The sequence below is a fragment of the Saccostrea echinata genome, unplaced genomic scaffold, assembly GCF_033153115.1.
Source record: "Saccostrea echinata isolate AGI-Se365-2 ecotype Australia unplaced genomic scaffold, CSIRO_AGI_Sech_v1 ptg000009l, whole genome shotgun sequence".
Lineage (NCBI taxonomy): Eukaryota > Metazoa > Mollusca > Bivalvia > Ostreida > Ostreidae > Saccostrea > Saccostrea echinata.
The window spans coordinates 1224304-1296392 of NW_026889758.1; the positions used below are offsets into that span (position 1 = coordinate 1224304).

At 33.9% G+C, this 72089-nt stretch overlaps 4 protein-coding genes and 1 long non-coding RNA gene across 5 annotated transcripts in view; 3 read left to right on the top strand and 2 right to left on the bottom strand.

The window, feature by feature from the left end:
- Positions 1-2151: 2151 nt before the first annotated feature.
- Positions 2152-3286, bottom strand: LOC133183143 (uncharacterized). The gene is made up of 4 exons (XR_009720592.1): positions 3221-3286; positions 2859-2925; positions 2512-2674; positions 2152-2220 (listed from the first exon to the last, which is right to left on the bottom strand). It is a non-coding gene; the product is annotated as an uncharacterized LOC133183143 (long non-coding RNA).
- Positions 3287-38347: 35061 nt separating this feature from the next.
- On the bottom strand, positions 38348-40924 carry LOC133183824 (uncharacterized). The gene is made up of 5 exons (XM_061318727.1): positions 40550-40924; positions 39075-39162; positions 38828-38913; positions 38479-38649; positions 38348-38378 (listed from the first exon to the last, which is right to left on the bottom strand). Exons 1-5 carry the CDS (start codon positions 40648-40650, stop codon positions 38348-38350), a joined length of 477 nt encoding a protein of 158 aa, XP_061174711.1. The 5' UTR covers positions 40651-40924.
- LOC133183837 (toll-like receptor 4) lies at positions 40754-47934 on the top strand. Its single transcript, XM_061318738.1, has 2 exons — positions 40754-41005; positions 45318-47934. Exons 1-2 carry the CDS (start codon positions 40754-40756, stop codon positions 47856-47858), a joined length of 2793 nt encoding a protein of 930 aa, XP_061174722.1. The 3' UTR covers positions 47859-47934.
- Positions 47935-54952: 7018 nt separating this feature from the next.
- Positions 54953-57207, top strand: LOC133183851 (toll-like receptor 4). The gene is made up of 2 exons (XM_061318749.1): positions 54953-55129; positions 55254-57207. The coding sequence occupies exons 1-2, from the start codon at positions 54953-54955 to the stop codon at positions 57189-57191; spliced, it is 2115 nt and encodes a 704-aa protein (XP_061174733.1). The 3' UTR covers positions 57192-57207.
- Positions 57208-70039: 12832 nt separating this feature from the next.
- Positions 70040-72089, top strand: part of LOC133183144 (uncharacterized) — an 8912-nt gene continuing 6862 nt past the window's right edge. Inside the window, exons 1-2 of the mRNA XM_061318096.1 lie at positions 70040-71248; positions 71350-71460. Coding sequence (XP_061174080.1) covers positions 70055-71248; positions 71350-71460 — 1305 coding nt within the window. The 5' untranslated portion in view covers positions 70040-70054. The remainder of the gene's footprint in view (positions 71249-71349; positions 71461-72089) is intronic.

Below are 72089 nucleotides of genomic sequence, written 5' to 3' on the forward strand. Positions count from 1 at the left end.
TTAACAATGGCTATTTCCATTCTTATGTCGATACGATATATCCTGGTGAGCTTGAGATAAAAGATACCACAGAGTCTGACACATCTGTTTCATATTTGGATATTTTACTTGAAAAAGACGTTAATGGTAATCTAACAACCAAGCTTTATGATAAACGTGACGACTTTAACTTTTCAATCGTCAACTTCCCTTACTTATGCAGCAGTATATCTTCATCACCTGCATACGGGGTTTATATCTCTCAGCTGATTCGATACGCAAGAGCATGCTCTACGTATGTACAATTCCTAAAACGGGGTAAGTTATTGACAAACAACTTGATGAAACAAGAATATCAACAGTCTCGTTTAAAGTCATCACTTCGCAAGTTCTATGGTCGATACAATGACCTTGTCAGATAATACAATGCATCATTAAGTCAAATGCTGACTGACGTTTTTCATACTAATTGTTAGGCCATTATTTGAACACTGAATTACCGACAGGTTTTTCCTTTATTTCTCGATCATGACAAGGAGCACACGGCGGGTGTGACAGATCGGCAGGGGATGCTCACTCCTCCATGGCACCTGATCCCACCTCTGAAGTTTTGGTGGTCCGTGTTTGCTCTGCTCCTATTTTGTATTGTTTAATGGACTTTTGAGCTTGAATACTGTTCGTTATGTCCATAATTTCATCATACAAAACTAACAGTTCTTAATAATGCTACAAAGTTAAACGAATTCCAATTTGAACTATAGATGAGTATTAAACAACACCAGAACTTACTATAACATGTTGCTTTGTCGTTAAATCCCACATAGCAGGGTGTAAACAAGTCACTGATCGCGATGCCTTTGTCAATGCGACGTCATTCTGTAAAACTTGACGCATTTTGTACGAAGTGATAGGCCGATCGATCATGTAATATTTTCACAAAGATAAACGTATTTTATTATAATAATTAAATGAAATATATTTTGGATAAACTTTAACTTGAATGCAATGTCTGTTCTATGACTTTTTTTTATATGTTTCCTATATATTACCTGTCAACTGATTCTGCCGTATTTTTGTAAGCAGGTACATTGGAGGGTAATGTAAGGGTTCTAATTTATTTATCTAGTGCAAGGGCATACCCTAAATTGATCACAGTAAGCTTTTACATATACACTCTAGAAATATTGTGTTTATTTGAAAAGTGCTGCGATCCTGGTGAAATCTAGAAAATGAATTAATAAGTTTTATATTTAATGCAGTTGATCAGCGAAAAAAAAAGAAATTGCAGTCTTGAAAATATGAGTTTAACAATGAAATACTAGAATCTATAGAGGTTGGCAACACTTTTCACAAATTAAAACAGCTGTTGAAAACATTTATAAGCTGAACTTAGAGTTTTTAACTTGTTTATGCCCTTCCACTATTTAAATTTATAGTTGACTTCAATATAGTACGAGTATATTTGCAAAACTACGTGACTGCCACATCAACTGACAAGTCTTAATAGAAAATCTAATCTGCCTCACTATGTAGTTAATAACGATATTATTATATTTGTCCGATATTAGCAAAGTACTAATATGAATCGCCATCCTGATTAAGAATGTATATTTTATCACAAAATATCGCTGATATTTTGATTGCGAGCCCTAACTGTACTGCGTGTGTGGATCAACTTCTGTTTACTTATGGAGGTGTCAGGTTGATTCGCTTTCTGTTTAATTTGGACCATACAAAAGAGTCTCACAACAAAAATCTAAATATTATGTCCACAGCGTTTTTTTATATTTCATATTTAGTCTAAATTTTTGAAATGATAACACTGTGAAATTCTGCAACAAATGATAATTTCCAAAATCATGATACATTTTGTAAAAGTTATTGATCCCAATTATCAGTGCTATCACTGCTTTGAATTGACATATAACTGAACTTAAACATCATTCACCTTCCATCAGTACTTTCAGTACTCTGAGTTTTTGAATGCCGATCCTACAGCTGTTTTCACATAATGTTTATATCGAAATAAGTTTATTATCAACAAAAATTAAATAACAAAGGAAAGGTATTCCTTTTCCTCAAAATATCGCAATTCCCTCTTTTATTCAATAGTTTATTTAATTGTATTTGGAGTCGTTAGTATTCATTACAGTCAATATAATAACTAATAACTGATGCTTTAATGGTTTAATAGTAAGTCATTGCGACAAATGTCACGTAGTCTGTTCCTGTTTTTTTTTTCTGAAATAAAAGATAAAATCTTTTTTCTTTTTTAAAAAAAAAAAACAACAAAAAAAAAAACACATGATAGTATCGTAAATATAAACATATAATTCAAAAAACTTTTATTAGAAGCGAGATTATCAGAAATAATGTACATGTAATTTGAAAATCTCTTAAATTCAATTGACATATCTGAATTACATACCAAGTAATATAAGCTTATTTTCATTTCATTTTTTTTTTCAATTACATGACAAGGCATCATAAAAACAATATCCATTCTTTTTAGATTACTAGTATGTGATTTACCTTTCCAGTTACTTTTTGCAACCAACACACTTGCAAACACACCAACCCGAGCCGCAGTATCCACCTCTACAACTGAGTTCGCTCTGGCAATAATTACTGCACGTTTGGTCATTGTGATACACACAATAACAACCATGTCCTGCCATGACAACTTGTGCAGAGGCTGGAAAATATTCACTTTCAAGAATTAGACGTATATTGTGTATATAACATTATATTTGTCATGTTATTTTCCAAATGATTTTTTTTTCGATTGTAAAATATTTTTCTCTATCCCAGTCTGTAGGAAACATAAGTTCTTTCAATTTTGAAATGTGATATATGATGTGAAAATATAAAGTACATACCAATCAAACACACACACAACACAATCAGAAAGAGGGATTTCATCTTCAAGTTTTAGATTTATAAAATCTGTAGTTCAAATAATGAATAAATTCATTGTTAAAATTAATTAAAAAGCAAAGGCCTAACAATTGGTATAAAACACATCATTCAAAACAAGTCCCATTTGCATTCACTGCCATAGAAATTTTTGAAATACTGACTTAAATCGATTTTATGTAAAACCATATTACATCAACTTATTTGTGAGAAGCTACAATTTTCCTTGGTGCAACTATGCTTGTCAAGCAGTAATTTCGATTGAAAAGCTTTAAGAGATGCTTACCTAACAACTTTCTCAGAGTACAAATATAAACATACCTACCAGTTAATTTTTCAACAGTCTCAAACAGCGGTGTAACCTCTGTAGATGCTTGAAAAATACAATTAGAACAGGATACTCATATCTATTTTATATCTTCTCCTCCGGTGGCAGATGTTAGCTGTTTTGCAAGATGCTTAGTTGTTGATTAATCCTTGATTCTCAAATTTAATATATACTTGAAATCAAACACTGAGATCTAATGCTACTGACGTCAAGAGTGCCCTTGATCTATCCACATATCCTGGACAGGTAACCTGTGACAAGGGTGTTATTGTTTTCGATGTTTTAAAGAATTATTAAAGATTGAAATAACATTATCATAGAAATTCTGTTTTTTGATTCACACAGAATAAAACACTGATACACGGACTTTATGGAAGTATTATATTTTGAGGTAAAGTAAGGATTTCAACCACAAATAGAGAGGTTTAAAATTTAAACAAAAATGCTGAAATTTATCTCAAAATTTCCTTTATAGAAACTTGCATAGCCTACGCTGTGGATTCATGAACTAAATCTTCTGAATGATATGGGAAGATCGTTAATTAAATAAATTTTGGATTGTTAATTTTGTCTTATTAGTTTTAATTTTTTATGATCTCTATTATAACTAAACTATAATGTAAAATATTACATATCACTGTTATACCTGTGATTTTCGAGAATGAAATCAACTATTTTGTTTTTTCAAAATAAATTACAGGAAGATAATCCTCAAAGACCTTACGAAAGAATGCTACAATTTTTTTTTCATTTTTTAAATTTTATTTTATTTATTTATTCATTATCAGTTTTATTTTTAGCTTTCCATTATGGGTTAGATATGCCCAGTAATGAAGTAGAAATGTATCAGTATTGATTTATTGGTATTTTCTTAATCAGTTCCAGAAAATCAGGTATCTAGAAACTAGGTTGTGAAAAACCTTTGTGCAATTTTAAAGGGATGTAGGGGAAACCAGACCGTCTTGAGAAATTCAGTTATTTATTTTAATACGTTAAAGTAAAGAAACTAAAAATAACTTTGGACCCTCCTAATTCGTAACAAGAATCATAAACTTGAAGGAAAGCGGCATGCCACCCTTTTCCTTGCAAAATAGGATTTCGGGTTTTTTACCTTTTTTGTTAGGACCATCTTGTAAAAAAATGTTTGATTGCCATCTCCGGACCGACTGGCTAAAAAGATTCTAAGAAAAAAAATTCCCCACCTACCTAGCGACCCAAATTTTTCATCTTGGGTCGGGAGAGGGCAAGCAAACATAACTTTAAAGTTTGCCTAGTCGAATTTTTTTTTTTAATTTTAATTTTTATTTTATTTATTTATTTATTTATTTTTATTTTTTTTTTTTTTTTTTTGAGAAAGAGATTGGTGGACACTGAAATTTGATCTGATACTCTTTGGCACATATTTATATAAAAATCATATTAATGTCATATACATTCAAGTTTGATCATTTTGCGTTTTATTCAACTTTTTCATTGTAGAAAGACAGAATATAAAAGACAGACAGAATTAAAACAGTTTTCTTGTAAAGTGACCAAAAAGAGTTATCTTAACAATCGTATTAATATCATCATATCCTGAAGTCGACTTTGCCATGGCTGGAGAGAAGCACTCTGTAAAAAAGAAAAAAATTAGCATTAAGCCAAGGGTTCGTTCATGAATAGGGTACAAGAGAAGGCAGTGTATATTAACAAAATACTATAGAATAGGTATAATAGATATAAGTCCTACAATGTTTGTAAACAATAAAATAGAATATACCTGTATTCAAACAGGAAGAATTTCATTACGAAATTATTTTAAGAGAGATGAGTAAGTGTCGAAAGACATAAAATTTTTGGAGGACAACTGAACCTTTCCTATCTCAAAATTGTACCTATGGGTTAAATTTACCATATGCTAAATATATTTAGTGCTTTTCAAAACTGGTGTGGCTAATAAATTTGACGTGGAAAGTTAAATACATGTAACACCAGAGAATATTGCGAGGGGGAAAATGACAAATTAATTTGAAGCGCACAAGTGTTATATTTTTACGACAATTTAATAGGGTAATTGTTTTTAATTAAACTGAGTAAAAAAAAAAGCATTTTGGTTTTCCTAGTGTATTGAAAGCGTATACAATTCCTATTGTGTATTCTACCGCGCCATGACAAGGCTTTGTGTGTTATAAGGATAAGATGTTATTTATTCTAATGGATTTCGTAAAGAAGATTACACTGAAATTAATTATAATACCATATCACGGACAGGATGTCAAAAGATTAAGTTATTATTTTGATTTTGATGTCACAAACGTTGAACGCAAGGCAAGTGTAACGTCACAAGCGAAAATAAAAATTCACGCTTACATTGAACAGTAACAGATGCTCATTCAATTCAGCTGTACAAGTTCGGCGTGTATCACTTAAGCAGGTATAGTAAACTAAAACAAATTCATGCATTAAAAAAAATATTTTATCTACCATAAAATCTTAAAATATAAATAACCATTGAATTGTAAAATTTGGGCGATCAACACAACAAAATACTAACGGCTGTGCGCGGTTATTAGTTTGTCAGCACAGCCGTCCTTCTTTTGAAACGTTGAACGTCCAATGCTTAATTGGTCAAAACTTGGAAAGGATTAAAAGTTTATTGAGCATGATCAAAAGCAACCATTATTCAAAAGGTTCAATTTCTATCAGAAAAAGCAGTACACTTAGTTCCGTAGATCCCTCAGGTGAAAGATTGAAACTGTAAATGGTTCGAACAATAATGAAATGCATACAAAATTAATCTCCAAACTATTTCCTTTGCATTGTGTTTTTTTTTTTCAATGAAGATAGAATTAGCTTATTTTACTTATTTTTTTATGAATTTTATCTACCAATAGTTTTTTTTAAATGGCTGCAACAATACTAAGCCAGGTAGCTATTTGAATCGAGTCTATATTTTTATGCCCCCGGATCGAAAGATCCCAGGGGTATATTGTTTTTGTCCTGTCTGTCTGTTTGTCTGTTTATCTGTTTGTCTGTTTGTCCGTTTGTCAGTTTGTCTGTCCGTTTGTCTGTTTGTCTGTTTGTCTGTCTGTCTGTTGTCAACTTTAACCTTGCCCATAACTTTTGATTGGTTGGAGCTATGACTTTCATATTTCACATGTGTATTCCTTGTGACAAGATCTTTCTTTGGGTACCATCATATTTGACCTTTTGACCTTGACCTTGGAGTTTGACCCACTTTTGCAAAATTTTATGAGACTTTAACCTTGGCCATAACTTCTGAACAGTTGGTGCTTGGGGTTTCAAACTTCACGTGTATTCTTTGTGACAAGGCCTTCCTTTTGATTCCAACAACTTTGACCCTTTGACCTTGACCTTGGAGTTTGACCTACTTTTGAAAAACTTTAACCTTGGCCATAACTTTTGAATGGGTGGAGCTAGGGCTTTCATACTTCACATATGTAATCCTTGTGACAAGACCTTCCTTTGGATACCAACCACCACTTTGACCTTTTGACCTCGACCTAGGAGTTTGACCTACTTTTGAAAAACTTTAACCTTGGCCATAACTTTTGAATGGTTGGTGCTAGGGCTTTCATTCTTCACATATGTAATCCTTGTGACAAGATCTTCCTTTGGATACCAATCACTTTGACCTTGACCTTGACATTTGACTTTTATTTAAAAAACTTTAACCTTCGCCATAACTTTTGAACAGTTGTATCTAGGTCTTTCGAATTTCACAGGTGTATTCCTCGAGACAAGACCTTTCTTTGGGTATCAACATTTTTTATCTTTTGGCCTGGATTTTGACTTGCATTTGAAGAAACTTTAACCTTCGCCATAAGCTGCCATACGGGAGCATCAGTGTTTCACAAACACATCTTGTTAAATTCACATCCACTGATGTTTTCGTTTTTAATATTGGATAAATCATGAAGTGAGAAAATTCATATTGAAATTTTAAACTGCGTTTCTATATATTCAATTATTATGGCAATCTGTGTCTGCGTTGTTTGTAATTAGAGAGTCACCAAACAATAGGTAATATTCCAAATAATAATTGTATGTAACTTAAGTCGACAGTTGAACAGATTTGTCGCGTCCCCACTGTTCTGGTTCTAGCTAGGTCACCAGAAATGTTTTATATTATATGTGCACAGAAATGTCTTGCTGAATAAACGGCCATCCTTGCATTTAGAGTCTGAAAAACAAGCACATTATTATTTTTTTTTAAAATTTTGAAGTATCCCTATTTTACCGTTGGTAAAATAGGGATACTTCATTTAAATTATCTTCATATCTGCATTTCTTTCTTGTTTTAGATGAATAATTTCCATAAAAAGGGATTCTTTTTTTATCTAAGGTTGTGCAATTTACTATTAATCTGGTCCTGATTTCTAAAAAGGAGACTAGAAATAAGTTTTAACGGCAAATAATTATTATTTTGTCCAGCATAGTTTTAAACTTATTTCGAGTATGCTGAAAAAATATCTTAAAAGTGGTGAATTAGGTCCAAAATGTCGATGCAAAACGGCGAACGCGTGAATTTCTCAAAATACTCATGCTGCTTCATTTCGATTTGTTTTTGCAGAAAATAAAAGAAAACAAACTAATGTTTACTTTTTAAATTAATACAATATAATAATGGTCAAATATTCAATTTAACTTTTTAAGACATTGTTGTTAATGACTTGTAGTTTTTTAATGATACGGATCTTTGTTTGATGACTTCTATTATTAGGACAAACTTCTGACATCTACCAGGAACTTGTACTTATTACCTGTGTCACCTTGCTCCTTAGTATAAAAAGATATTAATATTGTTTTGAAGTCGATACGGTGATTAAGCTACTTGAAGAGTACAGTATACCCAGAGCCCAAAGGGCGAAGTGAATATTGTACTTCGACGATCATCGTATTGACTAAAAAACAAGCAATTATTGTTTTTTAATATATGATTAAATGATAAAACTCGTTAAGCAGACTTGTCGTCTTTATTGTTTACATTTGTCGAAGTCTTAGTCGAACGCAGTGAGAGTCTGAGAGAAGCGGGGTCTGTGGCAGGCAAACATAACTTTGTAAGATTTTTACAGTGATGGATCTCAGCCAATCAGAGAGATAGGAATTATCAAATCATTTAATACATTTGAATGTAATATCTATAAACATAATTAAGGATTATCAAAACCGGTATAATATGCGTAAAACATGAATATTCATGAGTGTCCATAAAAATCACTGCCCAGCTCTGATTCTGCGTTAAAATTGCATTTATTTATTCATAGCCAACAAAAGTGTCAATCATTCACAATTTTAAATGTCGTGAACAGATAGAAATGGATTGTTGGATTTCTAATTCGAGCAACTGCAAAATCCCTTGTTTAGCAATGAATATTTTCAAATTTCAAAAATGAAACTGATAAGTCAAATGTACTGTTTTGGTAGTCATACTCGGATCGAACTTGGTTTGTATTGTTTTGCAATTAATCTCTATGGTCACAAAAGAGAAAGTTACTGGTTTTATTAGAGGCTCTTTTTCTTTGTGCATAGAGGTTTGGGAAAAATTGTCTAACACTTGAACATGAATGTGTTGTTCCTGAAGCTGTTACAAAGTCCCAAATTCTTGAGGCTGACTGAATCATACATTTTTTTTTTGGGGGGGGGGGGGGGGCTAATGCTGAGCTCCTACAATTATCCATTTCTTTATCCAATATTTTTTTTACTTTGGTTTGAACAAAAACGTTTACAACAAACCGTCCTAAATAACAGACATTAGATACAATCTATTGTGATAAAAAAAAGTCCTGATTATTCAAGAGTAACACTTTTAAACAGTAAGTGAGTATAATGGGTAGAAGCCCGTGCTCGAGAAAGTTTGACCAAGTGTATCCGTACAATTCTTGGCATAGAAAATCCTTGTCTTTAGTCCTGAAAGAAAATCTAAAATTTAGTTAAATTTCTGCGTTTTTTGAAATGCCCCGATTGTCTAAAGATAAGCGGGAACGTTCCATAGGGATTCTTCAAGCAGGATCGTCCCAAAACGTTGTTGCAGCTAAATTCGGAACAACTCAGAAGACTATTAGCCTTCTCTGGAGACATTTCCAAACCACTGGTTTTCCTGATGACCGGCCCCGAAGTGGAAGACCTAGAGTTACCACCCCTAGGGAGGACCGTCAAATCCGTTTGCTCCATCTGCGATACAGATTTTTAACTGTAGTAGATACTGCTCACAATGCATTAAGGAGGAGGATTAGCCCTCAGAAAGTGCGAAACCGACTGAAGCATTGCGTTTTGAAAGCCCATAGACCGTATTAGGGAACAGAACTAAAGGGCATTTCACACCGAGCTGCGTCCACACGGAGTTATTACGGCGTTGTTAAATTTTTAAAATCGCAGTGGAATCGCGGGGAAATTGCACAATTTTCTGTAAAATTTTCACAATGTGAAGATGCCACGGCGTTCCTACGGCGACCCACGCGTTTCTACGGCGTTCTCGCGGCGTGCTACTGCGTTCCCACGGAGATCTCTTCGCGATTGACTGCGCTTCCGTGGAGCTTTCACCTCGCGTTCACGGCGTTCTCACTGCGCTGGCTGCGTTCACAACACGTTCACAATGCGTTTTTCACCATGGATATATATTCATCAGGAGTGTAACGCATTTTTTTAAGATTCAATTTACATGATGAAAAGACTTCTACTTATGCCAAGAAATATTCTTTAATTAAAAAATCTATTTGAATAATTTAGTACTAAATTATTGATAGTTTTATTATTAAATCCCTTATTTTTTCAGTTAAATCAATTCAGATATGTGTTTTTATCTTTTCTTTGATTTTATTATGAATGTAAAAAAAAACTAAACACACTGAAAAGTTTTTATAAAATTTAAGTAATTCCACCGCGACTCCAATGAAACAACAAACCAAGTTCTGGTGTACTTTTTACTACCCAATTCTACTTCCATGGTCAGGAGTGCAACAAATACGTTAGAATTATTGCTGATCAAATGAGGCCATTGTTCTTGTTTTGTGAGCTGGCTGACAACGCTCTACAACGCCGTAAAAGCGTATTGTGGTCGCCAACGGACGCGGTAGAAACACCTAGGGAGCGCAATGATCGCAGTGACAACTCCTTGTTGTCGCTGTGTAATCACAGTCAAAAGACTCACAATCTCATCAGAAGCGCCGTAAAAGCGCAATAAAAACGCAGTGACATCTCCAAGGACTCCGTGAGGTCTCCGTGGAAGCGCAGTCTACTATCACTGAGTTCATGCTGCGATCATGTGCGTCTTCACGGCGTGCGTGCGGAGCTCCCGCTGCGTTTTACGAGATCTCACCGCGCTGCTACGGCGATCATACGACGTTTCTACTGCATTCTTATCAGACCGCGATCACACTGCGCGTACTTTGTGCATGCCCAAAGTGCGCGCTGTCCCCTGGCGTTCTGGGAGACCCTACGCGACCCTATCGCGTTTAGTGGAGATCTCGCCGCGTTGTCACGGCGCTGTAGGAGACTCTACTGCGCTCACCTCGGCGTTTTGCATTTTTTATAGACGCCGTGCGATCGCCGTGAGGACGCAGCCCCGGTGTGACAGGGGTTTAACAGATCGGTAAAAGACTTCCCGACAGAACCGGGGACGGCATCACTTGTTCTTTCGATTGCAAGACTGGACCAGAGTGCTCTTTAGTGATGATTCGTTTTAGTTTAAAATTTGCCGATGGAAGAACCCGTGTCTGGAGAAAACGGTTTGCTAGTTGCTGTGTGAGGGAAGTAGAAAGATATTCGGGGGTGGTAGTATAATGGTTTGGAGAGGAATTTGTGGAGGAAACCGCACAAGACTTGTTGTAGTGAACGGCACCCTCTCAAAGATACAGAGATGAAATTCTCTCTCAGTAGTACTGCCATATCTACGCACCAATGGTCCTGGTTTAACAATCCACCAGGACAACGCAACAGCACAAGAGATTTCCTGAATCAAAACAACGTGGATATTCTAGACTTGCCCTCAAAATCTCCGGATCTCTCGCCAATTGAACATGTTTGGGATGAGTTAGGTAGAAGAGTAAGGCTGCGCAGACCCAGCCACAGAGTCTCTTGCAACTGGCTACAGCACTAGAAGAGGAATGGAATAATATCCCGGAACCAATATTTCAACGATATGTATTCTCTATGCGCCGCAGATGTGTTGCAGTACTGATTGCGGGCGGTGGACATACACGGTACTTACTTGTGAAATCCAATTCAAGCCCCAGGGTATATCAAAGAACTGTTCTAAGCCCATGTATTTATTAAACTGACCTTTTTAAATAGAATATTGTCAAATAGTGGTACCTTGTTATTATAACCAAATACTGTTTTGATTCTATCACTTGTAATAAATTGACAACAAATAATTCCTACTATACCTTTCTTTTTTTGTTCAATATATATTTTCTGCGTGGACCTCGGGGTCCACGCACTAATAAAAAAAATAAAACCCTTACCCCATCCCTTACCCTGAAAAAAAAAACTTCACACAAAATCAAATCAGGGTCGATGATAAATCCTCAAAAAATGTAAAACTGATGAACCGTTAATTCCCGTATTGATAAAAAAGAAAGCATTTTATTGTTTAAATGATCTCTTATTCCATCGTTTTATTATACTCTGCGTACAATGATATAGAAAGAAAAGTATGCTTAGTAAATCACTAGTCTTTGTGACATACATACCATGCATTTCTTTTATTCATTAAAAGGATAACTAACAAACCGACAACTTTTCATGCTTTAATAGTTATTCATTGCGACAAACATTGTGTTGTCGAAAATCCTTTTTTTCTGAAATAAAAGCAAGCATTTAAAAATTGAGATAACTCTCTCTCTCTCTCTCTCTCTCTCTCTCTCTCTCTCTCTCTCTCTTCCAAGAATATCAGAATAACAGAATTAAAAGGATGGTGAAAAATAACTTGAAATCATCTCTAAACTAAGTTAAAATGAATCATTCCGTAGTAGTTTAAAAAAAATATAATATATATATTTTTAATAACAGGATAAGAAAGAAAAAACAAGAAAACATCTTTTCTCTCCAAATTATTAGTCTTTTACCTTTTCAGTTAGTTTTAGCACTTGAAGCACTTGCAAACTAACCACGCCTTAATCCTCGAATCGCAGTATCCTCCTTGACAGCTAAGTTCGTTCTTGCAATACCTACTGCAAGTACGGTCGTTGTGAATCGGTCCAAAACAACCGTGGCCTGCCATGACAACTTGTGCTGAGGCTAGAAAATTTGTAAAATCATTCATTAATTTTTGTTATTTAATGCTTTTAAAATTATGACATAGAAATAATTTATTTTTTTATAAGGTTTGAATTTATTTTAATTACAGAAGAAAGGAAAATTTTGAAACATGTTTAATGGAGTAAAATGCGTGTACTGTTCCATATAAACATAAACATACAATACATACCAATAAAAAAAAACACACAGGACGATTAAAAGGCAGGGCTTCATCTGGAAGTTTTTGAATTTAGATCTGTGGTCAAAAACATTACTATGAGAAATTCTAATTGATTTTGTTTGCTCAAACTCAAATATTGATGGAAAGTTCCTCAAATATTATTACTTATGGTATTATTTAACTTCAACCATGATGAATCAAAAGATAGAAATAACATAAACCAACGAACTCCCAGTTCCATTCCACAAAACCTATACATGTAAAATCTTTTTTGTTGAATTGTGATCAATTTTCATCTTTTATATATATAATATATATATATATATATATATATATATATATATATATATATATATATATATATATATATATATATATATATATATATATATATATATATATATATATATTCATCCTAAGGAAGGGACAGGGCATCCCAAAAATTAGACAAATTTTATTGTTCATGTCGTTTGTCATTTTAGTGATATATATATATATATATATATATATATATATATATATATATATATATATATATATATATATATATATATATATATATATATATATATATATATATATATATATATATATATATATATATTCATCAGCATTTATAATGCTTGTCATGCTGTTATTGGATTATAGAATAGGATAACTTTCAGAAGAAATTTTAAAACAATCTTCAAAGAACTTCAGATGCTGATGTTTCAGTGTTTAAAAAATATATAAAAATCTAAAGTTATCGTACATACCAGTAAATCTACAGGCAGTCTCAAATAGTGGTATATATTCTGTTTTTGGCTAAAAAAGACAAATAGAACAGGGTAAATATATATATTTTATATTCTCTTTCGGTGGTAGATGTACGTACGCTTATTTGCGTTTTGCCAAAAAAGGTTAAGTCTTCGATCATATGATCGAAGACTGTGATACATGTAACACTTGACAGTGAGAGTGCTCTAAATTTATTTTTTGCCTACATCCGGTAGCAGATGTGAATTATTTTGCAATAGAAGACGCGTAGTAGTCAAAGTTGATTGATTGTATGTTGTGCTTCGCCTCGTTTGAGAATATTTTACTCACTCAGTAAAATAGTCAATAATAAATGACTAATTAGCAATCAGTTTTTGAGACGCAGTTTTAATTTATTTTTCGCAGTTCAAAAGTAAATTGAATTCTAAAACAGTTCGCAATTTATTTTTTTTATACAAATAACAGTTAATTTTACAATATCGATGACCCAACCTCTGGGACTGAAATTTTCAGTGTTGGGTACTAGTGGTCATCTTCCATCTCTAATTTTGAAGATCCACGTCTCAAGTGTTTATTGAATTTTGTTCTTACAAAATCATTGAACATCGGGGTCGGGAACATCGGAGACCCCTACACCGGGAACTGAAAAAATTCAGAGTGGGGTGCTGGTTATAAACTGTCACTACTGTGATTAAAATGATTATCGTACCCTCTAGTTTTTGGAGATCTGCGCCTCAACTTTTTATGCGATAGGTATCATATTCACTCACGTCCGTCCCAGAAACATGAAAAAAAAACTGGGAACTAACGTAGAAATTAAACTACATTCCATCAATAAATTTTAAATTTTACTTTAAAATGTGTGAATACATACCGTTTAGTGGTTAGTTGTAGTGCTAGATGTTTTTTTTTTTGTTTTGTCCCGAGGAGGGGCTAGTTATTGAGATATTCCAAACCAATGGAATGCTGTGCAAACGTACTTTCGTCCATTGTAAAATTGATCTTTGGATTCAGATCACGATGTTTAAGATAACTGTTAGATTTTCGTGTTCTTTCCTTTGCTTTGCTCACAATGTCATAAAAAGAGAAAGTATTATTTTTCAGAAGTGTATTACTAGCCTCTAGTCTTTGTTAAAACGGCTCTTCGATTTTTTTTTTTGATTTTTTTTTTTTTTTTTTTTTTGTGTGGATATATATCAATCTAGAAACTAACGGGAGTGGTAATATTGGTTTACAAAGTAACATCCGTTGTGAGTTGCTTGGCAACATAGGTAAATATCTCCGAAAATCGTGGAAAAATCAGGAACATAACGTTTCCCTTTCTAAGGAAGAAATTCTTCAAAATCATATGTCAGTTTTGAATATTTTTAATATTCCAAACAACCAAAATGAATTCGAATTACCATATTTATATTGGATTCCGAAACTTCATAAAAATCCTTACAAACAAAGATACATAGCGGGTTCCAGTAAATGTTCAACCAAGCCTCTATCTTTACTCCTCACTAAGGTATTAAAAGTGGTGAAGGAGAAACTTCAAGAGTACTGTGCAACAATATATTCGAGAAGTGGTGTAAATCAGATGTGGATACTTAAAAATTCCAAGGTACTTTTGGAAAATTTGAAATCACAAGATTTTACCAAAATCAACAGCTTAAAAACTACTTTATACACAACCATTCCCCATGATAAATTAAAGTCCAGGCTTTTTGATATCATTGACAGCTGCTTTTTCAATAAACTTACCTTGTCATTGGTCATTTGCAAAATTATTTTGTTAAAAAACATTCTGATTGTACACACAAGTACTCTGAAGTTGACATTAAAAAGATGCTTGAGTTTCTGATTGACAATATCTATGTGGTTTTTGGAGACCAGGTCTTCCAACAATCTATTGGAATTGCTATGGGTACCAATTGCGCCCCGTTATTAGCAGACCTTTTTTTGTATTCATATGAAGCAGAATTCTATTGGAATTTCTATGGGTACCAATTGCGCCCCTTTATTAGCAGACCTTTTTTGTATTCATATGAAGCAGAATTTGTCCAAAATCTTGTACGTGAAAAGAAGAAAACACTTGCTGTGGCGTTCAACTCGACATTTAGATATATCGACGACGTATTGTCAATTAACAATGGCTATTTTCATTCTTATATACGATATATCCTGGTGAACTTGAGATAAAAGATACCACAGAGTCTGACACATCTGTTTCATATTTGGATATTTTACTTGAAAAAGACGTTAATGGTAATCTAACAACCAAGCTTTATGATAAACGTGATGACTTTAACTTTTCAATCGTCAACTTCCCTTACTTATGCAGCAATATACCTTCATCACCTGCAAACGGGGTATATATCTCTCAGTTGATTCGATACGCAAGGGCATGCTCTACGTATGTACAATTTCTAAAACGAGGTAAATTATTGACAAATAAGTTGATGAAACAAGAATATCAACTGTCTCGTTTAAAGTCATCATTTCGTAAGTTCTATGGTCGATACAATGACCTTGTCAGCAAATACAATTTATCATTGAGTCAAATGCTGACTGACGTTTTTCATACTAATTGTTACGCCATTATTTACACACTGAATTGTCGACGGATTTTTCCGTTATTTCTCGATCATGACAAGGAGCACACGGCGGGTGTGACCGGTCGGCAGGGGATGCTTACTCCTCCATGGCACCTGATCCCACCTCTGATGTTTGGAGGTCCGTGTTTGCTCTGCTCCTATTTTGTATTGTTTAATGGACTTTTGAGCTTGAATACTGTTCGTTATCTCCATATATTTCATTCTGAGCATATATAATTGAGCAATATATACATAAGACGACTAAGTCCTTATGTTGAAGCTTTTGGTCCACGATAGGTCTATATTGTTTAGAAAATATACATTTACATACTTAAAGCAATATGAGCTGCATTTTTGAGAATTTTATTTTGCTGTTATGATGTGTTATTATGATAAATGTGTATGCAATTTAAACATTTTGATCAATTAGCAGAAATAAAGTATCAAATTGTTTCAGAATATAGGATTCTGTACAATTAAATATATAGTATTATACAAGAAATCAATATTGTGAGGGACGACAATAATGTAATCTTGCTTCAATCAAAGCTTATAAATACTACATCCATCGCAAATATGAACAACAGAAGTTTATATACGTTCTTTTTTCTGTCATTGAAATAGTTAATTACAATTTTGCAACAAAAATTTCTGTACTCAAAGTTGCACCTCATATTGCTTTAACTTTTATCAAAAAGCTATATAGATATTTCAAATATGTACAAGCAACAATTTTATATAGATATTTTGAATTGTTGGAAGGAATTTAGACAATATATGATGTTTGTATTGAAATAAAGTATTAAAGGTTTTATGGTTTAATGATAAAATCAAGATGAATAAATCATCTGCCTTTTGAAAAAAATGGTACATATGTGAAATACGTTTTGTGAGTGACAAAGACTTTCTTAGTCATAAAGAATTAGTTGAACTATATTAAATAAAGGTTTCTTTACTGGATAACATGTCAATACGCATGGCAATACATATAAATTGAGAAAATTACCAGGAGAATAGCAAAAAAAAAATTAATAGAAAAACTCTTTTTATAGATTCTTCTGTCATTGTAAAATGGTTTAAATGTCATATCTTAATTCTGTGATGCACAAAAACTTCTTTGAGATGGTGTGACTAATTTAGGCATTTGTTTTTTTTTTTAGAATAAAACTTGTGATTATTTTCCCTTGGTTATATCTAATAAGAAAATGTACTACGCGAGGAATTTTCAGCCGGGCTTCTTAGCGTATAAGCGTCTTATGCCAACATTAGACATTCAATGTCCTCTGGTATTTGAGTAACTTTTAAAGCCCATGGACCATCTGTAATTTCGAAATTCACTATAGAAAATGAACATGAAACAAACTAAGTGGCTGCGCAAAAATCTCTTTTGAATCAGTGTATACAAATGAAACAGAAATGATTTGTAACATTGGTTTTTTTTCTTTTATTTCAGTTTTGCTTTTGACATTTTACAGAGTCTTACCGTACAGTAAACAATTTGATGTGATGAAAAAATGTAAATAAAACCTAAATATGTACTGCTTGTTTCTAAGATTATTTCCACAATTCAAAAAAGCTTATTTAGTTATGATTCGAGCAGACAAGGCCTGTAACAATATCGTCTTCGTTTGTAAGGCTCATTATCACAACTTAATTTTAGAAAAACTTTATTTTAATTCTACCTCTGGAAATCCAGCTTATATTCACAGTTCACTTTCTAAGGATAAAATTCTCAAAATTACATTTCGATGTTTAACATTCCAGTCAACCAAGGTGAGTTCGATTTACCTTACCTACCTTTACCGGATTCCTAAACTTCATAAAAATCTTTACAAACAGAGATACCTTTCCGGGTCCAGCAAATGCTCTACCAAGCCGCAATATTTATTCCCTACAAAAATATTTACTGACGTAATGGAGAAACTACAGACGTACTTTGCTACAGTATATTCTAGAAGTGTTGTATATCCGATGTGGATTATCAAAAATTCCAAAGAACTTTTAGAAAACTTAAAATTACTAATTTTTTTAAAAGTCAATAACATAAAAAAATACGAATTTTCAACAGGTTATACAACCAATCCTCATGATAAATTTAAAACTTGGCTTTTTTGGTCTCATAAACAACTGCTTCTGCAACAAAAATGGAACTCGGCATTTTCGTATCTTGTGATTGGTCATCAACAAAATAACTTATCCTGATCTACACATTTCTTTGAAGTTGGTATGAAAAGGATGCTGGAGTTCCTCATTGACCTTAATGTAGTCTTCGAAGACCAGGGTCCCGTTTTACAAAAGAACTTACGACTAAGACCAAAATTTAATTCTCCTAGTAACTTTCTAATTTACATTAAATAGAAAATGGTTTTAGTCTTTTTAAAAGATATGTAGAAAGATACTTTTAAGCTAGCAATTTTAAACAGAATCGTTAATTTTGCAAAATTTACCATCAACTGAAGTTTTTGGTCTTAGTCGTAAGTTCTTTTGTAAAACGGGCCACAGGTCTTGCAACAAACTGTTGGAATTCCGTGGGAACTTATTGTGTTCCTTTATTAGCCGAACTGTTTTTATATTCCTATGAAGAAGAATTTGTTAAAAAAAAAAAACATCTCCACGAGAAGAAGAAGGTTGTGTCCTTTAACTCAACTTTCAAATACATAGATACTTTTTATCAATTAACAATGGTTACTTCAATTAACTCCTTTGTTTCATTTTGGATGTTTTATAACTGTATAACAAACAAGATTGCTCAGCTTCTCCATCAACTTTTTATGTACATGTAGTAATATTTCGCTATCACCTGCATAAGGTGTTCATGTCTCATACCTTATTCGATACTCAAGAGCCTGCTCTGAGTATGATCAATTTTCAAACCGAAGCAGGCTACTGACAGATAAACTGATCTTACAGGGATTTCAACAACCTCATTGAAGTTCAGTATTTCGTAAGTCACTAAAGACCTTGTTAGAAAAATAAACCTGTTTCATAAGTTATAACGTGCTTGTATTTTGGCTGACTTATTTCATACTAAATGTTGGGCTTTTTTTATACTGAATATGAATACGGAGTGTTCCATCTACCAGATCAATACATAGGACTCACGAGGAGTGTGCCCGGTCAACAGGGGATGCTTACTCCTCTTAGGCACCTGATCCCACCTCTTGAATTACCGGGGTCCGAGTTTTGTGCCTTGTTCACAGACTTGTATTGTTTGTGGGTTTTCTTATATCAATAACTGTTCGTTATCTTCACCTTTTTCGTTAGAAAATTCTCTTATTTCTTCCAGATGCAAGGATCACGATTGATTGATTTATTTCGTTTTACGTCCCATTTGAGAATTTTCACTCTGACATAGACGTGACCATATTCCGGTGAAGGGCTTCAAATTTAGACCTATACTCGACATTCATGGCCGTTGATCAGTGAGGGTTCTTTATCGTGCCATCGTCTAATGTGACATTGGGCCTCGGTGTTTAAGGTCTCATTCGGAAGACCTATGACTTTTACTTATAATGCAAAGGAACAGTCACAACCTATTTTTACGTCTTAGGTTTGACAAGGCGCCGCGAAGGAAATCGAACCCGGGCCTCCTGATTATGAAGCGAACGCCCTACCACAAGGCTTTCTCGACTGGTTGGATCACAATCGAGAATGACTACCTGTACTAACTAGCCAATTGCAAATGAAATTTCAAGTAGAATTAGTGCTTTTAGATTTTTCTTTAGCTACTGTGAGAATTTTTTTTTCATGGTGGCATATTTCTGGTTTTACATTCAATGGGTCTTATAGATTTATAGGAATTCAGAATATAATGTTAAACAATCAGCTTATAATGTAAGCTCAGCTAGGTTTGCTAAAAGTCAGTCAATTAGTCCGTCGGTAGTTGTATGACCTGGAAAAAAAATCATGAAAGGAGTACAAGTTATTTCCAGCCTTATGGCAAGGTTCCATATGCACTTTATTTCAATGCATATTAGCCATTGGTAATAAGATTTCCGGAAACAAAATACCTATAGTTTCACTTTTCATTAAAGTAAAGATAATAACTACATGTAAAACCTTTAATTTTTAATAGCAATCTATTGCTACAGATGTTAACTATGTCGTTTGACTAAATTTTCTCTGAAAAAGAAAAAAGTCAAACAAATACTCTAGCATCTATATTTAAAGAAATATATACAATCATCGTTATTTAAAGGTCATTTCTCGTATTGTCATTGAAAAGCTATCAGGATTGAACTACAGTGTGCAATGATGTGTGAATTTAAATTGAAACTAAATATCAAAAACATTCTGAAGCATTTTAACTTGAATTAAGTTTAAATTTATTCAAATACCTGCAGAAATTATATTTCAAAAAAAACATAATTACTGCTTAATCAGTATTTTACCTTCACAACTACTTTTTGCAGCCAACGCATGCACAAACAAACCAAAGTGTTGACGCTTTACAGTATCCCCCTCTACAGCGAAGTTCACTCTTGCAATAACCACTGCACTGTACATCATTGGCACTTCCTGGCCCATGGCACCCATGTCCAGCCATGACAACTTGGACGGAAGCTTACGAAAGCATAGACAAATATAAATGCTCCGATATCGATTCATTTATTTTCAATGTATAGTTCTATATATATACTCGTATATTACTCCATTATAAAATTAAATTGAATTAATGCAAATTGTGTATAATTAAGGAATAATATATATAAAACAACTTAATAATATATATAAAATTTCGCTTTTTGAAAAAGAAAAAAGGTACATACCGATCAAAGACACACACAGCATGATTATCAGGAAAGCTTTCATCTTGGAGGTTTGTATCTGTCATTGAAAATACGATCAAGTCTACAAGTTTATGTTGAATTGGTTTGTTTGTTTGCTAAAAATCAAAACTCTTTCAAGGGTTTCTTTAAAGAATCAAATATGCGAGAGAAAAAATAACCTAATTTATATAACGTATTAAGCAGGCAATAATCAATTTAACCGTGTATATATTAATTCCGCCACTTTAAGGTTCACAACAGGATTGTTTTCCCCGCTTAATAAACAGGTTGTGAATACTATAAGTTTGAAAAATAAGATGGGATAATACTGATACATACGTTTATATTTTTAACATTTTAACATTTCTGATAACTTTTGATTGAGAGAAGATATGACATTTACATTTGACATGATTGTGCATGACCTATTTCAAAACCTTTCCGATTGTATATTCTACTTTTCATAAGTTTTCAAACAAGACCTTTTGAATTGTATTATGATATTTGACCTCATGACCGTGATCTTGAAGTTTGACATAGTTTTGAGAATCTATAATCTTTGCCATAACTGTTATTAATTCAATAATTTATGGGGTTTTTGTATAATGCACAGAGAAAACAGGACACACAAACAAGACAGTTACAATATGCCATAAATAATGACGAAAGCGGGGGACCACAATTCTTTGAATCTGCTTGTTTGGAATGAACTTTATATGAAGTTCTTCCATATTTCCCAACGTCTACTTCTTTAAAACTCTTCTTCATTTTAATAAACAATTGTGATTATTTGATATGATACTTTTAAGTGATATATCTGATCGTCATATAACACAATACTTCAGTCTCAGTTTAGGATGCAAACGTTTCGGAGTAGCAAACATTACAAAATACATACCAGTAAAGGTTCAAGCAATCAGAAAAGGAGGTGTTGCTTCTGGCGATGCTTGATTAAGACAAGATATATATATTTACATAATTATATATACATTATATCATACTCTCCTTCTGTGACAGATGTAGCTACTTTGCTAAAAATGTTTAGTGGTCGATTGCATGATGACTTTCAAATTACGTAATAATTTTACTGTAAATCGGCAACCGAAAACTGAGATAAAACTTCCGACAGAAAGAGTACTCTAACTGTCTTCCATGAACATTCTGATGGGAAACATGTGGGACTAGTGCTCCTTATTTTTTTTTTAAATGAAATTGCATTTTTTTTTAAATTATGAAGAAAGAATTTATCTGAATACAAAATTCAGAAAGTCTATTCATCAGCAAATTTTATGTAGAATAAGTAATATAAATATACCTACAAGTACACAGAACACGGAATCGTTATTTTTTGAAGAAGTGTAGGGTTTCCAAAATCAAATGCGTACATAAAGTATTACAATCAAAGTGAGAAATAATGAAATATTAAGATAACGAATAGTATTCAATCTTAAAAATTCCAATGAAAAGATACAAATTTGGAGCAGAGCAAACACCGACCTCAAAAATTAGAGGTGGGATCAGGTTCCATGGAGGAGTAAGCATCCCCTGCCGACCGGTCACACCCGCCGTGTGCTCCTTGTCATGATCGGGAAACAAAAGCCGGAAAAATCCGTAGACAGTTCAGTGTATAAATAATGGCCTAACAATTAGTATGAAAAACGTCAGTCATCAATTGACTCAATGATAGGCTGTATGTGCTTAGAAGGTCATTGTATCGACCGAAAAACTTGCTAAAAAATGACTTCAGACGAGACTGTTATCCTTGTTTCGTCAACTTGTTTGTCAATAGCTTTCCTCGTTTTAGAAATTGTTCATACGTAGAGCATGCTCTTGCGTATCGAATTAACTGACAGACATGAACCCCATATGCTGGTGATAAGGGTATATTGCTACATAAGTAAGGGAAGTTGACGATTGAAAAGTTGAAGTCATCATGTTTATCATAAAGCTTGGTTGTTAGGTTACCATTAACGTCTTTTTCTAGAAAAATATCTAAATATGAAAAAGATGTGTCAGAATCTGTGGTATCTTTTATTTCATGCTCACTGGGATATATCGAGTCGACATATGAATGAAAGTAACTATTGTTAATTGATAATACTAGTACGTCGTCGATATATCGAAATGTCGAGTTGAAGGCCACAGCAGTTGTTTTCTTCTTCTCATGTAGAAGTTTTTTTAATAGATTCTGCTTCATATGAATACAAAAATAGGTCTGCTAATAACGGGGCGCAATTGGTACCCATGGGAATTCCTACAGATTGTTGGAAGACCTGATCTCCAAAAACTACATAGATATTGTCAGTCAGAAACTCAAGCATCTTTTTAATATCAACTTCAGAGTACTTGTGTGTACAATCAGAGTGCTTTTTAACAAAATAATTTTGTAAATGACCAATGACAAGGTAAGTTATTTACGAGTTTTATTTTTATTGAAAAAGCAGCTGTCTATGATGTCAAAAAGTCTGGACTTCAATTTATCTTTGTGAATGGTTGTATAAAGTGTTGAAAAATCTTACGTTTTGATGCTATTGATATTAGTAAAAATTTGTGATTTCAAATTTTTTGAAAGTTCTTTGGAATTTTTAAGTATCCACATCTGATTTACACCACTTCTCGAATATACTGTTGAACAGTACTCCTGAAGTTTCTCCTTCATTACAGTAAATATTTTAGTGAGGAGTAAAGAGGCTTGGTAGAACATTTACTGGAACCCGCTATGTATCTTTGTTTGTGAGAATTTTTATGAAGTTAAGGAATCCAGTAAAGGTATGGTAATTCAAATTCATTTTGATTGTTGGCATTATTAAAATTATCCAAAACGGACATCTGATTTTAAAGAATATCCTCTTTAGAAAGGGAGGTATGGGTGTAAGTTGGATTTCCACCCATAGAATTAAATCCTAGTTCCTCTAAAATACAATTCAAATAATGAGCCTTATAAACAAAGACTATGTTGTTACCAGCTTTGTCAGCTTGGACCAGTACATACTGATCATGTAATCTATCTAATTCCTTTTTCACTTTGGAATTATCAAATTAGTTTTCATACAGCCCCTTAATCGCTTAATGCAAGATTTCAACATCAATCTGATGCCCTTAATCGTATCTGACAAAGTGTCAAGTCTTCTTTTTCGTGTTTGACCCATCGCCTGGCGTAATCTTCCACAGAATTCATAATATTTATAAAATTATGACGCCAGTTGAAAGAAAGGGGTTCCCTAAATTTTGACCCTTTTCAAATAAGGGATTTAAGGTCCTCATTATTTACATCACCAGTAACGACATGTCCAGCAGGACTATAGTTGCAGGGTGAAGAAAAACATGAACACGTAGGAGGATAATGTATCAGATGTTCGATATCTAGGCATCTACGCAAATAAACTTCTTTATTTTCCAAAATTTTCTTTCAAAAGAAAATGAGGGTTTTGGATGCACGGAAGCTACAAAGGGGCCGTCATTATTCTTATAGATACCGTGATGCCATGAACTTTAAGTTCACACGTTATAACCCCCACAAATATCACAACAATATTTAAATGCCACTATTTGCCATACGTTGTGTGGTTTAGTGGTTAGCGTTTCAGTATCTAAAAAAAACTGATACCTAGGATTTTTTTTTTCGATTGGGTTCAAATCCAAAAAAAAATCCTTAACCTTCATAACGAGAAAATAATTTTTGTTTGCCATAATTTTAGGCCTTTTAATAATTATAACTTTGCTCTATATACTTAGTTCACAAATTAATTTTGATTTTGATACATTTGAAGCTATAAGTAATATGTACACGTTCGCCCATGTTTTTTTTTAAATATTAAATAATTCTCAATACATATTCTAAATACATATTTTAAATAACGGCCAAGCCTTGATCGTGACATACTAATATATGCCACCATTTAAAGATTCTTTTAGTATATATGATGGAATTTTAGTAACAAAACATGAAATATGTTTTATTTTTGTATGTTAGAAGCGGAAACGCGTACTGGCATTTAAATTTATTTTCGGACCAGCAACTTTACTAAATTGATGAATGGAATATGTGGAGATACGGACATCTAAGACATCAGAGGTGGAATCAGGTACCATGGAGGAGTGAGCATGATAGGCCATGTATATTATTGTTATTTCTAATCTGGATATCAAGTATTTCCAATATGAAAATAAAAAGAAGCGAAATTATTGCGTTTCGTTTTGAAAATGGTAGAATTCCATTTTCTATACTTTTGGGTAAGCATGAAAAGTATATATTTTTTTTGTAGCATGTCAAAACATTTTATAAAACTCTACTGGAAATCCATCATACCCCGTATATTTGTTATTTTTCATATGATTGATAACTTCCCTGCACTCTACCAAGGTCGGTAACTTGTAGCTATTCTTTCTCTCATTTTTGCTTATTTAATACATTCAATGTTTTGAAGATAATTTTCAATATCATTATCACTTATCCTTTTACTCTTATATAAAGTACATGTATTATAGAAATCAAATAAAGCTTTCATAATATCATCCTTTTCTTCATATATAACATTATTATCATCAATAACTTTAGCGATCGTGTTGCCACTTTGTTGGGTTTTTTTCCAGATTTAAAAAATATGCAGTACTTTTCTCGGCCTTTTCCATCCAGATGGCTCTCGATCTTACGTAAGCCCCTTTATTTGCATTTTTGGGCATAGAATTCGTCAATTTCAATTTCAAGTTGTCGTTTATATCTCATATTTATTTGAGAATAGGGTTTATTTTCTGATGATTTAATTTGATTCTCAATAAATTTAACCCGCTTTCTTTTGAAATTCGCATTTTCTTTACAGTACGACATCGTTAAGTTTTTAATTAATATATTTCAGATATTTCTTTTTTAATAAAATTTCTTAATTCCTTGCAAACTTTTTCCTTGCTTAAAAGTGACGTATTCATTTTCCAATAACCACTCCCTCTAATATTTTCTGTTTTATAAAAATTAAAGTATAAACCTAAATGCTCAATGAATCTTGTCCCGTCATAATTTGGCGCTTTTTTAATAAAACATGATTGAATCTAAAGCAAAAACTTTCTGCCATAAATACATAATCAATTCTAGATTTTGGATTGTTGTCCCTATCACACTATGTGTACCCTTATTCATTAGTTTTATCACTGAATGACCAGCAGTCAATCAAATTAAACAGCATCTGGTTATTAAATACTTACTTGCCTTTTAGAATCGTTAGTTAATATTTGTTGCGAGTAATATGTTTTCTCTTTTCTTAGATATTATTTCTTGTAAATATTCCGGTACATCACCATTAATGATTTTAAGCATGGTTATCATTTTTAATACATATCGACGATTCTTCTTTCTTTCTTTTTTATGTTTTAGATAGAGTACCCAATTCATATATGGACATCTGTCTTTACGTTTGTTTCATTTAAAGGGTGCATGTCTTGAAAGCCATGCCAAAGACTGTTAATTACCTCTTTTTGACGGTTTGCAAGTAAACTGCTTTAATTTTATGTTTGTTTACTGAAAACTGTTATTAACATGACTTTAATAATAGATATGTGCAGAAAACTGTCTTTGAGATGTTTACTTCCCAAAAAGTATAATTTTTTTAAGTTTAGTTAATATTTGGCGAACTGTTACAGATAAATATAACCAAGGAAATTAATACTGATGATAAAGAAAAGAAAACCCTGATAACTGAGACGACAAATTTAACAAAATCCATTTCATTAACTTGTTTAAGTAAGGCGTAATCTCAAAAAATCTTAAATGTCTTGTTTGTTTTTTTTATTTCTCTAGATTTCATCAGATTTTCTAAGTTAAAAATCATTTCAATTTTATATAATAGTCTAAAATGTCATTAAAGAAGAATAAAAGTAGTACCAATGCCACATGTCACTTGTTCAGAATGTGTGCATGGAAAATATGAAGGGCTCTCTCTCTCTCTCTGTCAGAAGTGTTATCAAGTCTTTGGTTGCAGTAAAATTATGTAATTCAAGAGTCATCAAGTCATCAAACGATTGACGACTAAGTATTTTTTGCAAAAAAGCTAACATCTGCCACCAAAGGGTATAATTATAAAATAGATATCTTTACCCCGAAGTAGTTTGTCTTTTTCAAGCCTAGTAGAAACTACATCTGTTTTGTGACCGCTTGAACGTTTTTTGGTATGTATCTTTAAATTTTACTTTAGAGCAATAGAATCTTAGAAAAAATTACACATGGAAATTTACGCATGATTATTTTTTTAATAATCATAATTACTATTTGACATCCAATAATTCACACAAATATTACCCTCGACATTGAATAGCCATATCTCATTATTATGAACCCACTTCTTTTAATCAATGATATCGGGAAAGCATTATTTTACATTTTTTCTTTTGTTAAATGTATATGTTATTTTAAATTCTTGTTAATAAAAATCAATTGAAAACGAATTTTCAATTGAATTGAAGATTCTATTCTTATTACTCTACAGACCAATAAACTCGTTATGCCATCCGACAACAAATTCACAACAAGCGAGTTACTTGGTCTGTAGAGACGACTATAAAGGGTTAGGAGATGGATAAAATATACAGGTTGGTTATAGAATATATCTAGAATTAAGGGGTGAAAGGTCGTTGATTGACTAATGGTAGATAGTGGCGGAATACATCCCCAAAGTGCGCAGAAAATCTTGAGCCTTAAATTACACTTTATCTGTAGCGTTATGGTTAAAGACTAAAATATAAAAGTTATGCAGCTATATATTGACATTCTGTTAAATACATGGGGGAGTTTGATAGAGAATAAGTACATAGTTAAGATAATTTTGTAATCCTATCATCAAAATACACCGTTCACGTTAGCTCAGTCGGTAGAGCGCTCGCTCCGTGATCGGGAGGTCGTGAGTTCGAATCTCGGCCGCGACAGACCTAAGTCGATATAAAATAGGTAGCAACTGTTCCTTCGCCATGCGCTCGGCACTTTGGAGTGAAAGTTGCGGGTCTTTCGGATGAGACCTTAAAAACCGAGGCCCCGTGTCACGGCAGGCGTTGGCACGATAAAGATCCCTCACTGCTCAATGGCCCTGAGTGCCGAGTAAAGGTCAAAATTTGAAGCCCTTCACCGGTATATGGTGACGAATCTATATGAGTGAAAAATTCTTGAATGGGACGTAAAACAATATACAATCAATCAATCAAAATACACTTTTTTTATATGAAGAAGTTCGTTGATTTCCATCGAGAAAATAATCATTACTGGTATTTTTCTTTTTATTATATATATAGTTAAGTTTTCCATAGACCTTTTTGAGTTTGAGCAAACAAATTTAGATAAAGCTTCTTCTCATTACAATGTTTTCATCCACAGATACAAATCCAATCCTTTAAGATGAAATCCTGCCTTTTAATCGTATTGTGTGTGTTTCTGATTGGTATGTACTTCATACTTTCATATCATGAAATATATGGAGATAACGAACAGTATTCAAGCTCAAAAGTCCATTAAACAATACAAAATAGGAGCAGAGCAAACACGGACCTCCAAACATCAGAGGTGGGATCAGGTGCCATGGAGGAGTGAGCATCCCCTGCCGACCATAGAACTTACGAAATGATGACTTTAAACGAGACAGTTGATATTCTTGTTTCATCAACTTGTTTGTCAATAAATTACCTCGTTTTAGAAATTGTACATACGTAGAGCATGCTCTTGCGTATCGAATCAACTGAGAGATATATACCCCGTATGCAGGTGATGAAGGTATATTGCTGCATAAGTAAGGGAAGTTGACGATTGAAAAGTTAAAGTCGTCAGGTTTATCATAATCCTTGGTTGTTAGATTACCATTAACGTCTTTTTCAAGTAAAATATCCAAATATGAAACAGATGTGTCAGACATATAACACAATATTGCAGTCAACAGAACATATATTCTTTTGTTTTTAAATAAAAAAAAAACAATTTAAATTTTACACTTGAAGAAATAAGATTGTAATTACCGGTATTTTGATTTTTATATAACTTGTACAAATTTTAAAGAAATACACAAATCAAAGTTTGATTGTAAATATTTTTAGCGTCTGCCCAGGTTGCCATGGCAGGGCATGGTTGTCATGGTCCAGGGAATGGAGACGACAAGGCGTGCAGTGATTATTGCCAGAGCGAGCTGAGTTGTAGAGGAGGATACTGCCCAGCTTCTAGACTTTGGTTTGTTTGCAAGTGTGTTGGTTGCTAAAGGTAAAATATAAAAATACCTCCAAATGTACAATACTTATATTTTTTGCAAGTAGGAGTTTTTTTTTTTCTCTATGAAGTCTTATAATGTCATGTCAATTAAAAGGAAGATTGAAATGGAGAAAATATAACATCAAATGACAAATGTGATTTAGGGATTCTTTCAAGTCAGTTTATTTCTTATATTTGGCAATGACATCAACTGTTTATGTACTAGTACATGACAACTATCAAATTCCGAGATTGTTTCTTATTTTTTCAGAAAGAATGGAATCAGACAGCTAATATTTGCAATTCTATTAAAGCATGAAAAGCATCGGTCAGTAGTTATTGTCATAATTTCTATGAATAATATAGATGTACACCTGTAATCCCGAATCACTGATTACGAACTAGTTATACTTATCTTTTATACCACTGCATGTGGAGTATATAATCACCAAATAAACCATGGAATAAAAGAGAGAACAACAAATACTATTAAGATAGAAATAACACATTAAATAAATAAATAACTTAGCATTATTCATTAGTGATTTTGAATTTAAAAAACTGATATCCAACCTCCAACTTATCGCTAAGCAAATTGGACAAAGAGAGAAGGTCATAAACTCATCGACTCATGATGCTCTAATGATGAACAAAATGGCCAACATGTATGTATGACAGGGTTGAAGAACAATTTATTTTATTAATGCTCAGAAGGCCCTAGAGTCAATCTGGATTTGTTTTGATCAAGACCAAAAAGAAAAAAAAATAATAATTTAAACTAAAGACTCCTAATACATGTATATAAATGATTTTTCCCAAGGAAGTATTTCAGTGGTATTAAAGTACAATTTATACTCAGCCTTATCAAATCTAATCAAATTCAAGACTTATTTTACTTCAACAGAATTTGTCATAATTACACTGTACATGTAGCAAAATCATGCCGATTTTTAGATTAAGATTTTTTATTGAACCAAGAAACTTGCATCTCCTAGGTAAAACACAGACACCATCACCGAAGTCTGTTGGGCGTATGAATACAAGAACTAATGGGTTTAAAAAAAAAACCGTGCGTACGAAAAAAATTGAATCAATTTGTTAATATATCAAAGTTAATACTATCAAATGAAAAAAAAAATTAAAAAATGATAATCAGTATCTTTCACCTTTGTGTATTCTTTTCTTTTGCGTTAGTAGCTGTTCCAATGGTTCTTCCGTTAAATGTAACTTACTTTAAGGAAAGCAAAATAATTTTGAAAGATATAAATCAAAATAGCAAACAATGCAGGGGGTTCATCAAATGTAAATATGAGCATTTAATTATTATTTCAACGGTGTGTGCAAACAAATTTTCATAACCCGTTTACGCGCGTTACTTCATTTGTTGCAAAAATCGTTGCAGTTAATTGAACTACATCTTTAAAAAAAAATAATGATTCATTAGATTCAATGATTAAATAAAACAAAGCACAACTTGACGACATAACAACAACATGTTGTTGTAATAAACTGCTAATATTTTAACAAGTTATCTTTCTTAAACGAAAATTCAATTTTATAAAGTTAATATAAAGTTACTTGATAAGAAAGCGACAAATTTTAAGCTAAACGCACTTAACCTAATTATAAAGGAACTTTTTGTCACAGACTGGGGCTGCAAATTACACTATCATACGTAAGCTGAGTCAAAAGTTAGATGGATTCACATCACATTAAAAAAAATTCACATGTACACGAAAAAAATGGATCTCCATGGTTTACTGAGATTTTAACATTATATCTCGTAATTGACATAAATATTACGATGTTGCGTCAGTTCTAAATATACTTATGTCAAATTTGCACAACGAAACACAAACAGTTTAGAATCATCTGCGTGACGTTGATCATCATCAAGGCGAATCAGGTACTCAACAAAAGGTTATACGAGTTGATAGCTTACAACTAAAGATTAATGTAAATATATTTATTTTTCGTGCGTGAAATGTCACCAGACAACAACATATTTTCCCAGGTCACCCACCTTTACAACCCATATTGCATTAAACTCAGAAAAGTCTCCAAACTGTTGACGTATGATTTCATTTGCTTGTGCCAAGAATATTGCATTATTGTCGTTTTCTAGACTCCTTATATAATTATGACATAATGTAGACAGAAAAATTTTCGTCTCCGTTTTATCTTCGTCCATTTCGACCTCTCCGCAAGAGGGTGAATTTAGAGAGGGGCGAATACTAGTACGAGGCTGCATAATTTCTTCAACAAAATTGTTTGTCGAATTCAAAACGGGCAAAATTGCTTGCAAATGTAAAAGGGCGAATACAATTCTGTATACAGTATGAATATTCAGTATAAAGAGTTGCTATTACAGCGATGAAATATTACATACCATACATATTCCTTGTAGTAAGAGTGATGCGTTCTCTGTGGATATTTCTGTCCAAAATGGACAATTTATTTTTCTACTATGATCTCAGCGTCAATATCATTTATTCTATTACTCTTTATTATGTCCCAACCGTTTCCAAGTCCTATTACACCATTAGATCCAATCTTAAGAGTTAAATTCCATTCTTTTAATTCAACGTCAAATATCTTGAAAGCTTTAAATATATAACGCCAATGATAACGGTCTAACTTACTAATACATAACTAAAGCCTTCCTCTGTTTTGTTTCCCACAGATATTTTCCTCGGATATTCAAGTCTTCAAAATTCCTGATAGTTATCATTTCCTTTGAAACTGTCATTTCCTTTACCAAATTCCAGAAAAGTGTGTCCATCTTCATTCGCTGGAAAAGATATATTTTAAAAATATGTACTTAATTTCCATCTTCTAGTATTCTGTATCGATTGATCGCCAGTTACTCTTTTCATACTAATTGTTAGGCTATTATTAACACACCGAATTGTCGACGGATTTTTCCGTTATTTTCCGATCATGATAAGGAGCACACGGCGGATGTGACCGGTCGGCTGGGGATGCTCACTCCTCCATGGCACCTGATCCCACATCTGATGTGTTAGAGGTCCATGTTTGCTCTGCTCCAAAATTTGTAATGTTTAATGGACTTTTGAGCTTGAATACTCTTCGTTATCTCCATACATTTCATTTACTCGTCTCATATATCAATGTTTTAAAAGTTTTTTTTTCTATAAAATGATAAGAAAATAAATCTACGTCCATTTTTTAAAACGCTTTTGAAATATTTAAGAAAGCTGTCTACAACATGAATTTTGCAAAATAAAAGCGATGCCTAAAGAGGAAATAATAAGTACATGTATTTAGGAATATCTTCACTTTGTACACTTTACATGTCTCTGTTTATCAAGAAAATTGTTTTAAATACATGTACTTTTTGAAATATATGATTCTTTCTTATTTTTGACAATTTTTTCTCCATTCATTTTATTAGTAATTTTCTGAAATAATATGTGTTTCATTTTAACAATATCATCAAATGCATGTTTTACGAATACATGGTGATGTGTTCATTATCAATCCTCACTTTAATCTATTGTTATTATATCTCGAAATAAAGTTTGCTTTCTACAATTCCATTCCTTGGACCGCTAGCAATTCCCCATGAATGACAGCAGCAATTGTTACGTTGTATTCGGTTTTAGGATTTTGTGTTCTAATCCAGTAAATTTCTGGGAATCTACCGTAAGTCAGTTGTTGATGTCCATCAATAGTGACTCTATAGTGATTCAGAAAGGTATTTTCTCCAGAAAGAAGAAAAGACTGTTTGTAATTAGGTTGCTATTAATTTGATTTACCTCCCAAGGAGGATATATTTCTGTAAGGTCATGAAAAAAGTAAACTTTCAACATCTGTAAGCATTAATCATGTATGCCATATACTCTATTTGAAAAAAAAAAACAGATCTGGTTAAATCTACTTTATCTTTACTGAAATTTAAAGATATTGAGTAAAAATGAGGAGTGGGGTTGCTTTAAGAATTCTTTTTATACATACAAGTGTGTGTTGATTTCATATAACCTTAACTGTCCTCATTTAGATGGGACACGAACGCTTTGCAAGGATGCTCTACCTAGTATAGCGCTATGGCTTTCCTATGGAATCCGGATAGGGCCATGCAGTTCACTATCGCATCATCGCACCATCGAAGTTTGAGTCGATAGTGCGATGACGCGATAATGCCATGACGATGAAGCGATGGTGCGATAACGATGAAGCGATAGAGCGATAGCGCGATGGCGATGATGCGATGGCACGACGATGCGATGACGATGATGCGATGGTACGATGAAGCGATAGCGCGATGACGCGATGGCACGATAGCGATGATGCGATGGTGCGATGGCGCGATGGTGATGACGCGATGCTATATCGTGTCATCGTTATTGCTTTATCGCACTATCGTCATCGTGTCATCGCACCATCGCTCTATCGACTAGTACTTTCTATAACCGGATAACATTCCCAGCAGTCATTGCACAACATGGCGTTTGTTGACGAAAAGATTCAAGAATATTTCTTCAACGGATACGATAATAAAGAAATCATATTCATTCTTTGGAGTAATTATGGTGTGAAAATAAGGTAGGTATTATTAATTGTCATAAGTTATGATAATATAAGTACCTGTATAGGCTAATATTTTCTCTAAGAGTAATAAAGTTACTATACATTAAATTTATAGTCTCATTCAAAGATTGTTTATATGCGTGTTCTACTTGTATGTATATATCTGTTATTTAAGAAATAGTGATTGAAGTTAAAATCTCCCATTTTAAGATATATTTTATGCATTATTTTTTTAAATAATTAAGCTGTAGACATTTGATAAGGCGCATGACCAGACTTAATTTGAGAAGACGGAGATCATACAATGTGGATATGGCAATAAGGGCTATTCAGGTAATATTGCTTGTGTTTTATTTCATCTTTCTTTTTTGATAGATTGATCAAATCTAGAAAAATCGTCAGTATCATCTACATTTTGATGATAGCTCATTATTTTTAGTTAACTCATACAAATGTTAAAAATTTCATATGATTTACATATATTCTACTCAAAGGAAGAAATGATGGTAAGTGGACAGACTCTTGGGTGTCGTTCGATGAAACGAAGGCTTCTTCAGAAACATGGCATCTTTATAGGAAGGTATATTATCTTATTATGATTAATAAACAGAATTCAGGTTTCTTGTTCAAAGTATTAATTTTATTTCTTTAATTCACCAGAATGCCAATTATACAGAATATTTGCTGACATTACTTTTCTGAGCTTAAAGACATACACAACATAGTGTTGGAATTTTATTTTCTTATTCCCTTGTTGATTTAATTAAGAGTTCAATAATTGAAAAACCTTTGTACAATTTAATGATGCCTGTAAATGCCGTTACCTCCTCTGAAGCAAATGTTGAGGAAATACCAGCTAACACTATATTTTTGTTATTTTTTTCTTTGAGAAAATACAATGATTTTCATCATTTGACATCTAGACTCTATAATTTTAAATTAGGAATATCCTGGAAAATAGTTGGTAAGGTACACGTAAATGCAAGTTGCATATGACCTTAAGAGGCAATAATGCTTTGCAACTTCTATACTACTTGACATGTATTTCTAACTCATCTCTTTATTTTCCTTTTCTTTCAGAAGGTACATCTACAATTAATCTAAACATGCTCTTGGCGTTTTGGACTGGAGCTGACACAATCCCTCCGCTAGGATTTCACAAAAAGCTTGAAATTAAATTTGTGGAAGACCCTGCCTGTTTGCCAAGTGCACATACCTGCGATCTTTTGTTGGAAATATCTAGGGGAGAACCACCTGAGGAATTTCACAGAAAAATGTAGTTGGCAATCACTTGGGGGGGGGGGGGATTCCATCTTGCTTAAGAAAATAACTTTATGTATTCAATGCTATATCTATGTTTTGAAAGTTTTCATTCAATTAATTTTTAAACTCAATAATGGCAATGATAGTCATATTAAGGAATAAGAGTATTTCTTAAGGGAAAGATAATACTAAAGGACATTGATAATCATATGAGGAGTATTTCTTCAGGGAAAGATAATACAAAAAGACATTTTTATATGGGATATTGATATTTGGTGTATTTGTGGTAGTAAGCATGCTTTTAATTTTAAATTCTAGATTGTTGCATCTGTATGCCAAAAAAGTTTTTCTCAGAGCAGTTTGCTTTCCTTATATCCTCATTTTGCAATTTTCATTAATAGTTGTTCTAATGAATGTGGCATGTATGGTGACCCAATAAACATAGTAATAATTTCTGTTTGTGACTTTTAATTCATACACTTTGATGATTAGTGTACAACATTTTTCATGAAAATTGAAAAAAAGTCAAGTGAAACATCAGGTGATGATTTATTCTCTAATCTTAATTTGGATTTTACAACTTTTCAACCAAGTACTTCAAAGCCTCCATGGCCTTCTCAGTGGTGTTTGGAACAATTCTCCCACCCCCCAAAAGCAAATGATCAAAGTATGCTGCATAGTCCTCCCAACATCCTGTCGAGCTTGGACTAGGAAATAGTCTTTGAAACTCTAGCACGTAATATCCACTGGAAATTTATAATCTACTGCACCTGTACATAAAAAAAATTGAAGTCATAATGTGTTGATACTGTTTTAAATTTGAGTACTGAAAAACAACCAAGGTATCGAAGGAGAAAGGTAAACACAGAAAAATATTCAAATTAAAGTTAGTGATTAAACAAATCTTTGCTAGGAAAAATACCAAAAATTTCAGGGTGGAAAAACATCATTTCTGGTTTTCCTGGGAGATTTCCATCATCATCATAGCGTCTTTGTGCTCTGATGTAATGGTTATTCCATTCTGTTTTTATTTGATCAAGTTCTTGTTGGATGATTTTCATAAAACAGAAGCGAAGGCATTCTCTAAATTGGTAAATTTTAAATGTCAATTTTGAAAACAAGAAAAAAAATCAGGGTGAAATTTTTCCTGTAAAAAAATGTTTATATTTCTTAATATTTCTTTAATTAGAAAAACACTTATAAATGGTTGGTTTAGTCTTAGTCATTAGGATTTAGGTAACATGCAGAAATATCATAATAGGTTATAAATGCGTAAATTCTTAATTTTTTAAAGTATAAATAAAGAATTATTTACATGTGCTCGTTATTTGCTGATGAGAACATCCCTTGGTCTTTCATGTCTTTGAACAAGTCTATCCAAAAGGAGATGCCCATCTCTCTCAGTGTTCTCCACCAGCGTTCAATTCTCTTAAATCAAAATGTGTTTTTGAAAAACTGAAGGCTGATTTTTCAAAAGTAGGTCAAACTTCAAGGTTATTGAGTACAAATGTTGGTACATTCACAAGGAACACACAACTTCCCTAGGATCAACCGTTCAAAGTTATGGCCAAGGTCAAAGTTTTACAAAAGTAGGTTAAACTCCAAGACAGATTTTTTTTTACAAGAAATACACTTGAGAAATACGAAATCTTTAACATCAACCATTCAGAAGTTATGTCCAAAATTAAAGTTTTTTCATAAGTAGGTCGAACCCTATGGTCAAGGTCATTAGGTCAAAAAATGCTGGTGCATTAAGGTCTTTGCAGATAAAAATACAGACAGACCCAAAGCTATGTGGATAAGGCCCCCGAATCTTGAATCATAGGGGCATAAAACAATCACATAAATTAGTCATATATTAATTTCATAATGATACAGAAACAATAATATGTATATCAAATTATGTGCAGAGATATTTTAAATCATTAAACTGACTTCATTTTCAAATATTTGACAACAGGTTTCTTGAAAGGGGTATAGAGAGGGGTATGGGAGGGTTATCCCTCCCCTGGGTCAGAAAATTTATAAAAATGCATACACGTCTGTTGCATTCTGGGGGTCATTTTTTTCAAATGTGAAATAAACATATAAATAGCAAAACTTTAAACAAAATATTGGTGTTTTCAGGGGTTGCAATTGCATCCCCTCCCCCCCCCCCCACGATGGCTCTGTAGTATAACTAATACTATAAAAAGAACTGTGTCACTCTATTAAATGAAACGGATGCAAATAATGAAAGTATGAAGTTTGCAAAACTTATCATTTTTAAAATTATCTGTGGTATCAGATTACACAATGACACCTATGAAAGATAATAATATGAAGAATTTTTTTGGTCTTTGAAAAGTAATAGTGAAAATAATCAGTTGATCTATTTTCCCTCAGGAAAAATGTTCAGAAAAGTAGAGAGTTTGAAAAGAAACTTAAATGAGGATTACACATACAAATTTTTAAAGTATTCAATTACTTCAGTTTTTTGATCTTATATTAAGGACATACGCAACATACCTTACCTACTGATAATTTTTCAAGATATTCTTAATTTAAGATTATAGTGTCATCAGATGTTCATAGACAAAACATTAGCATGCATTACCAGGGGTTTTAAAAAGATATCAAATGATGAAAATTCTTGTATAATGCAAAGAAAAATATCCAAAAATAACTAAACATATATTCTAAATGTTTTGATTACCCAAAATTGTTGAAGAAAAAGTGTACAACAGAAAATATGGACATTAAAGTTTAGCACACAGTTCTTTTAAGTATTGTAACTCTTCAACTCCAGGGAAAAAGACAATAAAGTTCAAACTACGTTGTGTATGTCCTTAAGTTGGGACTAACTGAATTGACTGTGATTGGAGTAGTAGACCATTCAGATTTGATCAAGCCCCCCCCCCCCCAATTTTCAAATCAAAGGGCAAATTACTCTAACTTCTACTGCAGGAGTGTTAACTGGAATTGGAACTCAGTCCTAGGTGTGCAGATTTTAGAAGGTTATTAAACTCATCTGATTTGTTTATACAACATAAGTTACTAAATCATATTGTTATTTAAAAAACAACTTCATATTCATACCTGGTTAGACATTGATCTTCCTTTGATAAACTTTTTTCTCCACACATGTCATCATTATCGTATCAACGGAAGGATTTTTGAATGCCCTCAATGTATATAATCTCAGTTCCAGCATCAAGTCTCACACACCTTGGAGCACCTATGTATTGGAAAACTCATACTACCATGAACTGAGACAAATATGGTTTCTTTGTTCAAGTAAATATTTTTTTACAAAAATAATGCATTTTATGTGTATTTATTCTGTATCAATACAAAATAATGTATTTAGAATGTTACTTAGTAGAAAATTAACTTGTGAAAATTAAACTGCATTTACAGTTTCAGGAATATATTTATCATTGATTTGTAAAAATTATATACTCAACTATTTATTTCCTCCAGGTATTTCAAGAAATATGATGCTACAACAAAAGAGTCATTGTTTGTTTTTGCAACTTTAAGCCATAGTATTCGTCTTGAAAATCTGAAAGGATAGGAATTTGATCATTTAGATTAATAGTTGATATTGTTTTCTGATATGTAGCTACAACAGTATATAACAATCATAAATTCTATAACTTCATAAATTCTTGTTATCTTACATGACTCAAATGAACACTAAAAACTGATGCACATTAACTTACCCACACATTGCACCATGTATAGCGAAGCCAAATGGCTTCAACATGTCGTACCCATCAACATGTGCAAGATAATTTGGTCCATTGCTTAGATACATTCTTCTTGTCAAGCAGTGACTTGCTCTTAGATCAACTCCATCAGGATCGATTATTCTCAATAAACACATGTTATCCCTGGAACAGTATATATATATATAATTAATCATCAACGATTTTAAATCTAACCATTACATTTTAACAAAAAAAATGAATTCAATGAAATTATTATAAATATCTTATTTATATAAAACTCATTATAAGCAATAAGCACATCGTTTGAATTCTGTTTATTAATCATAATAAGATAATATACCTTCCTATAAAGATGCCATGTTTCTGAAGAAGTCTTCGTTTCATCGAACGACACCCAAGAGTCTGTCCACTTAACATCATTTCTTCCTTTGAGTAGAATATATGTAAATCATATGAAATTTTTAACATTTGTATGAGTTAACTAAAAATAATGAGCTATCATCAAAATGTAGATGTTACTGACGATTTTTCTAGATTTGATCAATCTATCAAAAAAGAAAGATGAAATAAAACACAAGCAATATTACCTGAATAGCCCTTATTGCCATATCCACATTGTATGATCTCCGTCTTCTCAAATTAAGTCTGGTCATGCGCCTTTTCAAATGTCTACAGCTTAATTATTTTAAAAAATAATGCATAAAATATACAGTGGCTGCAACGTTATTGTTGACAAACCAATCGTGTAGAATCGTTCGTGTAACGTGCGTGATCGAGATCGTGCGTGTATCAGACTCAATCGTTAACGGTTTTAATCGTGCGTGATCGTGCGTTAAGAAACGTGTAAATTTCGCTTTGTAAGTTTTTATCGGAATGTAATTTGTAATACAAGTATTTCGCTTGTCTGGTTTTTTTTCCATCCAAATAAGATAATTGAAGCGCGATTTACATAATTGAAAGTAGAAAGAAACAATTATCGCTTGGAAATAAGAAATATAGTAAGTCGTACAATATTGCGTTCTCGTCAGATACCGTGATTTTTTGTGATAAACCGTACTTAGATGTTTAAGGATTTTATTCTCTGATGTTAATTTTGTTTACCGCTAATTATGGTGAATATATTTTTAAGGATTTTTTTCTCTTAAAATCAATAGATTAAAATAGATATTTTTACAAATAAATACACAATTCTCAATGCTTACATAAATATTTAGTCAGCGAATGTACATGTTCATGACATGATTGTCAGGGTTTCGTTTATCAGAGTTTATCTCTGGAGCTTACTTTTAATTATTTTTATAATATCTGCAAATAAATGATTTGTAAAATAACTGTTGATTGTAGAGATTCACAAATGGAAACACGGATATAACTTATAATTTAATTCATTTTCATGCCATTTTTTTTCTCAAACTTATCCATATCTGCATATTATAAAATCCAATTCAATCAAAACTCACGGTCCACCTACGTGTACATCTTCTGATAGAACGAAAAAAAATCAATTTTCTTAAGTCGGAGAATTACGTAAATAATTATTTGTATTTAGTTCCAGAAATATCCATTTCTATTTTTTTTATTCATTTTTCAAAGTCGGTGAAATGATATCAATAATTATTTGAAATCTAAAATAAGTATTTAGCCTTGTTTCGTTTTGAAAATATCCATTCCTAAAAAAAATTGAACTATTTTGCGTGAAGAATAGTGCGTTTGCGTTAGCAATCGTGTAAGATCGTGTAACGTGTAGAATCGTGTGCGTGAAGGATCGTTCGTGTAACAGATTTTATCGTGCGTTAATCGTGCGGAATCGTTCGTGTAACGTGATCGTTCGTGTAAGTTGTCAATAATAACGTTGCAGCCACTGTATCTTAAAATGGGAGATTTTAACTTCAATCACTATTTCTTAAATAACAGATATATACATACAAGTAGAACACGCATATAAACAATCTTTGAATGAGACTATAAATTTAATGTATAATAACTTTATTACTCTTAGAGAAAATATTAGCCTATACAGGTACTTATATTATCATAACTTATGACAATTAATAATACCTACCTTATTTTCACACCATAATTACTCCAAAGAAGGAATATGATTTCTTTATTATCGTATCCGTTGAAGAAATATTCTTGAATCTTTTCGTCAACAAACGCCATGTTGTGCAATGACTGCTGGGAATGTTATCCGGTTATAGAAAGTACTAGTCGATAGAGCGATGGTGCGATGACACGATGACGATAGTGCGATAAAGCAATAACGATGACACGATATAGCATCGCGTCATCACTATCGCGCCATCGCATCATCGCTATCGCACCATCGCATCATTGCTATCGTGCCATCGCGTCATCGCGCTATCGCTTCATCGTACCATCGCATCATCGTCATCGCATTGTCGTGCCATCGCATCATCGCCATCGCGCTATCGCTCCATCGCTTCATCGTTATCGCACCATCGCTTCATCGTCATGGCATTATCGCGTCATCGCACTATCGACTCAAACTTCGATGGTGCGATGATGCGATAGTGAACTGCATGGCCCTATCCGGATTCCATACTTTCCACATAAATAGTTTCCATTGGATTGCTAAATTAGAAATACTTTGGACCGAACGCTAAAGCGGTGCATTCGTCCGGGCTGAAATTTACAGCTTGTTGTGGTTTCTGTGACATTTCCAACATAAACAGTTTCCTCATGTCGCCATCCATTGAATCGTGAAGAAGAAATAACAACGTCGAAACCAACAATTAGACGAGCGATTGGTGAGAGGTCCCGGACGATCGCGTATTTTTTTTTTGGGGGGGGGGGGTATGTTTTTCCAATCAAAAGCTCATTCAAATGATACAAATCAGGAGCAGAGGAAACACGAACCTCTAAAACAGCAGAGGTGGGAACAGGTGCCTGAATGTGAAAATACTACATGTACCTAAAATACACAACAGGAGTGACCTTTAACTCTGCCTTTCCAGTACTTTAATAAATAGAAAGCGACTCCATCATGTATGAATTTTTAACATCCGGTGATGTCAATACATTCAAGGTTGTTTTTTCGACCTCTGACGGAAAGGCCCGAGATGATGCGATTGGTGAGAGTTCCCGGGTTCAAGTCTTGGACCCACCCCCCACCCCGGAATTTGAAGAATTATTAAATGTACATACTGAAGCAAATAAAAAATGCCAATATGGATACATAGATTTGATTGTTTAATTATTTTTTAAAATGTGTACTGAAGATTCTTTTTATATAAAATATTTATCATACTGTAATAATGACTTTAAGTTTGTACATGCAGACGTCATAACTTCTTCATTTCATATGTTGAATAATATCATTTAGGAAATCAAAGAAAAAAATATTTCAAAAAAAATACGGGGTTTCGAAATTTGAACCCGGGACCTCTCACATCCAAAGCCAGAAACTTACCCTAGACTAACGAGGCACGTGACATTTATACAACTCAAAAGCAAATACTAAGTCACATATACATGTATATACTCACGTTTGATATTGTCAAAATTTTACAAAACACTAATTTAGCTTTTACTAAACAGTTCTTATAGATGTTATTAGAGTATAAAATCCGCCGACAATCTGTATTATATGTAATAACTCTCCACATATTCCTGTGCTATAAATAGTGTCACGCGACCTTTAATACAAACGGGGAGTCACTCTAAAACTTAGAGCGTAATCGATGCCAACACATTTCCAATTGACTTTTGAAAAAAAAATTGATCAAAATAAAAAAACTGGGCGGGACACTTTGAGAGGAGCAGGCGGGGCCATAGGGAGTTAAGGTATAAAATTTCAATGCAAAAGCTCAAAATCTTCTTGAGATATCGCCCGAAAAATGTTACATACAGACAACCATGACCTTTGTCCTTTAGACCTCAAAATCAATAGGGATCTTCCTTGGGCCATATAGAGTTTTGGTATAAAATTTCATTGCAAAAGCTCAAAGGCTTCTTGAGATATCGCGCGGAAACAAAAATGTTAAAACAGACAGAATTTATGAATTTTTTACCTTGACCTTTGACCTTTTGATCTCAAAATCAATAGGGATCTTCTTTAGGCCATAGAGAGATGCTATGTAAAATTTCATTACAAAAGCTCAAAGGCTTCTTGAGATATCGCACGGAATCGAAAGTGTTACATACAGACAGAAATACAGACGGACGGACGGGCAGACAGACCCAAACTAATATCACCCACTTTCAGTGAAAGCGGGGGACAAAAAAAATACAGGAATTGATTATATTAGACAATGGTATGTTGGAATAACGTTGTATCAACGTTAACATTTCGACAAACACCAACGTTTGACCAACGTAATAATTATGTTTTGAACTGGGATCCAGCGTTGGGCCAACGTTCCAACATATTGAGTTGGCATTGGTATGTTGGAATAACGTTGCACCAATGTTGATTATATAAACAAACAGCGTTGTATCAACAAAGGACTAACATGTTGGGCCAACGGCGCGGCGAGAAGCGAAAGGACATTAAACCAACGTTAAACCAGCATTTTGCCAACATAACCAAAATTGTTTGGTCGATGTCATCATGTTATCTGGGAAACGGCCCCTCGGTAGATCAACAAAAAATAAATATCCGAATTTTACACTTATTTTTACGCATAAGATAATATGTAAGATATATAGCTTAATTTCAGGTAGGGATACACTGTTTATATCCAATTCCCATATAATTTTTTGCCCCGCCCCACTATACAAAGCTCTTAAAAAACAAGATAGCAATTAGGTACATTTTTCTCTACCGGCTGGTCACTTTATTTTAATACTTTCATGTAAATTAGTTGAATCTGAGTTGTCGAGAAACATTTTTTAAAAAACACTATTACCCGCTAAATATTGGAGCCACGCCATCCAGCGTAGCAACAGTTAACATTGCTTGACGACGGGTGTATCCCAAAAAATATTGACTGCGCAGAATTCATGCGCGCTAGGTTCATTGTTATAGGTATACGGGACTGGGTGTGCTGTAAAACTGCCCAAAAACCTTAGGTAGAGATGGTAGACTTCCCTTTCAACATGTTCAAGTTGTCGACCCCCCCCCCCTTTTTTTTTTACAGAGTCCTTGATCCGTTTTTGCTATATATCCTCACACTAGTACTTAACATACCCAAGATGTAATACTCTCAAACTATGAAGATCAAACAACATGATCAACGTAACTATACAATGGAATAGTCTTTAATGTGGTCTTCATGCATTCTTTAATCAGTTAATATTGGGCTGAAATTGGCTGCTGAGGCGTCAGTTTGAATTCGAAAACATCCGTAATCATGATCAATAAAGATAAATAACGAATCGAGTTATAATTTTTAAAACCTTAAAACAGCTGTATATATAAAACCTTTAAAATTCTCAAAACTTACCAGTACCTCTTATCCTGTATTTTTAAAAATTTTCCGGGTGTCTTACAATCTCTTACCAGAGGGCGTGTTACGCTTCGCTACAACATGAGGTATTAGTGAAGCGTAGCGGGAACGATGACTCTGGGTAGAGATTGGGTGTCTTACTGCGCATGCTTTAATTTACTTTGGCGAATTCGTACTGAATTCATATTAATTAATCACTGATTTTGTAAAATGCATATATTTACCTTCCTTGTTATTTATAATAGTTATTAATGATATCTGGTAGTGCGACTTTTTCAAGTTCGAACTCGTTATCGTCCGACAATGTTATAGTCCGACACTATTATAGTCCGAATTATCAGACGTTTTAATTGAGGGGGCACAAGCATATAGTATCTATGTTTACTATGGTAATCTATATATCGGCCAAATTATTGGGGGGGGGGGGGAGGGCACGCCATCCGTGCCCCCCCCCCGGTTCCTACGGCCATGTAGGCAAAGGATACCACAAGAGAGTGGATGGGCCCCAGTCAACCAATTAAAACGTAAACGTATGTTTTATAGAATATAACCCCGTAATTCAGTTGTTCAATCGTCAAATCCAAAGCGCATCGCTATTTCGGTCGTAGTGCATACTTTCAAGCGAGATTTGCGGTAAGATCAGGTGAGCTAAAACGGAGTAAAACACACAAAATGCAACATGTAACCTGGCTAAACATATATCAATGAAAATATCAAATGTCGGTCCAAATCGAAGGAAAATATTCTTTAAAGCTGAACCTCATTATAAACTTAAGAAAGTCTGGCTCAACTAAATGATTTCATTGTTCATGTATATTCATCTATGTCCTTTGTTTCTCTATGATTTCTTACCAATGGGGAAGTTATAGAACTAGATGTCATATCATGTCCTGTCGAGTGAAGCCTCTTAAAATAGTTATAAAGTCCTTCATATTCACCGATCCATCTTTCTATATAAACTATATGTCAGAACACTTACAGATCTTTGTATTCATCGTTTGCCAGAGAAATGGGAAGTTATAACTGTGTAAGTTTTATTTAACCTATTTTAAACAACACCGTATTTTATGTTACATTAACATTTCTATACTATTGGTATACTGTTTCGTTTTCACTCTTACTCGGCAGGGAACCCAAAACCAGGTTTAAACTATTGGTCAATATAGTTTTTCTGTATTATAATGCACCCCTCCGCATCAAATTCTAGGTCATTCTTCTATAAAGTCATTTGCTCGGTACATGAAGATGTAATGGAGGAAGAAACATTGTAGAAACGTGTAGAAAGTAATGAAATGTTCAAAAAGAAAGATTGATGGTCATTTCCTTATTCTTATTTGAATATATTACCACAGTCCTGCATTTATTAGATATAAAGAAAAAGCATGAAAATTTATTATAATAGACCTCTTTATTTTTCAGATATTTTTGACCATTCTCAGTGGATTCGTAGCTGTTAGGAAAAGTGAAACTTGGAATCATTGCACAAGTAATCCTAGTTGTCGCTGTATCCCAAATGGTAACAAGAGTTATCAAGCAGACTGTTCAAATCTCGCAATCACACAGGTACCCCAAACTCGACCAGTTGTCAACTCTCTCAATATAGGACATAATCGAATAAGTCACATTATACACACGTTCAGTTCCACACTTGTACATTTAGATATGTCTTATAACCAGCTTCAAAATTTTACCCACGATGTGTTCGCCAACTTAACAAGCCTGAGAACTCTAAATCTAGAGGGAAATCAACTCCAACTTGACGAAAGCGTATTCAGACCACAAATCTTCCGAGACTTAAAAGCTTTACGTGAACTGAACATCAAGAAGACTACAATCAAGGTAGGGAACAACACATTTCCAAATAAAATGTGGGGACATCTCTCCTCGTTAGAGAATCTCCGAATTGACGTCATATCATCGACACAATTTGGACGACAGTTCTGCTCACTTACGTCACTGACAGCCCTGGACGTATCAGGCTTGTCGGGGTTTTGCTCAATAGAAGAAATCGGAGAGAAGTTTTTGGAAAATCTGCCTCACTTAGAAGTTCTGGATTTGTCTTCTTGTAAGATAAAAGGAATCGCAGCAGGTGCCCTGAGGAAACAACGAAATATAACGGTCCTTGATATTTCATACAATGAAAAACTTACATTTGCAAGTTTTGCAAATATAACAAGCGATTTACAGTTTTCCAAAATAAAGGTTTTCAAAGCTAACAAAATCCACTGCACGTTCGGACTGGGTACTGTGATTCAAATCCGTGACATCATGCACTTTCGGAACACACCCCTTGAAGAACTCTACCTAGAGAACAACAGGCTAGCTCTTATAGAAGGATATGCTATACGCTATTTACCTCACACTCTCAAATTAGTGTCGATCGCCCAAAATAAAATGTCAGTTGGTACTTACTTAATGGATGCCGTGTTCTTGACTGGAATGGAAAAACTTAATTTGTCCCTCCAGATGGCTTCCACCCCAATCAGTGAACTGATGGACGCTTTCACTTGTCAGAATCCTGTACGACCTTCCGATAATACAGTAGGAAGGTATTCCAACAAATACAACACAGAATCATTTCAAATGAGATATAATACTAGTATCACGGTCACTCTGCCAAGAAATTTAAGAACTCTCATACTGAGAACTTGCAGCATACGTCTGGAAGTTTTTAGGATTCTCGTTAACCCCTCCAATCAGTTGTCCTATGTTGACATTTCACAGAACGTCATTACCAGTTTCACGGGACCCATTGTAGGATTTAATAAACTGAAACATTTGGATTTATCAGATTGTCTCTGTTCTTCTATTTCAACTGGCTTATTTGATTTCACAACCTCACTGCAAGTCTTAAAGCTTAACAAAAACCTTTTAGGTCTCAGTCTGAAAGACGATTTGGACGGAGGAACCTTTAAAAATCTGGTGAATCTTCTAGAGCTAGATTTATCGGACAACCGGATTCAACTGCTGCCCGAAAAGATATTCAAAAATCTACGAAAGCTTCAAAAGCTGAATTTAAGCTCTAATTTCCTGACAGAATGGAATGTGAAGATGAATAACATGTGGAATCTGAACACAATTGATATTTCACTTAATAAGATAAGGCAACTCAGTCACGATGCTACCATCTCGTTATCAGGAATTTTAAAAAAGAGTAAACATTTTAAAATTTCACTGGCAGAAAATCCTTTTGCTTGTTCATGCGATTCTAGACATTTCCTACAGTGGTCCTCCAAATATCGCGAACATATCTCGGATTTTTATCATATGAAATGTAAGTTAGACAACGGAACAAGTTTTGGTTTCCGCGACATAGAAACAGTTTTACAACTGCTGGAAATTCAGTGTAAAAATTATCAACAGGTAACATTCGTAATTACTTCCGTCATAGTTTGTTTCTTTATGATAATTGTTTCCGGTTTGATTTACCGGTACCGATGGAAACTGCGTTACTTGTTTTATATGACGAAAAACAAATACCGATTAGCCAGCCCTATACATCGGGATACGTTTACGTTTGATGCCTTTATATCATACGCTGATGAAGACAGTGACTTCGCGGTGCGCGAGTCGATTTCCCAGCTAGAGGAATCTAGAGGATTGCGTCTGTGCCTCAGTAAGAGGGACTTCCGGCCCGGTTCAGAGATTGCAGCAAACATTACAGAAGCCATCAGCAAGAGTCGTAAGACAATCATTATTCTATCTAATCATTTCCTGAACTCTTACTGGTGTATGTATGAATTCAATATGGCAAGGATGGAGAGTATTTATACCCGGAATGGAAGAGATGTTCTGTTTATGGTTATGTATCGACACGTTACTGCTAGGATGCTGCCTTTATCAATGCTGGCTTTGGTAGAAAGTCGGTCCTATATTGAGTATCCCGACGATCCCCAAGGAGACGTCGTATTCTGGGACAAAATAGCTGAAACATGCAAAAAGCCTTCAAGATTAAACTAGCTGACGCCTGCAAAAAGCCATTAAGATTAAACTATCAGACCCCTGCCAAAAGCCTTCAAGTTAAATATTGCTGAAACCTGTAAAAAGTGTTCATGACGAATATAACTGAAATGAAATAGGTGAAGATAACGAAGATTGATCGATCTCAAAAAACTTACAAACAATACAAATCTGTGAAGAAAGCATGAAATATGAAGATAGCTAATGGTAATCAAGCTCAAAAATCCATAGGAATAATTCAAATTTGAAGCAGAGCAAACACAGACCCCAAAATAATCAGATGTAGGATCAGGTGCCTAGAAGGGGTAAGCATCCCCTGTCGACCGGTAACATCCGCCGTAACCTGTAAAAAGCCTTTAATATAAAATAGCTGAAACCTTTGAAAAGCCTTCAAGATAAAATAGCAGAAACCTGCCAGAAGTCTTCAAGATAAAACAAGCATTCTGAGAGTATTGCATAAGCAATACTAGTCCCCAACCGTCCAGCTGCAGAACTGTAGCGTTATGGTTTTATATTTTAGTCTTTGACCATAACGCTACAGATCCCGTAATGTAAATAAAGTGCTATTTACGGCGCAAGTTTTTCTGCGCACTTTGGGGATGTATTTCGCCACTTTCCAGCATTGGTCAATCTACGACCTTTCATCCCCTAATTCTAGACATATTCTCTAACCAATCTGACTATTTTATCCTTCTCCTAACCCTTTTTAGTCGTCTCTACAGACCAATAAACTCGTTATGCCTTCCGACAACAAATTCACAACTAGCGAGTTTATTGGTCTGTGGAGACGACCTTTTTTTTGGGGGGGGTATGATTTTTGGTTTTGGTTTTTGTTACTCATGTATTCTACGCATATTTTATGCCGGGGTAAAACATAATGACTTCTGTAGTAAATTTCAAATCTTTTCACAGTAATAAAAGTTACTAGTTGCTAGTACTGATTCTAGAGTCTTAAGTTAATAAGAATTGTAATGGAATCATTCTATCTTATTAATGTATACCTTCAATGCAGTTGTTCATAAACAGATAAACCATTGCTTAATGTGACAGTCTCATACAGGCATACTGCTCTTTGTAGAAGTGGAAGAAGCTCACAACAAAAATACAATAAAGCAAATATTTTACTCAGCTTCTTGAAGTTGTAATATAAGTTATAAAGGTAATTAACATGATGAAAAAGGTGAAAATAACGAACAGTGATCGATCTCAAAAAAAAAATCTACAAACAATACAAATCCTTGAACAGGGCATAAGACACGGAAATTAACCCGGACCCCCGGAAATTCCTGAGGTGAGATCAGGTGCCTTGGAGAAGTAAGCAACTCCTGTCGACTGGTTCACACCCGCCGTAAGCTAGGTATTTAATGAATCATTCAAATGACTATTGTTATTCTTTCTTACATTAAATCTAGAATACAAAACCGCTTTTCCACTTTACCATAATCAGTTACATCATGTATAGTAATTGACACTGAATTTTCCTTTCCTCGTAAAATTTTGATTTGAAACTGAACGATTGTTGCAAATTATTTGTTCTTGTTGTGTGTTGACATAGGTCAAAGGTAAAAAAGAATTTGTCTTTCAAATTCTTGATTACTCATCCTAATTTCTGTTTTCTTCCGCCTTTTGAAATTTTTTCCAACTTTTCTCTTTCGACTTTCCACTTCACAGAAATATATTTATAAACGACTCTAAATGAACATTCAATGGATAGCAACAACCATGTGATGAATTTTTCTTTATTCAACTTATGTCATATTTATTTTTTTAATCCGGTCCTCAAAAAATAATTTTAAAAAAAATATATTCCACGCTAGCTATTACTGATCTTTGAGTAAAGGATCAAACTAAAGGAGATGGGTGAACAAGGCGTGCAGAATGCCTATAGCTTCACATATATAAAAATCATAATCAATTTGTGAATTTAGTATTTAGAGTAAAGTTCTCATTATTGAAATTTATGAAATTATGATAAACAAAACTTTTCTGAGGAAAATTTTCTCGACAAAAATTTTTCTGTTATTTAAAAAATGTGGTATTCCTGGGTTTCGAACACTAGCAATAAAAATAATGAGTATCAATTTCTTTTGATTGATTGTATGTTGCTTTACGTCCCGTTCGAGTTTCACTAATATAAAGACGTCACCATATACCGGTGAAGGGCTTCCAAGTTAGACCTTTGGTCGGCACTCAGGGCCATTGAACAAAGAGGGTTCTTTATCGTGCCAACGCCTATCGTGACACGGGCCTCGGTTTTTAAGGTCTCATCCAAAGGACCCGCAGCTTTCACTTCAAAGTGCCGAGCGCTTGGCGAAGGAACAGTTGATATCTATTTTTGATCGACTAGGTCAGTAGCGGCCATGATTCGAACACACGACCTTCCGATCACGGAGCGAGCGCTCTACCGACTGAGCTACCGCGACTGAGAATGACACGCTAACCACTGCGCTACACAACTTTTGACGAATTTTGGCATTTAAATTATGTTTGTGATATGACCCTTTACTAAATGGAGAAGTATTTCTCTGAAAGATGCGAATGTTGTGTCACAAAAGTGTATTTTTAAGGTATAGTGGGTCTTTGCTCCATCTTTTTTGTTGTTGACCAAATAATGTATGTTTTTTCGCAAACTTTGAGGATAAACTTTAAAATATATGGAGCGAAGACCCACTCAAATCGAAAAATTGTGTTTTAGTATGAGAAAATGATCCTTTTTGCCCTCTCTTGTTTGTATGCTATTTCAAACGCAAATAATTTCAATCTTGGAGAAATTTTTGCAAATTATGGAGATTTTACATCAAGTATCCTTTAATTTTAGATAAAGTACCAAAGAATTTTTTTTATATTTGTTGCACTATAGGTATTGCCTTGTTCACCCATTTTTTATTTATTTTATTTTTTATTTTATTTTATTTTTTTGACACATTTATATTCTGTTCGAAAAATCACACATTTTAGTTCACGTGACCTTAAACCATTTCACAGAAATTTGTTTTTATATTCCAAAAATATACAACAAAAATTTGTTGTTTATGTTATCTCTGTTTGTAAGATAATATGAACTATTGTAGAGACCCTGGGTTAGGAACGATTAGAAGTGGTTAGAGATTTGAATAAAAAAAAGGGGGGCATACACGTATTGTTTTGACCGAGTGATCTTCCACTAATAATAAAGGAATTACTGGGAGAGAAAAATCAAGAGACATGTTAAAAATAAAAATTGTCCGGAGGACTCTAAACTCGATATATGCGGTAGGGCACATTTAAATGGCGTGTTTTCCCCCGTTATCACGCGCGTTAAAAATTGATATACCATAGAAAAAAAATAATATTCATATGTACAATTAAAAAATTTTCTTCTTTTGTCCAGAGACATATAATAGACGTCTCTGCTTTGTCGAAGCTTAATATGATCCGAGGTATCTCGAACCCGATTTGAAAACTGAGGGAAAAAATTGCACAGGATTTCTTTTTTAGCTCACCTTAGCCGAAAGCACAAGTGAGCTTTTTCTGATCAAAATTGATCCGTTGTCTGTCGTTGTCGTAAATTTTTCACATTTTCATCTTCTGGGTTAGGAAACATTAAAAGTTGTTAAAGATTTGAATGAAATAAAAAAAGTCGCATACATGTATTGTTTTGACCGAGTGATCTTACACCAATAAGAAAAGAAATACTAGGAAACATAAAATCAAGAGACACGTAAAAAATGAATTAAAATTGTCTGGAGGACTTTGAATTCGATAAATTCGGAATAAGGGGTAGGGTAGGGCACATTTAAATGCTGTGTTTTCCCCCGTCATCACGCGGGTTAAAAAGTGATATACCATAGAAAAAAATTGATATTCCTATGTACAATTAAAAAAATTTCTTCCTCAAGCTAAATATAATCCGAGGTATCTCGAACCCTATTCGAAGACAGAAAAAAAAAATTGCACAGGATTTATCTTTTTTAGCTCACCTTAGCCGAAAGCTCAAGTGAGCTTTTTCTGATCAAAATTTGTTCGTTGTCTGTCGTTGTCGTAAACTTTTCACATTTTCATCTTCTTCAAAACTACTGGGCTAATTTCAATCAAACTTAGCACATAGTATTCTTGGGTAAAGGGATTTCAAGTTATTTTCAAATAAAGGTACATACTCTTCCAAGGGGAGATAATTAAAATAGAAAATTAGGTGGGATCATTTAAAAATCTCAAGAACCACTTGGCCAAAAAAGATGAACATTATCCTGACATATAACGTAGATTCAAATCTGTTCAAATCATGACCCCGGGGGGATATTGTGGGGCCCCTATGGACGATCAAAGTTTTACAAGGGAATGCACAGGAAAAATCTTCTCCTCATGAACAGCAAAGCCATTAGTCATATTTGTATGGAAGCATCCTCAGGTAGTGAAGATTCAAGTTTGTTCAAATGAGGGAGAATGTTTTTGATTTTTATTTCAATGAGTAGATTCAGAATCACCTAGAAAACATATACTACACAAATACACCATCCTGAAACTAAGCGCCTATGTACCCGACGACCGAAATAGTGATGCATTGATTGACGACACAGATGAATCTGACATACAATTGAATCTGACTGAATAACAATTGAGAAAACCAACAGAGAATCTGATTGGTGCATTTTTTATAGGTCCGCCCACATTCTCAAATGTATTGCAGGAAAGTGGAATACATAGCAAAAAACTGAACAAGCAGGACGATACAGTACTTTGTTAAATAGGTAATTTGTAAAATGGTCTTGAAAATGAAATCTGTGCCAGGAGTTGACTTAATACCCCAGGGCATATTTCTGCGATTGAAAAACACGACCGTTCCCCATCCCCATCCCCCAATTTTCTTCTTCAGTATATCAATAAAAATAAAAGTACTTATATAGAATACTTATTAATTTGTAACGAAGATCAATAACATTTGCTGTAAAAATTGCACTGAAAAACATAAGGATTTTGATTTTCCGGTCGCTTTTTTATATCGCCATGACGGACGGTAAATAGGTATGCAGTAACAAACACACATTTGAAACTTTATTGAATTTTGAAAGTTGTGGCAATAAATCAGTTGAATAATTCCGATGTTTCACATTGTGATTTACCGACTATGAATACTTGTTTTCAGAATCAGCTGTTTTACGATAATACCCGAGTTTTCAATTGAATTTGCTTGGGTTTGCCTACCCAGTGTAATAATTCACTTGTTTACAAATACTAGGGACTAAAACATAGTGAAAAAAGATTTTTTGAAGAGAAAATTTGCAGAAATACATGCATAGTAGGATTAACAGTGTGTGCCATTTAACAAAATATATATGCACCTGTACCGTCTTTGAAAAACATATCACATGTATGTTTTTTTTTTTCCTTTTCTTTTTAATTAAAAACGTCAACCACTGTTTTCAACAATCAAACATGGCTAGGCTGTTAGACGCTTTCCAACTATATATAGGCAAAGGATACCACAAGAGAGTGGACGGGTCCCAGTCAACCAATCAAAACGTATCATTTATAGAATGTAACCCGATTACCTCGTGATTCAAAATCCAATGCGCATCGCTATTTCGGTCGTAGTGCATACTTTCAAGCGAGACTTGCGGTAAGATCAGGTGAGCTAAAACGGAGTAAAACACACAAAATGCAACATGTAAACTGGCTAAACATATATCAATGAAAATATCAAATGTCAGTCCCATCGAATGAAAGTATTTTTTAAAGCTGAAACCTCATTATAAACTTAAGAAAATCTGGCTAAACTAACTGATTTCATTGTTCATACATATTCATCTATGTCCTTTTTTTCTCTATGATTTCTTACTAATGGGGAAGTTATAGAACTAGATGTGATATCATGTCATCCTGTCGTGTGAAGCCTCTCAAAAAAGTTATGAAGTCCTTCATATTCACCTATCCATCATTCTATAGCTATGCCAGAACACTTACGGATCCATATATTCATCGTTTGTCAGAGAAATGGGAAGTTATAACTGCGTAAGTTTTATTTAACCTATTTTAAACAACACCGTATTTTATTACCTTAACATTTCTATACTATTGGTATAATGTTTCTTTATCAATCTTACTCAGCGGGGAACCCAAAACCAGGTTTAAACTATTTGTCAATATAACGTTTCTGTATTATAATGCACCCCTCCGCATCAAATTCTAGGTCATTCTTCTATAAAGTCATTTGCTCGGTACATGAAGATGTAACGCAGGAAGAAACATTGTAAAAACGTGTAGAAAATAATGAAATTCTCAAAAAGAAAGATTTGATGGTCATTTCCTTATTCTTATTTGAATATATTACCACAGTAAGAAAGATTTGATGGTCATTTTCTTATTCTTATTTGAATCTATTACCACAGTAAGAAAGATTTGATGGTCATTTCCTTATTCTTATTTGAATCTATTACCACAGTAAGAAAGATTTGATGGTCATTTCCTTATTTTTATTTAAATATATTACCACAGTAAGAAAGATTTAACGGTCATTTCCTTATTCTTATTTGAATATATTACCACAGTAAGAAAGATTTGATGGTCATTTTCTTATTCTTATTTGAATATATTACCACAGTAAGAAAGATTTGATGGTCATTTCCTTATTCTTATTTGAATATATTACCACAGTAAGAAAGATTTGATGGTCATTTTCTTATTCTTATTTGAATATATTACCACAGTAAGAAAGATTTGATGGTCATTTCCTTATTCTTATTTAAATATATTACCACAGTAAGAAAGATTTGATGGCCATTTCCTTATTCTTATTTGAATATAGTACCACAGTCCTGCGTTTATTAGATATAAAGAAAAAGCATGAAACCTTGTGGTATACCTTTACTTTTCAGATATTTTTGACCATTCTCGTCAGCTTCGTAGCTGTTAGGAAAAGTGAAACTTGGAATCATTGCACAAGTAATCCTAATTGTCGCTGTATCCCAAGTGGTAACAAGAGTTATCAAGCAGACTGTTCAAATCTCGCAATCACACAGGTACCCCAAACTCGACCAGTTGTCGACACTCTCAATATTGGACATAATCGAATAAGTCACATTATACACACGTTCAGTTCCACACTTGTACATTTAGATATGTCTTATAACCAGCTTCAAAATTTTACCCACGATGTGTTCGCCAACTTAACAAGCCTGAGAACTCTAAATCTAGAGGGAAATCAACTCCAACTGGACGAAAGCGTATTCAGACCACAAATCTTCCGAGACTTAAAAGCTTTACGTGAACTGAACATCAAGAAGACTACAATCAAGGTAGGGAACAACACATTTCCAAATAAAATGTGGGGACATCTCTCCTCGTTAGAGAATCTCCGAATTGACGTCATATCATCGACACAATTTGGACGACAGTTCTGCTCACTGACGTCTCTGACAGCCCTGGACGTATCAGGAAAATCTGCCTCACTTAGAAGTTCTGGATTTGTCTTCTTGTAAGATAAAAGGAATCGCAGCAGGTGCCCTGAGGAAACAACGAAATATAACGGTCCTTGATATTTCATACAATGAAAAACTTACATTTTCAAGTTTTGCGAATATAACAAGCGATTTACAGTTTTCCAAAATAAAGGTTTTCAGAGCTAACAAAATCCACTGCACGTTCGGACCTGGTACTGTGATTCAAATCCGTGACGTCATGCACTTTCAGAACACACCCCTTGAAGAACTCTACCTAGAGAACAACAGACTAGCTCTTATAGAAAGATATGCTATACACTATTTACCTCACACTCTCAGAATAGTGTCGATCGTCCAAAATAAAATGTCAGTTGGTACTTACTTAATGGATGCCGTGTTCTTGACTGGAATGGAAAAACTTAATTTGTCCCTCCAGATGGCTTCCACCCCAGTCAGTGAACTGATAGACGCTTTCACTTGTCAGAATCCTGTACGACCTTTCGATAATACAGTAGGAAGGTATTCCAACAAATACAACACAGAATCATTTCAAATGAATTTCACGGTAACTCTGCCAAGAAATTTAAGAACTCTCATACTGAGAACTTGCAGCATACGTCTGGAACTTTTTAAGATTCTCGTTAACCCCTCCAATCAGTTGTCCTATATTGACATTTCACAGAACGTCATTACCAGTTTCACGGGACCTATTATAGGATTTAATAAACTGAAACATTTGGATTTATCAGATTGTCTCTGTTCTTCTATTTCAACTGGCTTATTTGATTTCACAACCTCACTGCAAGTCTTAAAGCTTAACAAAAACCTTTTAGGTCTCAGTCTGAAAGACGATTTGGACGGAGCAACCTTTAAAAATCTGGTGAATCTTCTAGAGCTAGATTTATCGGACAACCGGATTCAACTGCTGCCCGAAAAGATATTCAAAAATCTACGAAGGCTTCAAAAGCTAAATTTAAGCTCTAATTTCCTGACAGAATGGAATGTGAAGATGAATAACATGTGGAATCTGAACACAATTGATATTTCACTTAATAAGATAAGGCAACTCAGTCACGATGCTACCATCTCGTTATCAGGAATTTCAAAAAAGAATAAACATTTTAAAATTTCACTGGCAGAAAATCCTTTTGTTTGTTCATGCGATTCTAGACATTTCCTACAGTGGTCCTCCAAAAATCGCGAACATATCTCGGATTTTTATCATATGAAATGTAAGTTAGACAACGGAACAAGTTTTGGTTTCTGCGACATAGAAACAGTTTTACAGTTGCTGGAAATTCAGTGTAAAAATTATCAACTGGTAACATTCGTAATTACTTCCGTCATAGTTTGTTTCTTTATAATAATTGTTTCCGGTTTGATTTACCGGTACCGATGGAAACTGCGTTACTTGTTTTATATGACAAAAAACAAATACCGATTAGCCAGCCCTATATATCGGGATACATTTACGTTTGATGCCTTTATATCATACGCTGATGAAGACAGTGACTTCGCGGTGCACGAGTCGATTTCCCAGCTAGAGGAATCTAGAGGCTTGCGTCTGTGCCTGAGTAAGAGGGACTTCCGGCCCGGTTCAGAGATTGCAGCAAACATTACAGAAGCCATCAGCAAGAGTCGTAAGACAATCATAATTCTATCTAATCATTTCCTGAACTCTTACTGGTGTATGTATGAATTCAATATGGCAAGGATGGAGAGTATTTATACCCGGAATGGAAAAGATGTTCTGTTTATGGTTATGTATCGACACGTTACTGCTAGGATGCTGCCTTTATCAATGCTGGCTTTGGTAGAAAGTCGGTCCTATATTGAGTATCCCGACGATCCCCAAGGAGACGTCGTATTCTGGGACAAAATAGCTGAAACATGCAAAAAACCTTCAAGATTAAACTAGCTGACGCCTGCAAAAGCCTTCAAGATTAAACTAGCTGACGCCTGCAAAAAGCCTTCAAGATTAAACTAGCTGATGGCTGCAAAAAGCCTTCAAGATAAAACTAGCTGACGCCTGAAAAAGGCTTTCAAGATTAAACTATTTGACACCTGCAAAAAGCTTCCAAGTTAAATATGTAAACCTGTAAAAAGCCTTCAATATAAAATAGCTGAAACCTGTAAAAAGCCTTCAAGATAAAAACAGCAGAAACCTGCAAAAAGTTCTCAAGATAAAACAAGCATTCTGAGAGTATTGCTTAAGCAATACTAGTCCCCTACCGGCAAGTGTAAACTAGTTCCCCTTAAAAATTAATAAGGCCATAATACCAGACAGACAAAGGGACAGACAGACGGCCTGACAGACGGACGGATACACGAGGAGGAAACCTATAGTCCGGTTTCCCCGGTTGGGAACTAATGACTGAAATCTGATGAAACTTTCACGTTGAAATAGCTGAATTCCGTATGAAGGCACAACGATAAAATGCTTGTAATTAAAACCTTTTTGTTTGTTTGTTTGTTTGGGTTTTTTTTTTACTCATGTATTCTACGCATATTTTATGCCGGGGTAAAACATAATGACTTCTGTAGTAAATTTCAAATCTTTTCACAGTGATAAGTTACTAGTTGTTAGTACTGATTCTAGAGTCTTAAGTTAATAAGAATTGTAATGGAATCATTCTATCTTATTAATGTATACCTTCAATGCAGTTGTTCATAAACAGATAAACTATTGCTTAATGTGACAGTCTCATACAGGCATACTGCTCTTTGTAGAAGTGGAAGAAGCTCACAACAAAAATACAATAAAGCAAATATTTTACTCAGCTTCTTGAAGTTGTAATATAAGTTATAAAGGCAATTTACATGATGAAAAAGGTGAAAATAACGAACAGTGATCGATCTCAAACAGTACAAATCCTTGAACAGGGCATAAACCACGTACGGACCCCCGGAAATTCCTGAGGTGGGATCAGGTGCCTAGGAGGAGTAAGCAATCCCTGCCGACCGGTCGTAAGCTAGGTATTTAATGAATCATTCAAATGAATATTGTTATTCTTTCTTGCACTAAATCTAGAATACAAAACTACGAAAGTAGGATAGGCTCATATTTGACAAGATAAAAAAAAAACTCGCTATAACGAGATAGTTATCTCGTTATAACGAGTTAGTATCTCGTTATAACGAGTAAGTTATCTCATTATAACGAGTTAGTTATCTCGTTATAACGAGTTAGTATCTCGTTATAACGAGTTAGTTATTTCGTTATAACGAGTTAGTATCTCGTTATAACGAGATAATTTTCTCTATATAACGAGATAGCTAACTCGTTATAACGAGTTAGTATCTCGTTATAACGAGTTAGTTATCTCGTTATAACGAGTTAGTTATCTCGTTAAACCGGGTTAGTTTTCTCTTTATTTCGAGATTTAATAGTAATATAGGAATAAAAATGGCTGTAGTTTTTAATGCCTTTGAATTTTTAGCTAGTATTTATCAGTCAAATTTAACTTGAACAATTGATAAATGGTTGAAAATTTAATTTGCTCTGGCGTTTACTTATGAGTAAATCTTGAACTATCTCGCTGTCAATAATCATATTTTGATAAGTATAGCAACTTTAAGGCGAACACATTTACACATTAATTCGTGAACGCCTCCTCAAATTGTTGAATTAGGACGCGATATTTTTCTCAAAATAATATTGCCAAATATACTTGCTTCAAACTTTGGCAATTTTCGACGACTTATACACTTTCATATATCAACTTCTATACCGCTAAAAATTAAATATCAGAGACAATATAAGTGCAACATATCGCAGGTGTTTCTGCAACATATAATATATACAATTACAGTGTGATACATATGTTATTTTTGAGACTCAGAAATATTTTGAAGAAGGGGGATGGTGAGAATCAGCAGTTAGATCATAGGCGTAGTAATAGGGGTGCTAATGTCCCCACCACCACTTTTGAAAAGGGGGCGGTCAAGAGTATCTTTGTGCCCCTTCCTCCAGTTTTTTTTTTACCTGAATAAATATCTCTCGAAAACAATGGCGAATACTCGTTGTTGGAATATCAAATCTCTTTTGTTTTCTTTTTGCTTGTCAAGTATTTTACTTGGTTTAACCCCCCCCCCCTTTGAACTTTATGACTAAGCTTATGCAGATTGTCCACGATGATTAGGAATGATAAAGCAAAAATGATATTACATCCTTCTAAGTAATAAGACATTAGATCTGCTGAAATTGACATTTTATCTAATATTCTGTCATGATTCACTGTTTATATTTTTTGCCGGGGGGGGGGGGGGGGGTTCCAAACTGTGGAGATTCACGTAGACCTTTTTGAGATTTTCTGTCTATTTGGCGGATCCTATTTTTACCACATGGTGACAAAACATCAAACCAGAGTTTACAAAACAAAAAAAAGTTTACAGAGTTTACAAAGCCAGTTCACTTTTATAATCTTTTTACTTAGGATTGATCAACGAATAGGCCTAATACTACATGTATATTATTAATACAACATTGAAGCAATGTCGTAATTATTTTCCTCATCATAATATTTATTACGTATACTTTGCAAGCATATATTTTTTTACTTCAAAAAGAGATTGGTGATTTTTTTTTTGATTTTTTTTTTTTTTGGGGGGGGGGGGTTAATAAATAGAGGATATTCAATGTTTTGTAGTTGATATGGAATTTATTTCACGAGTGGGACAGGATTTTTTTTTATATTTTCATGAGTGCGAAGCACGAGTGAAAATATCAAAAATCCTGTCTCACGATACAATACATATTTCTAGGCATAATTTATGCTTGAAATACACCTTAATTAATGTGTAAACTTTAGATATTAAACTTTCATTCTATACCCAAAAAGGATCACAAACATGTCAACTGTTTTTACTATTGTCAAAGTGAGGCATGTGAATTTCCTACATGCACTACATTTCAGCTTGCTGACCTTCACCTTTTTATTGTGGCTTCCGTAGAATAAAGAGCCCCCAAAGTTTTTTTTATTCTACCACATTGATAATAACGCAAAAATACATATTGTACATGAGATTTCATGCCAAATTGGTAAATTAAAATGTTTCTTTCTTTTAATAAACAAAAGAAATGTATAAATTATTAAGTGATAAGTACAGCATTAGTTCTTGAAATTCATCGTATTTATTATTGAGGGGAAGGAGGGATTGATGATAAAAACAACGTGAATTTAGTTTTTTGTCAGACATTGAATTTTGATCATCCCCTTTTAGACGATAAAATTGAACTGGTATTCCTTGTTAACAGGAAAGGAATTATCAAAATATGGACGTTAAAGCCTAACAAATGGTATCAGATCATGCATTTTTTATTGCTACAAATATTACGCAAAAATTACAATTTTAACAAAGTCAAGAAAGCTTGAACAGGGCAGTTAAGAGGGCTGGGTGGTTGTGGCCATTTTCAGACTATATTGATCTCCTTTAGAAGAAGAGCTCCATATAAAGATATACAAAAATGATCAAATTTTAAAACTAAAATGTATGAAATTTTTGTTTGCCAAATGATAGTTGACAGCTTAAGATATCATATCTAAAAAATTAGGTTATATCTGATGGTTAATTTGTTGACCCCCCAGCCTCTTAAATCAGCCAGAGTATATCATTTTCCTGATCTCTTTGAACAAGTTGACAAAATTTTGACGTTATATACATTCCATATGAAGATGACACTAATTCTATTTTGCAATTTTAAGGTACAACACAACAACATGAGGCGGTCATAAGTTTCCGTATATTTGTCTTCGGTCTTTTTCAATAAACAATACTAATCAAAGGCCTAACACAAAAAACTAGTATGCTGTTGTTCCATAAAATCTTTATCACTCACACTTAAAACAAATATGATCATCTCGCATCTGTATATTTCCTATAAATAATGGTCTATTCTCAACTCTTTAGATCAATTTTTATCTCGTTACAACGAGATAACTAACTCGTTATAACGAGGATAACTAACTCGTTATAACGAGATAATTATCTCGTTATATCGAGATAACTAACTCGTTATTACGAGACAATTACCTCGTTATAACGAGTTAAATATTTTTTTTGTCTTGTCAAAAATTAGCCTATCCGGCTTTCGTACAAAACCGCTTTTCCATTTTACCATATGAATTTACATCATGTATACTAATTGACACTGAAATTTCCTCGTAAAATTTTGATTTGAAACTGAACGATAATTGCAAATTATCTGTGTCTTGTTGTGTGTTGACAAAGGTCAAAGGTCAAAAATTCTGTCTTTCAAATCCTTGATTACTCATCCTAATTTCTGTTTTCTTCCGCCTTTTGAATTTTTCCCCACTTTTCTCTTTAGTTGTTCCACTTCACAGTAATATATTTATAAACGACTCTAAATGAACATTCAATGGATAGCAATTACTATTTGATGATTTTATCTTATTCAACTTAGGTCATATTTATTTTTTTAATCAGGTCCTCAAAAAAGAATAAAAAATATTCCACGCTAGCTATTCTGACCTTTGTTTAAAGAATCAAACTGGACTTTGTTGCACATTTATATTCTGTTTGAAAAATCACACATTTTAGTCCACGTGACCTTAAACCTTTTCACAGAAAATTGTTTTGATATTCCACAAATATGCAACAAAAAATTGTTGTTTATGTTATCTTTGGTTTGTAACATAATATGAACTTTTGTAAAGACCCTCGGTTAGGAAACATTAAAAGATGTTACAGATTTGAATGAAATAAAAAAGGTCGCATGCATGTATTGTTTTGACCGAGTGATCTTACACCAATAAGTGCACCGATAAGAAAAGAAATACTGGGAAACATAAAATCAAGAGACACGTGAAAAATAAATTAAAATTGTCTGGAGGACTTTGAATTCGGAATAAGGGGTAGGGTAGGGCACATTTAATGCTGTGTTTTCCCCCGTCATCATGCGGGTTAAAAAGTCATATACCGTAGAAAAAAATTAATATTCCTATGAACAATTAAAAAATTTTCTTCCTTAAGCTAAATATAATCCAAGGTATCTCGAACCCTATTCGAAGACTGAGAAAAAAAATTGCACAGGATTTATCTTTTTTAGCTCACCTTAGCCGAAAGCTCAAGTGACCTTTTTCTGATCAAAATTTGTCCTTTGTCTGTCGTTGTCGTAAACTTTTCACATTTTCATCTTCTTCTTCAAAACCACTGGGCTAATTTCAATCAAAGTTAGCACATAGTATTCTTGGGTAAAGGGATTTCAAGTTATTTTCAAATAAAGGTACACACTCTTCCAAGGGGAGATAATTAAAAATAGAAAATTAGGTGGGGTCATTTAAATATTGAAATAGGGAGATACTCAAGGCCACCTATTCCTAGAGAAAAACGTGTATGTCATGCTTGTAAACTTTTTATTGAAAATGAAAAACATTTTATACTTTATTGTCCTAGTTATGATCAGTATAGATTACAATATTGTGATATATTTAATGCTCAATGTTACATGAAGGAAAACCCTATTACTGACATTATCAACCCTCCAAGTATTAAAATTGCTAGAAGAGTATGTAACTTTCAGAAAAAATGCTTTAATATTAGAAAAGAAAAAACCTCAACATAACTGAAATGCTTACTGGAATAATTTTATTGATTTTATGTATGTTATTGTTTATTGTATTTATGACTATATGCCAATATATGATGGTGTTGTCAATAAATTGAATTGAATTGAATTTAAAAATCTCAAGAACCACTTGGCCAAAAAAGATTAACATTATCCAGGCATATAAAGGAACATTCAAATCTGTTCAAATCATAACCCGGGGGGAGGGGGTATTTTGGGGCTACTATGGGCGATCAAAGTTTTACAAGGGAATAGAGAGGAAGAATCTTCTCCTCAAGAACAGCAAAGCCATGATAAGACATATTTGTATGGAAGCATCCTCAGGTAGTGTAGATTCAAGTTTGTTCAAATCTAGCTGCAATAATGTAGCCCTCTCTGTTTTTTTTTTGTTTTTTTTTGGGGGGGGGGGGGGGCTACAACTCCTTAGAATCTCCGTAATGGTGCAAGTGCGGGAGTGATTCACTACCGCACAGATTTCGGCTCAAATTATCAGTAAGTGGGTATTTTATCAGGTCATCTGAGTCACTCAGGTGACCTATTGCTGTTTTCGTCCGTCGTCGTGCGTCGTCCGTCGTGCGTTAACTATTGAACAATTTTAGCTTCTGAACCTATTTCAACCATATTTGGCATATAGCATCTATGGATGAAGGGGAACAAAAATTGTGAATTTCATGGTCCCTGCCCCTCTGGGGCCTGAGGGGTGGGGCTAAAGCCACCAAAATTAATGCAATCTTTAAAAAATCTTCTTCTTTACTCCTGGACATCAAGCAGTCAAACTGTTGGCATGATTGTAATAAACATTGAGCCCTCTAACAAAATTGTGAAATTCATGGCCCCAGGGTCAGGGGTTCTGGTGCTAGGGTGGGGCCATATAAATCATATAGTGAAAGTGCATTATTTCTTTGAAAATCTTCTTCTCTGCTCCTGGGTATTCAATAAACTAACTAAGTACATAGTTATGAAGAGCAAGAGTGCCTCTTCCAAAATTGTTAATTTCATGGCCCCAGGGTCAGGGGTTCTGGTGTTAGGGCGGGGCTCTATTGGTTATATAGGGAAAATGCATAAAATCTTTCAAAATCTTCTTCTCTGCACCTGGGTATTTTTCAAACAAAGGAAGTGCATGGTTATGATGTGGAAGAATGCCTCTTCCAAAATCGTGAAATCATGGCCCCTGGGTCAGGGGTTCTGGTGAAGGGGGGGGGGGGGCTCTATTGATTATATAGTGAAAATGCATAATTTCTTTCAAAAAATTTTTTGTACCACTGGTTTTAAAGCAAAGAAACAAGTGTATAGTTAAGATGTGCAAGGGTGCTTCTTCCAGAATTGTGAGTTCATGGCCAATGGGTCAGATGTTCTGATGTAAGGATGGGGCCTTATTTATTTAAAAATAAAGTGAAAATGCATTTCTTTGAAAATCGTCTATGCTTCTGGGCATATTCAAGGCAAACAGAGTTAAAGTTTTAATATGCAACATGTGCAAGGGTATTTTTACCAGAATTTTGAACACCTGGGCCATTTAGTCAAGTGTTCTGGTCTTGGCCAGGGCTCTATTAACTTGTATTCTGCTGAGCAAAGTTATTCCCCTTTGCCATTCACCTTTGATAATTACTGTAAATAATGTACTTGAAAGGTTAATAGAATAAGAGAATTATGCAAGAATATTTATTGTATAATACAAAAAGTACTTTCATAGTTTTAATGATCAGGTAGACTTGGAAATAATAAATGAATAAAAATGAAACAAGAATAATTTATTTTTTTAAATGTTCTTCAAAGGCCAATGTTACAAGTTATAATATGGGGTTAAAAAATAGACATTTTGTTAATAGTCTGCATGGTAATAGTGATAAATGGGGGACAGATAGATACTAGACCAATTATTTTGTTGATGCTAATCATACAATTTTTCTTGCTTTTGGGCAACAAAGCTTCATTTATAAGTTTATGGATCCTATAAATTGTTGTATTGTACTCAGGTGACCATTAAGGCCCTTGGGCCTCTTGTTAACATATCTTACCTGAACTCATAAAATGTAGGTATGCAAGACATGAATTGATCCAAAAATATACAGAACAATCCGTATATCGGTTATTTTTCGTGTATGTCAACATCACAACTTGAATTTATCCGCATGTTTACTGACCTTGATCGATCTTATTTTGGGACAACCAATGAGAATGCGGGATTTAGGGGATATTTTGGATTTTCCTTATTTTAAGCACAAATATCACTGTTTATGGAAAAAAATCACATGGAACGCTTTTATTTATCGATGTTTAGTGATACCATACAACACAAACATTTATCAACACCGACATTTACTTTATCAAGTAATTCTAAATTTCAAGCGCAAGTCTCAGTACATCACGCGTGAACTGTCATGGCTGCTGAGAAGAATGACAGTAACTGGTAAACACGCAGATTAATTTTACTTGGTTTTTGCGTATAAATGGCTATGTTGTTGATAGTGAATAAAAATTCCGTCTTATTGGAAGTAAGTTGAATGCAAAAACAATTTATTTTGCCTGCAGTCGCCCGTATCTAAAAAATACATTTGCACCATAACGGAGATTCAGTGGAATTGTCGCCCTCTCCTAAAGATATCAAATTAAAAAAAATGGAGAGGGGTACATTATTGCAGCTAGTTCAAATCATGACCCCTGGGGAAGGGTGGGACTACAATGAAGGATCAAAATCTTACATAGGAATATAAAAGAGAAATCTTTTAAAATATTCTTCTCAAGAACAGCAAAGTTATGAATAATCATATTTTTATTGAAGCATCCTCAGGTAGTGTAAATTCAAGTTTGTTCAAAACATGACACCGTGGGGTAGGATGGGGCCACAATATGTGAACTTAATTTTATATAGGAATGTATAGGGGGAAATCTGCTGATAAAGAACAGAAGGGCCAAAGTAACTCAGGTGATCGTTGTGGCCCATGGGTCTCTTGTTTGAAGGAAGAATTGTTGGTGTTCCTTGAGTTTGATGATATTTCCTTAACACACCTAAGATGACTCACAAACAATTTTATGATTTAACATACTAGTATCACAGGAATGACCGAGTTACCGGAAATCTGTGTCATTATTTTCCAGAAATTCCCTACCCCCGTCTCAAGGGCAACCCGGTTAAAATTCCTATTTTATAGTACTGAATAGCTCTTGGTTGAAAACGCTCCAGTGCATTTAAATTGTTTAATGTCCAAAACAAACAATTTGGATAAATATTAGGGATGTCAACCGGGTACTCGATCGAACGTCCGAGTATCGAATACTAAAATCGGTACTCGGTTACTCGGATGTATATTTTTTCGTATTTCAAAGTGCAAATATTTATTAAAAAACTTTTATTTAAATATGCACTGTCCATGTCTATACAGTAATGAGCGTCACCTCCACCAGTTAATACCCGTTATCGCTTGTACACACAGTAATTACCGTGACCAATCACTTGACACTGTACACAGCTGTTATCGCTTGTGGCTGTGTACATGTATACACAGTAATTACCGTGACCAATCACTTGACACTGTACACAGCTGTCTTCAACTCTTGTGGCCTTAATTTTTGGATGGCTTCAATTATTAGCATACTGTAGCGAAATCGGACATACCTAGAAATACTGCTACCAATTCAAAAGTGGAGAAATGTTTAAAAATAACTGAAGATTAAAAAAATGTTAAAAGTCAGCTGTGCGTAGTAAATTAAGCGTTTACGGGGGGTGGGGAAACACCGATATATTTAAGGAATCTCTGTCTAGTTTTTTGCGAAGAAGAAATCGTCAAATTCAATTTTCAGAGTTATCACAAAAAAAAAAAACCATTTGGAAATGTCAATAATATACGACACTCGATCACGCCAACGATATTCTTTTTCGCTAGTCTAATCATTACTTAGTTGCATCCTTCTTTCCGTTGATCAAAATGTTTTCCCTAAACAAGAACTGTAAACTTAAGCATTAATTTTGTAGTCATTGGTCATGTCTTTTGTGTTTGTTTGATACATAAATTAAGTACCAAAAATCATTTTCGTTGGTCTCGAAGATTAGAACTACTAAATTGTTTGTAGCATATAATATTTATGTACATATTTAATATATTTAAGAAATAAGGTATCATTTTTAAACATCTATCGGGATATAAATACGGGTTGGTCACGAGATCAAATTCCATAAAGCCCGAAGGGCTTTATGGTAAATTTGATCTCGTACCAGATTATTTTAAGTTCTTAACTACAAACTATCCCAATATTAACTGTGTTCTGATTTTTACATCAATTAAGGGGCCAGATTCGGTCGTTACCATACCTTGTCCTTTTGAAGAACCTCCAATACGTGCGCGGATCGAGGAATTTTTCAAAGGGGATTCCACACCAACTCGGACAAATATGGGTCTCGAATTTCTTCTGAAAAAAATGATATAATTGATAAATAAAAGTAAACACTTTCTCCAAACCTAAAAAACCTATTTCGTGGAAGGTTGAACAAGTTTCTTTCCATAGTTAATTTTCTTTCATTTACATGACTCTCCTAGCTTACCAACCTTTCGGGGGGGGGGGGGGGGTTCAAGGTCTTATTACACTGTGCATAGAACAGTATCAAAGTCTTTGAGACAAATTTTTGATTTTTAAATAAACATTCGTTTGCTTTCACTTGAATCAAAACATAAAGTCGTTTATAAGAAGGATTTTGTTGAAAATACGTACATTTTGTTTTCGATTAAATTTGGTTCATTGAGTCTTCTACTAAAAATGAGAGAATTATTCGGAGAAAAAAAATCTCAGTACCATCCAACTAATAATCGTGTTTCAAATTATTCTGTGTCATACAGTGTCGATCTAAATTTTAAATTATTATGGCTGTATGATAAAATTTGAAATCTTTTATTTAATAACTCTCAAATCCAAATAAATCATTCATTATTTTGTCAAATTTAATTTAATTTTTTGAATTAAATTTCAGCCACATCGTTGAATGCTATGATCTACTAGTATGATTTACAATACGATATTTTTTTTGTTCACAATTAAAATTTCGTATACGTGTTTTTAAACGTTAAGAATGATTATATGATACCAATTAATATATCGGTTAAATTTTTAGCCTCAATTATATGTACAATAAGTTTCCATGGAATATTAATTTTCGGTAAAGCAATAAATATTACTATGTCTTTTATTTCCTAAACAAAAACTAAATGGCATAATTTTTATATTTCAAGAAAATGAATGAAATATTTGGTAAAACTCCGGAGCTTCTGGGTCCTCACCAGCAGTCACGTAGTATCAGGGGAGCTACTTATTCCCAAAACTTAACCTTTTACTATTGAAAATGTACATTGAAAGGGTGGACCCCCACTGTTTGTTGCACCATTGTTAAATCATGGTAATTTGGTAATGTATTAATAAAAATTTGGTTTGTGAAAGATGGACACCCCCTCCCCCCTTCAACAAACACACATACACAAGAAATAGGACTTCGAATTTTGACAATCTTCCTTTTTCGTCCTTGCTTGACAAAATTTTTAAAGTTGTTTTCCTGGCTGGCAAAAGCTATATTACGTGCCTGACCAGAACCCTTAAACACTTCGGGGGAGGGGGGGGGGCTCAAGACCTCCCCCATCCAACCCCCTGCCGTTCTCTGCGTACACATCATTTCTATTCTGGCTACGCGCCTGTACCCCTTGAGAGCATACGTGTACATGTAGATTTTGTCACTTGGAGTTTGAAGATGAGTACCACTTCTGTTGAAATGCTCACTTTATAATAAGTACATGTATCGGAAATTGCATTATAAGCGCGATTTGAAGATAATAGAGAGGTTAAGCATTTGACTGTGTACATGTCTACGTGTACTTGTAAACCTAGAAGTGTTTTTACAAGTACGCGTAACTAACATCACGTTCTGTTTAGCAAACTGTACGTGTATCGATACGTGTAAAACGTCATTTCAACAAGTCAATTTACAATCCATTTGTATCAAATAATTCTATGACTGATTAAAGGAGAGACATAAATGTACGTAATAAACTCTCAACATCACAACAAACACCGCCTGAAATATATATATTCTATAATTTGAGTTTAAGAAGTTACAAGTTCTTACCTCCGTGTACTTATGAATCTACACGTCGTGTACAACTTGTAGAATTACGCGCCATGCAAAACTGGCAGTAAATTAGGGGATTTCCCTAGCTACACGTGCACGTAGACGTACACGGTCATCTGCTTAACCTCTCTAATATAAAGCAATTACGTAACACAATAACCCAACATTAATGACGTAACAATACTTTACCGTAATCCTTTATGACGTCACAATTGCCGTCTCTCGAGTAGTGGAGAGATGACAAGGTAAGTTTTCATTATTCATGGGTTTAATAATTTACTTTTAAACTATATTTCTAAACAATAAAAAGTTTTATTTTGAAATACTGGCTCCGAGGCCATAAAACTTAGACAAGCTAACTTTTGATCTCAGTCTCACTTTTACAAAAGGAATAAATAGTGGAAAAGTGAGACTGAGATCAAAGGTAAACTCGTCTAAGTTTTATGTTCCCGAGGCCTGTCCAATAACTGTTCCATCTTTGCAGAAATTCACAACCCGCGCGCGAAAGCGACTTCTGTAGATATTTCCTGCAATGATTGCAAATACTGTATCCCGTGTAAAAAAAAAAAAAAAAAAAAAAAAAAAAAAAAAAAAAAAAAGCCATTTTATGGTTAATATTTATATCCGTATTATAATTATTTATGATTCAATAAATGACAGTCTATAATTTATTGTATAATTGTGGGGAAAAAATATTGTACTTCATTAACAAGACTTCAGAATAAACTGAGCGATTTTTGATAATCATGATAATAGTACCAATGTTTAGAGTTTAAAAGCTTAATATTTATATTCTTTAAAAGAAATGAAGGAATAAAAAACAAATCTCAAACTATTACAAACATATTGAGTCTTTTTATTATACGTATATTTAAGTAGCATAGTAGATAGTGGATACTGAGGTCCATTTGAAGGTCGATGTGATAAACTGATAACATTATAAATCGGGTACCTGTCATACATGTACTTATTTGAAGATATCGTTATTTTGTATATTGAGATAATTACTTTATTTTTTTTTACATAAATCATTCAATGTGGATATCACTGTTATTTCTTTACAAAGGGACGTTATTGAAAAGTAATGTCGTTCGATCATCAAAGTAAATCCACTGAAAAGAATATCATCTTAGCACGACATTCAAAGGAAACAGTGACGGGGAAGAAGAGAGAAATCAGCATCAAGAAACAAAGTCGGTCAGACTCATCAGATCCGGAAGATATTAGAATAAACGGACCTCTCCTGGAAAACATAGAACATCACTCAACCGGAACTGGACTTATAACAGAACAGAGTAAATCAGGGAGGTTACAATCACCCAGAGGAGAGGCAGCTCAATATAACAGAGAGAGAGGAAACTCAAACGCTTCATCTAGTGGCCTAAAACTTAACGAAGATGAATCGGAGAAAACTCTAGATAGTACAGTGGACGGTGACACACAGGAACCAAAGCGCCTTGTCGATACTGCAAAAGGTCAGGGTCATTCCCACAAGAAGGCAAACAAAAATGCTGTGAAAATTATAAAAGATTTAAACTCACAGGGGACTTCAAATGGCGCTAAAGATAAACCTGTAATGAAATGTCAAGGTCAGGACATAAAAGACGACAAGAAAGATAAGCCAGTTTCAAAGAAGGGTGTGATCAGCACCAAGGAAAATAATCAAAGATCGAGAATACCTGTATCCGAAAACTCAAAAACTTTTACGGTTAATCATATTAATGGAGAAAATATCAGATTAAATGCTCAACGAAATTTTTCACTTCTTTCCGAAAAACTGTCATCTTGCGATACCAAAAGCTCGAAAACATCTTTAGAGAATTTAGAGATAAAGGGAAATAAATTATACGATGAGTTTATGGACATTAAATTTTCTTCGTCACATAGTTTACAACGGAAATCGCCCAATAAGTCAGTAGCGAAACAAAACTCTAAAGGATTAGTATATGCAGCGATGCCTGGTCGAGTACTGGCTTCATCCGCGGCCAGGAAACTGGAACAGAGGAGGGGACCTCATACAGGTACCGAGACTAAAGAAATTGAGTATCCCCGCAGTGTGGGGCAGGATAACCAAAATAACATGACAGTCGGTAGTCATCAAAGTAATGCATCGCGTAACAGAGGGACTGCAAATGAAGATGGAATCTCCTTAGAAAATTACGTCAGAAAATCATCTCATGACAGCTCAATATCAGTGGAATGCATGAGAAAAACCCAGGTCAGAAAGTCATCTCATGACAGCTCAATGTCTATGGAAAACAGGAGAACATCTCACAAGGTAACAAATTAACAATATGTCTCAATACGGTTATTTTGCATTATATGGATTGAGATTCATCGAATGAATGGCTTTAGTATGAGGCTGTTTATATTTTGAAGGCCACAAGACACGGAAATATTGCAAAGAAGAATGCAAAAAGACAGCATAGAAGAATCAGTCAAAAAGGGTTTTCAAGTGAATCAAATACAAAGTCCGACGAGGAAACTCAGGTAATAACAAGGTTATCTCAGACAGAAGGTAACCTCCGAGGAAACTCAGATAATAACAAGGTTATCTCAAACACAAGGTAACCTCAGAGGAACCTCAGGTAGTAACTAGGTTATCTCAAACACAAGGTAGCCTTTGAGGATACTCAGGTAGTAACTAGGTTATCTCAAACACAAGGTAACATTTGAGGAAACTCAGGTAGTAACTAGGTTATCTCAAACACAAGGTAACCTTTGAGGAAACTCAGGTAGTAACTAGGTTATCTCAAACACAAGGTAACAAGCGAGGAAACTCAGGTAGTGACTAGGTTATCTCAAACACAAGGTAACCTCCGAGGAAACTCAGGTAAACACAAGGTAACCTCAGAGGAATCTCGGATAATAACAAGGTAACCTCAGAGGAATCTCGGGTAAACACAAGGTAACCTCAGAGGAATCTCGGGTAAACACAAGGTAAACTCAGAGGAATCTCGGATAATAACAAGGTAACTTCAGAGGAATCTCGGGTAAACACAAGGTAACTTCAGAGGAATCTCGGGTAAACACAAGGTAACTTCAGAGGAATCTCGGGTAAACACAAGGTAACCTCAGAGGAATCTCGGGTAATAACATTTAGGTTAACTCCGAGGAAT

Bases quoted from the DNA above. Each gene is read 5' to 3' on its own strand.
- LOC133183851 (XM_061318749.1), top strand. From the start codon at position 54,953: ATGTCTTATAACCAGCTTCAAAATTTTACCCACGATGTGTTCGCCAAC. The intron at 55,130-55,253 runs GTAGGGAACAAC...CGTCTCTGACAG, and splicing joins TCAAGAAGACTACAATCAAG to CCCTGGACGTATCAGGAAAA.
- LOC133183824 (XM_061318727.1), bottom strand. From the start codon at position 40,650: ATGGCGTTTGTTGACGAAAAGATTCAAGAATATTTCTTCAACGGATAC. The intron at 39,163-40,549 runs GTAGGTATTATT...AAAATAATTAAG, and splicing joins AATTATGGTGTGAAAATAAG to CTGTAGACATTTGAAAAGGC. The intron at 38,379-38,478 runs GTAAGTTAATGT...ATACTGTTGTAG, and splicing joins ATACATGGTGCAATGTGTGG to CTACATATCAGAAAACAATA.
- LOC133183837 (XM_061318738.1), top strand. From the start codon at position 40,754: ATGACACGATATAGCATCGCGTCATCACTATCGCGCCATCGCATCATC. The intron at 41,006-45,317 runs GTGCGATGATGC...TTTATTTTTCAG, and splicing joins TATCGACTCAAACTTCGATG to ATATTTTTGACCATTCTCAG.